General features: G+C 43.9%; 1 protein-coding gene and 1 pseudogene across 11 annotated transcripts; both read right to left on the bottom strand.

Annotated features, from left to right (window-relative positions):
- Positions 1–6,182: 6,182 nt before the first annotated feature.
- On the bottom strand, positions 6,183–38,792 carry ADNP2 (ADNP homeobox 2). 11 transcript variants are annotated; one of them, XM_055303028.1, is made up of 6 exons: positions 38,713–38,779; positions 37,499–37,732; positions 36,266–36,418; positions 29,869–29,989; positions 15,049–15,138; positions 6,183–10,862 (listed from the first exon to the last, which is right to left on the bottom strand). In XM_055303028.1, the coding sequence occupies exons 4-6, from the start codon at positions 29,974–29,976 to the stop codon at positions 7,656–7,658; spliced, it is 3,405 nt and encodes a 1,134-aa protein (XP_055159003.1). In that variant the 5' UTR covers positions 29,977–29,989; positions 36,266–36,418; positions 37,499–37,732; positions 38,713–38,779; the 3' UTR covers positions 6,183–7,655. The 11 variants fall into 11 exon arrangements, with proteins under 11 accessions (XP_055159003.1, XP_055159002.1, XP_055159007.1 ...); XM_055303027.1 differs by lacking the exon at positions 38,713–38,779 and adding an exon at positions 38,104–38,389; XM_055303032.1 differs by lacking the exons at positions 36,266–36,418; positions 37,499–37,732; positions 38,713–38,779 and adding exons at positions 36,468–36,591; positions 37,348–37,492.
- Positions 38,793–45,523: 6,731 nt separating this feature from the next.
- LOC129495474 (60S ribosomal protein L23a-like) lies at positions 45,524–45,927 on the bottom strand (annotated as a pseudogene).
- Positions 45,928–56,905: the final 10,978 nt, after the last annotated feature.

The following is a 56,905-nucleotide window of genomic DNA, read 5'->3' as shown; positions in this document are numbered from 1 at the left end:
TGATTTCAGCTCAGATCATGATCTCAGGGTCCTGAGATGGAGCCCCCAGTAGGGCTCTGATGGGCATGGAGCCTGCTTCAGATTCTTCCCCCCACCCCCTCTCTAAATAAATAAAGACTAGCTTCTGCCAGGAAATAATAGCTCCAGTTTAGATCTGGATTCTACCACCACTGTCCCATATGACCTAAGAAAGGCCTCCAACCCTCTGGGCCCATTTGCTTGTTTGTAAAAAGAAAAGCCTTATGTGTCACTTGCACAGGACAATAGACTCTGATGGGCAGGCTGTAGGCACTACATAAATGTAGAATATACTCTCAAGAAGCATTCTACCGAAACCCCCCAAAAAACCATACCTATTTCCCATTGGAATTCTCAAAAATGGCCTTTAAAGAAAGTTTCTCTACTCACAGTTTACATGGTTCAAGTAGTATGAACACTCTCCCTCCCACTGGAAAAGATAAGCTTAGGGGGACAGTTTTCTTATCCAGACAAGAAGGGCAGGTGTTCAACTGCTGCTCAGGTCAGGACGCACCATGAGGTGTCAACCTGAGCACCCACCTGCTCGCTCTACCATTGTTATTCATTATGGAGGGAACGGCGGCAGGGGAGACCTAGATGGCTGTGCCTGCCGCTCTATGACCTCACCAGCTGCTACGCACCGCATCTCACATGTGGTGTGCCAGCCCAGCATGTGATAACGATGTTCTCAGTTCAACAACTAACAGCAGTGAGGGAGGAATGAGGAAAAAGATGGGAACCCAGTTGAACCAGCGGTCACTTCTATTAAGTGAAATATTTATAAAATACCGTAATGTTGCTGATAATCTCAGAGGATGCCCAGAGTTTTAATGAGATAACACCCATTGGAAGAATATAACATCACCAAATGAACTTTTCAAATAAATACTAAATTTATTTGAGAGAGACTGTGGGGGGAGGGGCAAAGGGGGAGAGACAAGCAGACTCCACACTGAGCATGAGCCAGATGCAGGATTCGATCTCATGACTCTGAGATCATGACCTGAGCCAAAACCAAGAGTCAGGCACCCAACCGACTGAGCCACCCAGGTGTCTAGTCTTTCTGGGCAGCCACTGGCAACCCTGTGGGAAAGCAAGTTATAGACCGACTATTATCCTTATACAGCTCACTGCAAGTAAGCAGGCTGTTAATTGTTTAGGAATGACAAAGACGCATTCTCTACTCCCAGTGCATGGAAAATAAGATGCATGATGATACTGAGACCATTTCTTATGAAACACAGAAGGAACCAGCACCCCGTCACCCACCATTTTGTAAATGGAAAAACCAGCCTATGGGCCAACAACTTGGCATCCATTCTCACACGGAATAAGGTTAAATAATTCTTTTCAGAACTTCCTAAATGTTGAGAAATGAGGGGATATTGTTTAAATTACACTAAGTCCCTCAGACATTATAGTATTTTGACCATGAAAAGAACATATGTTTCATTTGGACAACAGTGTGCAGTTCATTTTAAGATTTTATTTATCTATTTGAGAGTGAGAGAGAGCACAAGCAGGGGTAGAGGCAGAGGTAAAGGGAGAAGCAGACTCCACACTGAGCAGGGAGCCTGACTCAGGGCTCGATCCCAGGACCCTGAGGTCATGACCTGAGCTGAAGGCAGACGCTCCACCCACAACCCCCCAGGCGCCCCAACAGTGGGCAGTTCTAAAGATGTATTTAAGGATTTATCTCTAAGTGGGTCTTAGAGACCTGGTAATGTCCCTAGACCATTAAACTTGTATTACTGAATAGGTCTCACATTGAATTTACCAACTTTTTCATTTAGTTTTTAAAATACTGAATCAATACATTTCACATTTCAGTAGCAATAAATCTATTGTTAGTATCTCATCAAATCCATTAACACAGGTTACACAGACATGCCAACAGCTAGAAAGCAGAGTGGTGGGTGTCCATGTGTGTCCTCTGCTTACTGCTCACATCTAAGTCAGAACCACTCTGGACCACCGTGCAAGAAAAACCAAGTCAGAGTGAAACACCTTATGACGAGCCCTGCAGGAGCTGCATCCCGTGAGACCACGTTCTTGACTTTGAGTCACTACAAGAGCGCCCTGGACCTAATGTAGCTGCAAGCCCTTGGGGATGACATGGGGGCCCTGTGACCAGAGTGGGGCAGCGAGTGGGAGGGGCTGGCCATGGGGCTCCAGGGTCTCAGGGTTCCTGGGTCTCAGAGCTCCTAGGTCCTCTAGGGCTCCTGGGTCATAGGGCTCCTGGGTCACGGGGGTCCTAGGTCCTCAGGGCTCCTGGGTCACAGGGCTCCTGGGTCCTCAGGGCTCCTGGCACATGTCAGAAACTCCCACATGGATCACTGTGTGTCTGCTTGTGTAAGTTATCTTCCTAATATACAGTCATTCTGTTTAGTCATTTGAAAGCACATATAGGGATGCCTGGGTGGCTCAGCAGTTGAGCATCTGCATCTGCCCTTGGCCCAGCACATGATCCTGGGGTCCTGGAATCCAGTCTCACATCGGGCTCCCCGCAGGGAGCCTGCACCTCCCTCCTCCTGTGTCTCTACCCCTCTGTGTCTCTCGTGAATAAATAAATAAGATCTTAAAAAAAAAAAAAAAAGCAAATATAAAATTTAGACGTTTCTTAAAATAACCAAAAATTACCTTCCCTGCAAAGTGCCTAATTCCCTGTAAATGATCTTTCTGAATTTCCCGTTGTTTCCAGAAGTCCTCTTCCATAAAACAGCCAACTGTACGGGAATCTGCCTGCGAACTCTCTCCCGCATCCACGGTGCTGGGAACGTGGGCTTTTCTGCTTATTTTCCGCTGCTTTTCTCTGCACGATTATTTCATAGTTGCATAGGGTTTTCTATGTCTTCAGTCTTCCAGTTTTGAAAGCTGCTTGGTGGGGGCTGGGGAAGCAAAATGAGACAACCTATCTGTAAACTCTGGCAAAACTGTTTTTTATGGATCTTACAGCTCAACTAACAATTTTTTAAGATTTTATTTATTTATTCATGAGAGACACACAGAGAGAGAAGCAGGCTCCATGCAGGGAGCCCGACGTGGGACTCGATCCCGGGTCTCCAGGATCACGCCCCAGGCCAAAGGCAGTGCCAAACCACTGAGCCACCGGGGCTGCCCCCAATATTATCTTTGAAGATAGATCCATAGATCTTTACAGAAACGTTGTCTTAAAAACTAAGCCATTAAAACCGCATTATTCGTTGCTATTAGTTATTCAATTTCTTGTAGCTCATTTGTAGGTAAATGGTAGATTATTTAACATTAAACTTTCCAGATCATGGACTGTAAGCTGTAAGAAATCAATTTCTGAAAAAATATATTCATGACAACTAATTCTGAATTTGTATTTGAATGTAAGATAACACAATCTTTGTACTAAGTATGCCTATACAATTGCTAAAGTTTATGATTTAAATTTTAATAAAATTTAACATTTTTATTGGAAAAGCTTCCCTTCTGAAAAGAATTTCATGTGTCTTTTTAAAAATAAACACAAAGCTCATGATTTTGAGTGGGACAAAGAACAGTAGTCAGGGGAGCACCTTCTGTAAGGGCTATCTATAGAAAGTTCCCCTGATCACCTACTCAGCACCTTCTAGATGCTTCCAGGGTCATGTGTTGGCAGATCGTGTGCCTGAATGACTGGTATTAGTGTTTGTTCTCGATATGACAACACAGTGGACACAGACAACAGATTTCTAGTCTGACTTTCCACTATAGCAGGACACCCTCTAGACCTCGATTCACAAAGAACCAGGTCTGTGTCTGGAGACAGCAGGTGCAGCATTAGGGACACCATGAAGGGGCAGTCACCCTGGGGAGTACACTGTCTGTGAGCAGAGTGACCACTTTGCCCCTCCTTGCCTGGATGTTCCCAGCTTGGGCACTGTCAAGTCCAGAGCAAACTGGGACAGCTGGTCACTCTCCCTGTGGCCCCGTTTCTCCGCCTGTGAAATACAGATAAAACAAGAGGAGCACACCTTACCCATCCAGAGTGTGAAGCTGTCCTCCCGAGTATTACCACGGCCCTTCCCCCTTGGGCACCGCATGCCCCGTGCCCATCCATCCCCATGCACTTGAGATGGGAACCTCCTCTTACTCTGCACAGGTGCTGTGAGGACTGCAAGGGCACAGACTGCTCTCTGGCAGAGGTGAACAGTGACACTGTCATTAGCACTATTATGACAGTAACCAGCCCATCTCCTAGCAACAGGAAGCAGCCGACAGATGCTGAGAAACACTGCTTAAAAACTAATGTAAAAATGAGGGTGGAGTTTGGGGCCAGGTTTTCCTTCTTAGAGTCACATGTTGCTGTGTTTAGGACACTATTACCAACTCTGGGCCTGCACAGTAACCAGCAGGTTAAAGGGGCTGCAGGATGAGGGTGTAAGAGCAGGTGCTCGTCTGTCCGCCTTCCCGGCCGCCCACCCCCCACCAGGAACTTGCTGCAGAAGAGCCTGTCTACTGGCGGCCTGGCCCCAGCTGTTGCCTGTGAAAGCAAGGGAAGGACGGTAAAGATCAGCTGGAGCACAGCATTTTCAGAGGTCTGACTTCAAAACTTTACAAAGAAGAACCACATGGACTTTTGCAGGGGAGATTAAACTCACCTGAGCTTGAGGAAAGGCTAACGCACACCCAACACCAAGAAGGCCAGGTGGCAAAGGTTTTTATGAGCAACAGCCCTTTCCTGATAACCACAAGGACCATTCTAGGACTCTGGAAACACATGCGCCCAGAGGTACGCATCCAATGTGGGGACACGGCACCCAGGCAGCGTGTTTCTGTAGTTATCTGGTGGGACGTAGACTAGGGTCTTCCAGCTCCCCGGTGGCTTTTTGGGACCAGCCTGACTCCTCCACTATGTCTGGTCTCAGTGATAGAGGTGAAGGACGAGTCCCGGACACCGTCTGCACTGTGCTGGAGCGATGCCACGGGTCCAGCTCATCTTCAATGATGGCACCAATGCTGCTACTGTACCCAGCACTGTGAGCCTTCATCATGGTGCTGCAAGCATCCAGATGTCTGCCCTGTTGCCCGTGTTACAGAAGCTAAAGGCATACCCTCCCCACAACTGAGATCGTCCCCCTGCTTTCTGCACCTGCAGCCTTTGGGGCCTGCTATCCATTAGAGCCGTGGTGGTCATCCTCCGGCCTTCTGCCAGGTTCCAGCTCATGACTCTGCCCTTTCTAGGTCATTCACCTGCAGCTTTTTTAAGATTTTATTTATTCACGAGACACAAAGAGAGAGGCAGAGACACAGAGGGAGAAGCGGGCTCCCTGTGGGGAGCCCAAAGTCCTGATCCCAGAACCCTGGTATCATGCACTGAGCCAAAGGCAGACACTCAACCACTGAGCCACCCAGGTGCCCTCACCTGCAGCTTTTAAAAGAAAACAAAAACATTCGTGAGCCTTAAAATGACACTAAGGCCCAAGACACAGCATCCAGACCCCTCAGCTGCTTGAGAAACTGCCATTCCACTACTAAGGCAAGCAGACCACCGGGCCTCCCAAGCAAGGTGTAACTGGATGGCAGAGTCCCAACCAGCAGGCAGTAGGCGATGTGGGGGAGGGGAGGAAGGGAGCCAAAGAAAGCGTTAACCGTGACCAGCACAAGGTAGACACTTGGCATCAAAGGCTGAGCAACAGCAACAGCATAACTGGAAATCAGAACTCCTCGCCAGAGCCAGTGCTGCCTCCCAGGGACACTGGACACCCCTGGTTACGCCTGGGGAAGCAGTGCCACTAACTGAAGCAGGTGGAGGCCAGGGGTGGGGCCCCAACACCACAGTGGGCAGGTGCCCCCCAAACACCAGCCTAAACCCTGACTTGCAGGACTAAAGACAGGTGGGCCAGCCGCCCCTCCAGCCCCACACACGGCAAACTGCCTACCAGCACCGCCAAACCTGGCCTCCAGTGCCCTGATCCCACCCAGCGCAGGCTCGACACAGGCCAAGTTCACAGCTACCCAACATCCACCTCGACCCTTAGGGGACCAGTGTTACAGACACATCAGGAACCTGCAGCCACACCTCTTATGGACAGTGGTATTAGCCTTCTGGGTTATGCTAACTTTCATAGTGACTATGGTTTTTTGGCAAATAAACGTGGTATCTATTTCCACATTTAGATTATTCTTGAGTCACAGTGACCTATCTGTTAAAAGAATTAAACAGTTCTGTTTGCAGTGGTATAACAAATTTTAATTCAAAATAGACACTCTGAAACAATAGGTTAAAAAAAAAATAAACTTCAACAAGCTCTTTTTGGATTTACAACAGAGTACACCAACAATCACAGACCAGTTTCACAACTGCCTCAAAAATGCACATTATAGCAATTACATGCAAGTATTCTATGTTTTAAAATCCATATGGTAACATTATCTTATTTCCAGAGACCGTCACATCCTCTTAGTATGCTGGACAAGTACCTCTGCCGTGTGTCGCCAGGAATATGATTTAAGGTCTAAACTGGCTGGTCTCCATTGCTGGTTCTGGTGCTCTGAGTTACTTGGGGGGTGGGAGGAACCGAGGGTTTAACTGCACAAAGCACAGGAACACAGTGGAGCTCTTTAGCTACCACGTCCCAGTAACGCACACAACTGGGCTGCAGGAGAGCCTAGAACAAATACGCTGTCCTCTAGGACACTGCAGAGAGTTAACATACCAACACAGAGACCACTCTCACCCTACTCACTTCGCTTTGTCCCCTGAAAACCCATGTCTACATTTCAGTTAGTATCCACACTCAGGGGTAAAAGTTTTATTCCTGAGTAACATGGTCCTTCCCTTTCACTGGTTTTTGAACAGTTAGGTTAGGAGGAGTTTGTGTGTGTTCAGCATTTATTCTAAAGGCACTAAAAATTTATTGTCTTACTTTTGAATGGAGAAATGACTTACCACCATATCAAAACGGGGAGAAGTCTACACTGAAAGTATTTCTGCACCTACTGAATTGCTTTATTTATAAAATAACTCTTATGAGCTAAATATAAATAGGCTTCAGGTTCAGTATGATTTTAACAAAGGAAAACATTTAGTTTTCTATGATTTGTAATAAAAAACAGCTGCTAGGATGAACTTGAAACAATCTAAGTCAAACTCATAGTCTAGTAAGCAAATACTTGCAGAGAAGGAACCAGCGTGAGTTAATGCAGTGCATCCTCAGGGCGCCCACCTCCCCAGGCTGTGTGCTCACTCTCTCAGCTCAGACACTCATCGCTGGCCGCTACCCATGAAGCTAACTGAGGACAGCAGCACAGATAATCAAGTATTCTGAAACAAGCTGAAATTTCCTTAAATGAAAACACAAACATACAGATTTCAGTTTCATCCTACGATACTGACACTACTGGGTAATAGGACGTGCATGAAGGTTCCAAGGATTTCATTTACATGACAGGGAAGAACTAAAAATACTTGTTACAAAATCAAACTGCAGGAAACAATAAATCTGAAAGAACTATTCACTTCTTTTATATAGAAGTCCTTCTGAGCACCTGAAATAAATCTATAAAGAGCAGCATAAGGACCACTGAAATTGATTAATTCAACATACAGTGAAGAAAATAACATTTTTAAATCTCAATTGAAAAAAAACACTAATTATCTAGTACTTTAGATTTCTTTTTTTTTTTTACAAGTTTTGTGGCTCATACTCAAAGTTCAACCTGTGTTTAACATTTTTAAGTTCAGACATATCAAAGCCTAAAAGTACAGAAGGCTTGTGATTTTTTATTGCTTTCATGCAAATATATCTTCTTTTCCCAAAAAATGAAGCCACATCGATTTTCCACACCCACAAGAGTGAAGAAAGAAGTTCTATTTCCTTTTTACTAGGATATGGTCTCTTGTGGAAATAATCTCTAAGAAATTGCTTTTTCTCTTCATAAGAACGGTCTTCATATTTTTTAGGGTTTAATGCTAAAATCTGAAGAGCGTCATCATTAACCAACGGCCCCCCCTCTGTCCTGATTTCATTCCTCTGTCTTTTAAAAGGCACCACACTTGCCACCTTTTCAGGAGCCAGGGCTGCATCACTGCTGATAACAAGAGGCCGCTCCTCTGCATCCCTCTGGTCTTCTGCCCCAAAGTGGCCATCAGGCAACTTTCTCTTTACAGAAAAACTAGTGTCATGGACCACCTCACCATTCAGTAAGAGCACTTCGCTGTTCTCAATAAAATTAGGCTGGATCTGGAGGTCTGAGCTGCTGTCCTTTGGAGCACTTCTGCAGCGCAGCAGGTGTATGGCAATGGCTGCCAGGGTCATGTTGCCAGTGTAGACTCCACAGCAGTGGATGCACTTGAACGCTGGGGATTTCAGAATGGTGTGGACCGTTGGCGTGATGTGGTGCCTATCCTTCAAATGAACCTCATAAGCCTCAGTCGTCACGAAGGTGCCAAAACAAAAGGGGCAAGTCAGTGCTTGTTTGCCAGGGCTCCCGGAGGCACCCTCTCCCTGGGGTCTCACTTTAATATACACGGGGACCAGGGACTTGGAGTGGATCCCAGCCAGTATTGCCAAATAGACCTCCCGCTCCCCAAGCTCTTCCTTTGGCAGAATGGTAATGAAATCAAGATGGGGAAACATCAGGTTGCCATTGGCATCGACATCCAACTGGAAACCTTTGTTACTATAGTCCACAGGTAACTTCTTCTTTCCCCGGTGCATAGTCCTGCTGTGCTCTGAAAGACCTTTAATGTCATGGAAAGTGCACGGACAGAACAGGCACCCCAGGCCGTGCATTAGCAAGTGATGGATGAGCTCTTCCTCGGACACTAAGCATTTACAAGAGAGACACCGAACTGTTTTCTCTCTCATCCACTTTAAAAATGGTGCACATGCTGCCAGCTTTTCAGGCTCCAGTTTTTCAGCAGATTTGGACTCGCTGTGCTTATGAGCCACTTCCATATGAACCTGGTAGACGTTGGAAGGGAAGAGCTCATTGCAAACTGGACAGGTTTTCCACTGCTTTGCTTGTTTGAGTGCCTGGTTCGCTTCTACCACAGACGGAGAGGCCTGAACAAACACACTCTGAGTGGCACTGACGAGCACCGGAGGGGAGGGCATGCTGGCCACAGAACTGGCCATCTGTGCAGCTGGGCCCGAAGGCAGGAGCTGGATGGGCATCTGGGAGGGAGGGACAGCTGCTACACCACCCGGAGGCACAGGCAAAGTGACAGACACAGGGGCAAGGGTATACGTGGGAATCCCGTTCACCTGCTTCCCTGTAGGGATGAGCTGTCTGAGAATAGAGCCCGACGTGAGGAAGGTGGTGTTCTGAGAAGCGCCAGGCCTAACTGGCTGACTTGCAGGCAGGATGTTGGTGCTCACAGACTGATTAAGTTGCAGGACCCCAGGCCTAACTGGCTGGCCTACGGGGAGCACTCCTGACATGACAGGCTGGCTAAGCTGAAGAACACCAGAATTAATACCCTGGTTCACAGGGAGGACACCTGACGATACTGACTGGTTGGGAGAAAGGAGCCCAGGAGCGACCACCTGGCCTGCAGGCAGCACCCTCAGTGGTACCGTCTGGCCAGGAGGGAGAACCCGGGACGGGACAGTCAGCCCAGTGGGGAGAACCCCTGATGGGGCCGTCTGGCCAATGGGGAGAACCCCTGACTGGACCACCTGGCCAGCAGGAAGAACCCCAGAAGTCGCTGTCTGTCCTGAAGGGATAACCCCAGCAGGGGTCATCTGGCCTGCAGGAAGGACCCCTGACGGGACAGTCCTACTCACAGAAATGACCCCTGGTGAGACGGCCTGAAGAACCCCAGGGGTGACCGATGGACTGACAGGAAGGACGCCAGGCCCAGCAGGTCTGCTGACTGAAAGAACGCCAGGCCCAACAGGCTGGCTAAGGGGTAAAGCTCCAGGGCGGATGGTCTGGTTTATAGGGAGGACACCAGTTCCAACAGACTTATTTATAGGTCCAACTGGCTGACTCAAGGGCAACACAGGAGGATTTGCTGACTGAGTAAGTGGGACTCCATGAGAAAGAAAGACAGGCTGAGGAGCAGAGGGAGGGAGAGGACTGGAGACTAGAGTCACGTGGGACTGCACCACAGCAGGCGGAGAGTGCGTGAGGCTTCCAGATGTGCCTGAGGCCACAGTCACTGGCTGGACCATGGTCTGGCTCTGACCATTCTGTGGCAAGGCAAGACGAAAGCAAGGGGATGTGGCTGTGATGCCTGGAGCGCTGCTGTTTGGTGGTGCAGCCAAAGGTGCTGCTGGTTTTGGAGCAATGTGCATTTGCTTCAAAAGTCCAGGTTTCTTAATATGTTCTGAAATCACGGACCTAAGTTTATTCTCCAAATCCCTGTGTATGTCTGATGTCAAAATATGATACATTAAAGCATCCTGGCTGCTGGCATTGGCATTGCACTTTTTACAATAATACTTGTCAGATGGTGGCATCTTCTCAGTAGAAAGGCTATCCTCAGTTTTGGGTTGCTCACCCATTTCCTCAGTTCGCAGGCCAAAGTAGGAGTTAATTAAGTAGTGAAAATGGGCTACCAGCACATGCTTCTTCATGCTGTAGTACAAAGTGTTTGAAAAGTTACATTTTAAACATGTAAAACTTATCACATCACTCCTAGATTTCGTTTCACCTAAAATATTTACTGTGTAGTTCTGGACTTTCCGAACAGGTGCATGAAACATTCTGAAGTGCCTTCCCACAGTTTTGGGTTGAGAAGAAAACACACAGTTTGGGCAAGGGATCACCAGCTCCTGATCAATTTCGTCTTCATGGTAACGATGTAAATGATTTTTGAATGAAGTAAGCACTTTTGTAGAGTATTTACAGAGGCTACAACAGTATGGCTTTGTTCGATATCTCTGTTAAAAGAAAACAAAGTCAAGCATGCTTTAATAAAAAAATCAGTTGCTACACCTTCTATAGTTCAAAACTATTCTTCTTCATTTAACGTGCTAGATAATTTAACACTATCACCCCTCACAGAACAGTGTTTTTTCTAAACCAGGGCAAGTTTTTTCTCAAAGGGCCAGAGAGTAAATAAATACTACCTCTATGCCAACTACTTGGTGCCACCATTGTAACACAAGAGCACCCACAGATAATATGCAAATCTACAAGCATGGCTTTGTGCCAATGAAATGACAGGCCCTAATTCAAATTTCATAGAAATTTCATGTTACAAAATAATATTCATTTCTTTCTTCTCAAACATCTGAAAATGTAGCAGCTACTCCTACCTGCAACCATGCACACAGAACCCAGCCCACAGCTCTGCCCCGCTGGCCCTTTGAACCCAGCTCCTAAACCACAACCCATTACTCCAATTGAAGAAATTCACTCAATTCTCTGAGAGAGAAAGCTAGTAAGTATTCCATTTCCCATAGCTCCAATGTTGTTTTTACTCCAAATTCTAAAACCTCTAGAATTTATCTGCAAATAACCTAACATGCAAACTGTTAAACACGTCATTACTTGCTTTTATTTCCCTCATTCCAGAGAGGAGCCAAATGACAGTGCTCACCACATCCAAGGGTCCCGTAAACTATGTGATAAAACCGTAAGAAAAGAGGGCTGTACCTAAAGCACGACGACAATCCTGAGGGAGCTCCAGGCCAGAACACAGACCAACGATGTAGTTTCTCTTTGGGGCAAACACAGGGGAATTCAACAAGCTTGGGGCATCTGTACAAGAGCTGGCCAAATGAGAAATGTGATGTTCTAACATCCAAAAATGTGCTGGTTGGTGAAGGTTTGAGGGTCACGAAGTCTCTGGTCTCATGAGTCTCCTCCAGATCCTAGAGCTGGTGAACCACCGACTGCCTGGCCCTCCTTTCACAGAGGAGGAAGGTAGACCTGGGCCAACTAATGCTTCACATGAGGGAAAGACCTGCTTGTCACACCACTTCTTGCTGGCCCTTCCTAACCGTGCGCTCTCATGTCCCCCCACAAACATTTTGTACTTTCCGTCACCCTCTCTCCTGTTCACACAGGTTTCCCTCCTACCAGAAGGCAGAGAAATCACTCAAGCATGTTCAACAACGTGGAACTGTATTCTCATCAATTAGCAATTTCCCAAGTTCTGGCATTTCTGATAGGATCTAGAATAAACCTAGGGCAACAGCCAACCCCATACCACAAACCAGAAAAAACAATAACCCATATTTCACTGATTCTAAAGACTTTTTCCCCCGATTTTACTATCTCAGAAATCTGGATACACTTTACAACTAATAGTTTAATGGTACAACTCAGTTTAAATGAAATATTGCTTTAGTTTTATTTAGAGGTTCATTAAAAAAATGGTGTGTCTCAGAACAGAGTCAATACTTTTGTAGTAACGGACGATAACAGATGGTGACTACACTTACCATGGCAAGCACTGAGAAATGTAGTTAACGAATGAATCACAGTTGTGCACCTGAAACTTGTAACACCGGATGTCAACGATACTTAAATAATACATCTTTTTTTTAGAATTTTTTATTTCTAAGTAATCTCTATCCCCAGCATGGGGCTAGAATTTACAACCCCTAATGAAGAGTTTAGTTTAGCTAGCCAGGTGCCCCAATAATACATTTTTTTTAACGGTACGTTTCATACTCAATGAAATACTGTAGTGAAAAACCAGTTAGTTAATGAAAATTACACTCAATGAAAGAGCCAACAGAAATCACTAAAGTTGCATGTTACTATTTTTGGGTCAGGGAAAGATTTCTTCAATATGAAAACATAAACATGATCCATAACTGGACCTCATTGAAGTAAGAAAGTTTCTGTTCTGTGAAAGACACTGTTTAAAAAGACAAGCCACTGGCTAGGAAATATTTGCAAATCTCATACCTAATAAAGGGCTTGTATCCCGAAAACACGTTGTAGGCATGTACAAGTCTCAATAATTTAAAAAAACAATTTTTAGCAAATGGGCAAAAGATTTGAACACTTTATCCAAGAGGGCATCCAGATGCCAAATAAACATATGGAAAGATGTTCAACATCATTAGGCAACAGGGAATTGCAAAGTAAAACCAGAGAAGGTGCCACTGCATACCTATTAAAATAGAAAATTAATGGATAAATCCATAAGCACCACAACCCAGACAGAATCAAGTCTAGTTTAAATGCAGAGTAACTTAGATGCAGATCACCCACACCACATCAGGGAAAAGCAAAATAGTATAGTCACTTTGAAAAACAGTTTGGCAGTCTGTTATATAGATAAATATAAAAAATAAATAAATAAAAAATAAAGATAAATATACACTTGTTTACCATATAGAGTCCAACAATTTCAATCCTAGGCCCTTACCCGGAAGAAATGAAAGCCTATGTTCCCATCAAAGTCCCCTGCGAAAGCCCTAGGAAGAGTGATCATTCAGAACAAGGTGAGTATGAGAGCTGGGCCCTCCTGGCAACAGAGGAAGAAAGATGACCGGGGCCAGATGCACAACAGTGCAGTGAGGAGGACTGGGTGCCAGCAGAAACCCTCACCCTGGACTGGGCACCATCCCCATCAGCCTGTGGCTGCTTCCTTATGTCCCATGCTAACTCAGCTCTGTCACCTGCTAGAACCTTAGCATGTCTCGGTCCCCAAAATCCAAACATCTAGCAAATCTCTGTTCTCAGAGCCCTTAAGAACCTCATTGCAGCCACATGCTCCAGCAGGAGCGCACATCTCTGCCGCCTCCTGAACGAAGAGGAGGTGCTGAACTAGCAGACAGCACAGTCCCTACCTCATTGGGCAGGGGTGGTGTTTCCAAATATGGAACCTAATCAACAAATTCAATCTCTACTATTTCATATGGTCATTTAACACTTTATGCTGAGGCCCTATTCACCCCCCAAAAAACAAGCCCCCTTAAGGGAAAAAAACTAACTTGAACCTATTTGTACCAGGCACTCAAAAAGTGTTTCTTGATGTAAGCTTAAATTAGGGCAGCCTGGGTGGCTCAGCGGTTTAGCGCAGCCTTCAGTCCAGCACGTGATCCTGGGGACCCAGGATCGAGTCCCATGTCAGGCTCCTCTGCCTGTGTTCTCTGCCTCCCTCCCTCTCTGTCTCTCATGAATGAATAAATAAAATCTTAAAAAAAAAAGAAAAAAAAAGAAAAGCTCAAATTATCTATTATACTGCATGTTACCTTTTGGGATTTTCTGAGAATTCAGAAGAGGAAAATCAATGACATGTAAGAAAAGATTCATGACGTCAAGGTCCTCAAAGCAAAAGGCATATCTGAACAGCCATGTGCTGTTCCAAGCAGAATAACCAAATCAAGGGGGCATCTTGTGTCTGGTGGTAAAGAGGGGTGTGGTGGGTCAAGGAGGGTAGGACACCAACAGGTGGGACACAAAACAGAGGCAGAAAAGTACAACTCATGAGGACAGTTGGCAACAGAAATGCTTTTAAAGAAATCTGTGACACAGCAATGATTGACTAGTAATAGGAAAATCTTTTTAAAGCCCAAAGTCCCAAGGCCAACATGGCTTGGACGAATGGAGGGAGAGAAGAAAGTGGACAGGTGGCAGAGTCAAATCTGGGACATGCGGAGTTTGGTACTGATGAAGGTGCTGATGTTATGGAGGGCTGGGTGGTAGGAACGGTTTTCCAGGAAAAAAACACTATTAAAGAATTTAGCTTGAATCTGCTTAGGTGTGATGTCTCAAATTATCATAAATTGTGTTTTTCATCTCAAAGATATTTTTAATTAAGCCTCCTGAAACCAGGATGAACCTTCATCATACGTAATGACACAGCAATTCTTTTTCCTCAGAAGAGTGATAAATCCAAGGCCCTTCTTGCATGAGTGGCCATCTTATGATCAACAAATCATAGTTTCACTGTATCTCATTATCAACCTTAGACACAGAAAACTCTCAAAGTAACAATGACTCTATACTATAAAGCATTTGTTGTTGGTTCTCCTTCCCTGAACTTTACATGCCTCCCCTTATACATCCATGATCCCAACACGTGGGATGTTCCTCAGAATTGAACCAACACTTACCCCCAACTTCTGAGGAAATATAAAAATCAAATACAAAAATACATACCACTTTCTTTCCAGAAGGTTCCCAGAGAGAAATATCTCCCCACGATGTGTTAAAAAAGTACTTCTCTCCTGGGTCAAAGCCTTTAAGGTCCTTTTAAAAGGGGAGAAAAAGAGATCGTTAAGCAATTTCAAGAGAAGGAAATATTTAATAACCTGAAGGGATTATTTTAGCTCCTAAGAAATCTGCATGGGAAAGTAAAATGAAAACACAGCCCATGAGCAAACTGTGGCAGAGCACTCATAAAGCATAAAAATGGAGGAAAAGGCTGAAATGATCTAAGTAAAAATTAAAGTTTTTAAATTATAGTTAAAAATTACAGTTTTATAAGTAGTAAACAGATGAGAAGAGCAAAGCTGCACGAGTGAACACCGTCTTCCGTCACTGGCAAGCACCTGGGAGGATTTGCCAGAGAATATGAAGTGGGAGGTCCCAGTGTGTGCCTGACCAAGGATACCCAGAATCAGCCCTGTTGTGTGGACAAGGAAGTGGACAACACAACAGAAAGTGGTGAGGAGATGGGTCAGACAGGACATGACACTGAGAACCAAAAAACCAGATGCAATGCAGTTCACACTGAACCTGAGTTAAACAAACCAAGTGTAAAACACATTTGGGGACATTGGAGACATGAATATGGACTGTCAGATAAAAAAGACATTTAATGACACAAGGATGGAAGGTAACTGAAAAGTACTACAAAAGCATCATCAATATGAGCTCACTGTGGCTCATGACACACACAAAGAAGACACTGAACAAGATGTTAACAGGTAGGAGTATGGCATTTTGAATTTTATTTTCTAAAGAAATGACCACCTGTATTTTCTAACTTTTACAGATTATATTGCAATTTTTATAATAATTAAAGACTTGTAACATAAAAAATTAGTTAAGCCAGATAATAATATAACAATTGCCTTCAAATATGCCTATCCTGGGGATCCCTGGGTGGCGCAGCGGGGTTTAGCGCCTGCCTTTGGCCCAGGGCGCGATCCTGGAGACCCGGGATTGAATCCCACATCAGGCTCCCGGTGCATGGAGCCTGCTTCTCCCTCTGCCTGTGTCTCTGCCCCCGCCCCCGTGACTATCATAAATAAATAAATTTTTAAAAAATTAAAATAAAAAATAAATTAAAAAAAAACAAATATGCCTATCCTAATACACTGCTTACCGAGTCCATTCAGAACTACAGAAAAGTACAAATTATTATAAGGATTTAAATTGGAAATAATGTATTCTGAGGTCTATAACATATATAGAAAATGTATGGTAACAGCAACACAAAGGCTAGAGTGGGAAACGGAAGCCTAGTATTGTAAGGTTCTTTTTTATTTTTATTTATTTTTTAAGTTATCTCTAACCCCTACATTGGGCCCAAACTCATAACCCCAAGATCAAGAGTCACACATTCCACTGACGAGAGCCAGCCAGGTGCCCCTTGTAGGGTTCTTAAATGTGAAGCAGTATATCAGAAAGGTAAACACACAGAGCTAATAAGCCAATAAAGGAGATACAATGGAATCATAAAAAATAGTCAAACCAAAAGAAAGCGGAGACAGAATAAAAAAACAGAAAAGACTAGTAAACAGCGAGACAGGACACTGAAACCCAAACCTATCAATAACCATGACTTAACACGAAATTAACAGGGGCAGGAAACTCCCCCTATGGTAAAGGGCAGTTAGTAAATACTGAGGGCTCTGCTCTCACAACCACTCAGTGCCACCACCATGCACAAGAGTAGCCATAAACACCAACAAGCATGGCTACATTCCAAGAAAGTCTATCTACAAAACAGACAGCAAGCCACCCTCCCTGGTCTCAATACTGAAATGTAGAGGCACATAAAACAAGACCCAATTATATGCTACCTACAGAAATCTCACTCTAAATATGAAGACACAGACAGGTTAAAGATAAAAAGATGGAAAGAGATGGGTCAGGTCACTCTCCCTAATCAAAAGACAGCTGGAGGAAATTACATTACATCACACAAACTAGGTTTCATGGAGGAAAAAAAGAATATCAAAATGGATAGGAAGTCACTTCATAATGGCAATAGGATCAATTTATTAGCAGAACAAAGCAATCCAAACAAGTATGCACTTCAGAGTAAGTACATGAGGCAAAAACTATTGAACTGAAAAGGTAAAGAATCAAATCCAAATTGATGGTTGGAGATGTCAATGCCCCTCTTTGCACAGTGAGTGTTAGAACACTTCCAGAAAAAACAGGAAAGATGGAGAGGACCAGACACCTGACCTAACACTAACAGACATCTCCACCCAACACCAGCAAACACACGTGAAACATTCCCAACACAGACCTTATCAGAGCCAGAAAGTCTCAATAAATTTAAAAGGACTAAAATAATCATTAAGTATGGCTAACTAACCCAAATTGAAACAGAAATCTGGAACTAAAGATGCCTAGAAAATCCCCAAATTCTAGATATTAAACAACATACTTCTAATCCATGGATAGAAGAAGAAATCACGAGCAAAAGTAGACAATATCTTAAAACTAAGTAAAAGTGGAAACACAGTAAATCAAATTTGTAGGATGCTTCTAAAGCAACACATAAAGGGAAACTTAGAGCATTAAGTGCTGAGGAAACAAAGCCCCATAACAAAGTCACTACAGTTCCTACAGATAAGTAAATGATGGGAACAACTCTATGCCAATAAATCTGACCACTTAAGCTGAAATGAATAAATTCCACAAAGAAGACAAACTACCAAAGCTCACTCAAAAAAAATTAGATAACATAATAGGCTGCTACTTGGTCAAGAAATTGAATTCATGGTTAAAAACCTTCCCACAGGGCAGCCCCGGTGGCTCAGCGGTTTAGCGCCGCCTTCAGTCCAGGGCATGATCCTGGAGACCCAGGATCGAATCCCACGTCGGGCTCCCTGCATGGAGTCTGCTTCTCCCTCTGCCTCTCTCTCTCTTTCTCTCTGTGTCTCTAATAAATAAAATCTTAAAAAAAAAAAAAAAAAAAACTTCCCACAAAGTGGGTGCCTAGGTGGCTCAGTCAATTAAGTGTCTGTCTCTTGATCTCAGCTCAGGTCGTGATCTCGGGACCCATGTGGGGCTCCACATTCATCAGGGAGTCTGCTGGAGACTCTCCCCCTGCCAATTCCCCCAGTCATTCTCTCTCTCTCTCTCTAAAAGATAAAACAAAAACAAAACTTTGCACAAAGAAAACTCCAACGCTAGATAGCTTTGTTACTAATTCCACTAAACATTTGCAGAAGAAACATTATCAATTGACAAACTTCTGGAAAATCTAAAGGGGAAGAAACAATTCCCAGTTCATTCTGAGGCCACAATTATCCTGACACCAAAACTAGACAAAGATATTACAAAAAAATAAAACTACACACCACAGCACTCATGCATATAGATACAAAAATAAAAAAAAAAATAGATACAAAAATCCTTAACAAAAATTTTGCAAATCAACATATAAAAAGAACTAAGAATTTCTCCCAGGAATACAGATTGCTTTAACAGTTTATTTGTTTGTTTTTAATATTATATTTATTCATGATAGACATAGAGAGAGACAGAGGCAGAGACACAGGCAGAGGGAGAAGCAGGCTCCATGCAGGGAGCCCGACGTGGGACTCAATCCTGGGACTCAAGGATCGTGCCCCAGGCCAAAGGCATGCGCTAAACTGCCGAGCCACCCAGGGATCCCCAGTTTGTTTGTTTTTTAAAGATTTTACCTAGGGACGCCTGGGTGGCTCAGTGGTTGAGCACATGAATAAATTAATAAAATCTTTATTTGTTTATATAAATAAATAAAATATTTTATTTATTTATGAGACACACACAGAGAGAGGCAGAGACAGAGGGAGAAGCAGGCTCCCTGTGGGGAGCCCAATGTAGGACTTGATCTGGGGACCCCAGGATCACGACCTGAGCCGAAAGCAGACACTCAACCACTGAGCCACCCAGGAACCCTAACAGTTTATTTTTAAAAAAGAAAATCAAACTATGCTATTCACTATATTAGGCTTTAAAAAGATAATTATCTCGACACAGAAAAATCTCTTTCACCAAGGTAGGAACTTCCTAACCCTGAAAGAGGGATCTATGAAGAACAGGCAGCTAACAATGACATCGTTGGCTAACATCATGAACATTCTTACTGCTACTGTAAACTCTATTTCAAAGATTTTTTAAAAACCAACACTACCAAATGGTAAGGGGTACAAGTGAAACCCTCACACTACTGGAGGGAGTGTGGAATCATACAATGGCCATTTCCTATAAAACTAAACAGATGTTCTCAAAAATACTTCTATAAGAATATTCATAAGGAGAAGCTTATTCATAATAACCAAAAGTGGGAACAGCCTAGGTGTCCACCACCAAGAGAAAGGACCAATAAACTAATCCGTTCATGTGATGGAGTACTGCAACCACACAGAATCTTTCACAGGAGTACATCGAAATCTCATTCCCATAAAACTGTAAAAGAGGCAAATCTATTCCATAGTACAAAATTTCAGAACACTGGTAGCCATGGAGTGGGGGCAGGGACTGACTAGAACAGAGCTTGAGGAAAACCTTCCAGACTGATGGAATTGTCTTCTATCCTGATGGGAGACTTGTATTACAGTAGGATTTGCACATCAAAAATCATCACCTGCAAAAACTTAAGTGCATTTCACAGCATATAAATTCCTTCCCCCTCCCAAAAAAACTAACACTAAACTCTACTGACACATACTGAAAGAGTACAAGGGTAGAATGTACTGCTGCTGCAACTTTCTTTGAAATTCATCAAAAAATAAGATAGAATGATGGGCTAAATACAAATACATAATTCTTAAACATACATAGTTTATGTATACATATATGTAACTTACAGATGATGATTTATATATATACACACACACATCTATGTAATGTTGATTTTACAGAAATTAGGTGGTAGATAGTTGGGTTTTCTTTTAGGCTTAAATTTTTCATAAGAAAATACTGGAAAAGAAGAAAGACAGCAATGTTTTGTCACAGAAGAGATAAGGGAAGATTTAAAGGAAGCAGTGCTTTCCAACACCAGTTGCAGGAAAAAAAAAAAAGAGCTAGTTAGAAAAAAATTATTAGGAAATAAATAGAAGATACTAAAAACATTTCAATATGCTTTTATAGATAAGATGTAGAAACAGGTTAAACTTTTGAACATCTGAGCAGCCCCGGTGGCCCAACGGTTTAGCGCCGCCTTCAGCCCACGGTGTGATCCTGGAGACCCAGGATCAAGTCCCACATCAGGCTCCCTGCATGGAGCCTGCTTCTCCCTCTGCCCCCCACCCCTCTCTTTCTCATGAATAAATAAATAAAATCTTAAAAAATAAATAAAAAATTTAAAAAAATAAACTTTTGAACATCTCTTTATACATACATAGGTCTCTAAAGCATGCCTGCCATCAAGGGTGGGTTCAGGACATGACAATTTGTAAGCACTGATTTAATGTCTCAATCTAATATCTGACTTGATGCACAGAACTTAAGTGTAGGGTCACCCTCAGAAATGGTCACTCTGAACAGGGCAGCAAAGAAAGAAATATGATACAGTGAGGAACCAAGAATAAATACCTAAATAAACAGAAAGACACTCTATATTCATGGGTGTGGATATTGTTAAGATATCAGTACTACCCAAAGTGACCTATAGCACAATCCCTAACGAAATTCCAAGTCTCTTTTGCAGAAATGGATTACTCAATCCTCAAATTCATATGGGACTGCAAGGGGTCCCAAATATCCAAAACAATACTCAAAGAAAAAAAATAATAAAGTTGGAAGATTCACACTTTTCAAAACGTACTACAAAGGTAAAATAATGATTAGTGTAGGGGCACCTGGCTGGCTCATTCTACAGAGCATGTGACTCTTGATCTTGAAGCTGTGGGTTTAAGCTCCAGGTTGGGTATAGAGATGACTTAAAAATATAATCTTCAAAAAAAAAAAAAAGTGTAGTACCAGCAAAAGGACAGACATACAGAGTGATGGAATAGAAGAGACAGCAGAAATAAACCCAAACATCCAAGGCCAAATGATTTTTGACAAGGATGCCAAGTCCATTCAATGAGCGGAAAATGGTCTCTTCAACAAATGGTACTGGAACACTGAATTTCCACAGGCAAAAGAACAAAGCTGGACTCCTACTTCACAACACATTCAAAAATTAATTCAAAATGGTTCAACAATTTTTTTTTGGTTCAACAATTTAAACGAAAAGAAATACAACCATAAACCTCTTAGAAGAAAACATACAAAAGAATCTTCATGACTGGATTTGGTAATGGATTCTCAGATATGCTATAAAAAGTACCAGCAACAATAACAAAAATAGGTAAACTGGACTTTATCAAAATTTAAAATTTTTGTGCATTGAAAGATACTATCAAGAAAGTCAAGAGGGACGCCTAGGTGGCTCAGCGGTTGAGCGTCTGTCTGCCTCTGGCTCAGGGCATGATCCCGGGGCCCTGGGATCAAGTCCCACCCTCAGGCTCCCTGCATGGAGCCTGCTTTTCCCTCTGCCTCTCTCTCTCTCATCAATAAATTTTTAAAAAATCTTAGAAAAAAAAAAAAAGAAACTCAAAAGAAACCAACAGAATAGGAGAAAATATCTGCAGATCACATCTAATAAGAGTTTAATATCCAAAATAACTGCAATTCAACAATGGAAAGACAAATAATCCAATTAAAAACTGGGCAAAGGATTTAAACAGAAATCTCTTAAGAAATACAAATGACCAAAAAGTACATGAAAGATGCTCAACATCCTTAGCCACCAGATGGCAAACAAGCAGGGAGAGAAACAGGAAGATGAAAAAAGGGAGAAAATAGCAAGTGTTGGCAGGAACGTGGACAAAGTTGAGTCCTCACTCTCTGCTGACAGGAGTGGAGAAGGCTGAAGCCAGCATGGAAACAGGTTGGTAGTTCCTCAAAAAGCTAAATATGAAATTATCACATGACCTAGCAATTGTACTCCTAAGTATATACTAAAAAAAACTGAAAACAGGCTCAAATAGATACTTGTATGCCAAAGTTCACTGTAGCATCCTTCACAAAAGCCAAAACATGGGATCAACCCAAATGTCTATCAAGAGATGAGCTGTTCAACAAAATGTGGTGTATCCATACAACGGATGCGATTTAGCCATAAAAAGGAATTACATTTTGAGACATGCTACAACATGGATGAAGCTTGAGAACATTAACATAAGTGAAATAAGCCAGACACAAAAGAACTACGCTTACATGAAACATCCCTAACAGGCCAACCGTGGAGCTAGGGTAGATTACGGGTTAGCAGGGGCTGGGGGGTTGGGGGGGGGCGGGTTGGACGGGTGGACAGGGACTATCTCATGCTTAGTTTGAGGTGATAACTTTGGGAACACAGCAGACTCTTAAACAACAGAGGTTTGAACTGCATGAGTCCACTTCTACACAGATTTTTTTCTCAATGAATATACATAAGTTTCATAAACATATTTTCTCTTATGATTTCTTTTTTTTTTAATTTTTATTTATTTATGATAGTCACAGAGAGAGAGAGAGAGAGAGAGAGAGAGAGGCAGAGACATAGGCAGAGGGAGAAGGAGGCTCCATGCACCGGGAGCCCGACGTGGGATTCGATCCCGGGTCTCCAGGATCGCACCCTGGGCCAAAGGCAGGCGCCAAACCACTGCGCCACCCAGGGATCCCAGCTCTTATGATTTCTTAACATTATTTCTCTAGGGATGCCTCAGTGGCTCAGCAGTTGAGCACCTGCCTTTGGCTCAGGATATGATCCCAGATTACTGGGTTCGAGTCCCACATTGGGCTCCCTGCATAGAGCTTGCTTCTCCCCCTGCCTGTGTCTCTGCTTCTCTCTGTGTCTCTCATGAATAAATAAATAACATCTTTAAAAAAAATTTTTTTTTCTCTAGCTTACTTTATCGTAAGAAGACAGTATATCACACATATAACATATGTGTGCTGACTGCCAATGCTGTCAGTAAGGATTCTGGGCAACAGTGGACTAGTAGTAGTTAAGTTTGGGGGAGTCTAAAGTTATATCCAGGTTTGAGTGTGCAGAGAAAAGATGGCTGGTGCCCCTAGCCCTCCTGGATGTGCAGGCGTCAACTACAGATAGTGCAGATAGTCACAAAACAGTGTGAATATGATTAACGCTAATGTACTGTGTACTTAAAAATGGGAAAGATGGCAAATTCTTTATTATATATATTTTATTCTAATAAAAACATCTTTAAATATGGTTGGAAGATATTAGAGAAAAAAGCAACATATTTCATTACTTACTTTATATTGATTTCATACTGAAATATTTTTAATATATGGTTAAGTAAACTAAATTATTAAATATTAAAAAAAAATCTGGGGCACTTGGGTATCTCGATTGGTGAAGTGTCTGCCTTCAGCTCAGGTCATGATCCCAGAGTTGTGGGTCTGACACCAGCGAGGGCTGACTCCAGGGACACAGGCCTAGTGCAGCCAGGGTTTAACACTCTGTTTTCACCATCTTGAAATTGTTAATAATTTTACATTTAAGTTAAACTCTAATAGGATAATAGAGCACCACTGGGGCACCTGGGTGGCTCAGTGGTTGAGCATCTGCCTTCAGCTCAGGTCATGATCCCAAGGTCCTAGGATCGAGTCCCACATCAGGCTCCCTGTGGGAAGCCTGCTTCTCCCTCTGCTTCTCTTGGTCTCTTTCATGAATAAATAAATTTAAAAAAAAAGACCATGAGCACATTTTAGGAGCTTGGAGCTCCAGCTCATGCATGGTCCTACCCTCCAGTATTCCTGGGAAAGATTCTGTCCCTGCTCTGTCTCCCACTCACCCAACACCCTCCTCTCAGCCCCCATCCTACAACCACTCCCTCTGTCCTCCACAACGTGGGGCAATTAGCACACTGTCAGGAAGTCCACATCCCACGGTCACCTCCCATGGCAGCCTAGCACAGGCTGGGGCAGGGAAGGAGGCAAGGTGGGGACCTGGAACCCTGCCAGGCTCCAGGTACCATAAGCATCCCAGCACAGAGGCTCCTCTCCCTTGGGAGCCGCCCACATGCTGTGGGTTGGGACAACAGGCCTGTGGGCCAGCGCAGGTCCACATTTTCACTGTGCCCAACACCCTGTAAACTAAAGAGCCAGCCCATATTTAACTGACCAAGTGTTAACTTTCAAAAAAATCAAGAGACTCTAATGAGTAGCAGGGTTTAGAACTACTTTTAAAAAAGAAGATAAGGTTCTTGGAAGAGTCTCTCTTCCCTCAAGTTCATTTTTCTCAGAGAGGCTTTCAACAAGAGTTGTATAGCCTAAAATCTGAGGTCCTAACTCTTGGGACAATTAGAGAAGGCAGAGTGACATCTCACTGAAATCTGAAATGCTGGCTGGGTAAGAAGTAGAAAGCAGCATGGACAGGTGTTCCCTCAGCTCCTTCCATTCCTGGAAGCCCCAGTCTGCCAGTAAATTCCCTGTTGCTCAACTTGGTCTAGTGTTGGTTTCTGCTGCTTGAAACCAAGAAATTCTAAATACTCTGGGGGATTAGGAACAAATGCATCTGACATGGAAAATAATTCTTTTTTTTTTTTAGAGAATTTTTTTAAGCTTTTTTTTTTTTTATTTATTTATGATAGTCACAAAGGTAGAGAGACAGAGACAGAGACATAGGCAGAGGGAGAAGCAGGCTCCATGTACCGGGAGCCCGACGTGGGATTCGATCCCGGGTCTCCAGGATCGTGCCCTGGGCCAAAGGCAGGTGCTAAACCACTGCACCACCCAGGGATCCCGAAAATAATTCTTAATATGAAATTCAGTGAAAAGACAAAACAAAGCTAGTATCTTAGTTTGATCTCTCCCACTTATAAAAAAAAAATCTAGATAGACATACAAAAATATTAACAATGGGGGAGATTTTGGGTAACGGCTTACAAATGAGTCTTCTTGTATCCATGTTTCTGCATATATTTTCTTATTTTTCTAAACTGAACTTCACATAGCTTAAATTTTAAACAATTTTATAAAACACAGAACTATAGTTTTAAAAAAAAAAACTTTCCCCCAAAAGAATTTGCAACACTTAACCTAAGAGTTTAACTAACCTAATAGTTGTACACCGTTCAAATCTCTCAATTTTCTTTTTTTTTTTTTAAGATTTTATTTATTTATTCATGAGAAACACAGAGAGAGAGGCAGAGACACAGACAGAGGGAGAAGCAGGCTCCTCACAGGGAGCCCGACGTGGGACTTGATCCCGAGACCGGGATCACGCCCAGAGCCAAAGGCAGATGCTCAACCACTGAGCCACCCAGGCGTCCCTAAATCTCTCAATTTTCCCTTGAGAAGTATGTACGCTTCTATGTCAGCACAGTCAAGAAAGTAAACAAGCCTTGAACAAATTCAGATGAGTAAACACATTCTTAGGCTGACTAATAAGGAAGCAAAAGTCAGTGAGGAATATTTTCTATACAAAGTCAAAAACAAGGACACTAGGATGAAAAACTTTAGTTATTACTGATGTTTTATCTAAGAATAAAACAAAACCAATTTTGGAACAGAATTCCATTCAAAAAGTGAATTCATATTCAAGGAGATGCAAGAAAGACATGACAACTAAAGGCCATGCCTGCTCCTAGACTGGGCCCATCATGGACCTGGAGGAGCTATAAATGATCAGACAAGATAAAAATACCAGTTTACTTGAGCTGACAATCACCCTGTGTTAACGTAAGAGACTGTCCTTATTCTTAGAAATCACACATGTGAAGTATTACACACACACACACACACACACACACACACACACACACACACAAGTGAGCCAACGTTAAACCAAACAGAATAAAATGAGAATGGTTAATCTGGTTAAAGGGTAATGTGTTTCTGAGTTCACTCGGCCTGGTTTGATGTGGATTGATCAATTTGGTTGTGGTTTTAAATTCCAGATTCCTGGAATACCCTTTCTAATTCTTTCCACTAGGTAATCCTACTCGTTCTTTAAAAACAAAAACAGTTCCAATCTCACCTCCCTAAAGGCCACACAAGCCCCCCAAGCCAGAAGTGACAGTTCTGCCAGTGTGTCTCTGAGCTCCTGCTCAACTGCCTCCCTCTCCTGGGTAACGACCCTAGTGCCCTCATCTCTACAGTCCTTCACTGGAGTAAGGACACAGGCCCAAAGGCCTAAAGAGGAACTGATTTGCCCAAGGGCACATAATTAGCTAAGAGACAAGATTAAAATAAAAGGCAAGATTAAAAACAAGGCATCCCAGTGACCTAAGGGTACTCTCAGTCTGATATCTTCAGGGTTCGCTTTCTGAGCATCACCATGTACACCACATGCCAGGCACCACTATAGGAGGTTCCCATATATTATCATTTGAAATACCCTGTATCTATATACATACACTTGTGTTCTTAGCTTATTTATATATTCTCTACAAATACTACTTCAATACATGTACTTGCTGCAATAAAATGATTTATAAGAAAGTTATAAAAAATTACTTATAAGGTCATTCAGATGATTAAATATTTCTCAGATAAATGTGGTCTTCATTCAGAGTTCCTGAAAATGCTTCAAAACCATAAAGGTGACTTGTAGACCCTGCCCAAGGGGGTCATTCTGTTGTATGTACCCAAGGGTACATACAGTTGGTTCCCCAGAGGACCGATCACATTATTTGAGGATTGGAGCCTTCTGGGGAAGGGAGGGGGGCTGGAGGTTGAATCAGCCAATGACTTAATCAATTCTACTAATGAAGCCTCAGTAAGAATTTTATTCCCTGCTTTGGTGAGCTTCCACACTTGGGAAACCAGAACCCCTGGTGTTGTATCAGAACTGGGTCCAGGAACTTTATAAGACTTATCTGTTACTAATGGACTATGTCTCTCTCTCTCTCTCTCTCTTTTTTTTTTTTAAAGATTTATTTATTCATGAGAGACACAGAGAGAGAGGCAGAGGGAGAAGCAGGCTCCTTGCAGGGAGCCCAATGTGGTACTCAATCCCAGATCCTGGGATCACGCCCTGAGCTGAAGGCAGACGCTCAACTGCTGAGCCATCCAGGCATCCCTGGACTATGTCTCCTATTTATCTGCTTAATTTTGTCTCCAAATAATGGCCTTGCTTTCTTAAACCTCATGCATAAAATGACTTATAAACAGAGATGCAGCTGGGGATTTACCCAAAGATACAGATGCAGTGAAATGTCGGGACACCTGCACCCCGATGTTTCTAGCAGCAATGTCCACAATAGCCAAACTGTGGAAGGAGCCTCAGTGTCCACCAAAAGATGAATGGATAAAGAAGATGTGGCTTATGTATACAATGGAATATTACTCAGCCATTAGAAATGACAAATACCCACCATTTGCTTCGATGTGGATGGAACTGGAGGATATTATGCCGAGTGAAATAAGTCAATCGGAGAAGGACAAACATTATATGGTCTCATTCATTTGGGGAATATAAAAAATAGTGAAAGGGAATAAAGGGGAAAGGAGAAAAAAATGAGTGGGAAATATCAGAAAGGGAGACAGAACATGAGAGACTCCTAACTCTGGGAAACGAACTAGGGGTGGTAGAAAGGGAGGTAGGCGGGGGGGGTGGGGGAGGTGACTGGGTGACGGGCACTGACGGGGGCACTTGATGGGATGAGCACTGGGTATTATTCTATGTTGGCGAATTGAACACCAATAAAAAATAAATTTATTAAAATAAATAAAATAAAATAAACAGAGATGCAAAGAACTCCAAGGTTCTCTCACTGTAAGACTGTTCCTAAGCAGTATGATCTACCCAAGGTTTCCACTTATATCTCCCCCATCCTTTTATTTGCAAATGGACTTTCAGTCATAGTCTGTTATTAAAAGTACTGTTTCTATTTTTGTTCATTCAAAAAATATTTATTAAAAATATAGATGTATCTGTTACACACCTATGCGCCAGACCATAATTCTGATCACAGGTAATACCATCGATGAACAAAACAAGAGGTCCTTGTCTTCTTTCATTCAAGTGGGGGAGAAAGATAATAAAATAATATCAGGTACCATGAGAGCTCTGAAGTACAACAGAGTTGGTAAGCCAGGAGAGCACAGTGAAGGCAGCATTTCAGAGGGAAGAGCTCTCTGAGGTGGCAATGTCTCAACAGAAAATTACCTGCAACCTTTTAGAAATTAGTATTTGTCTACATGAGGGCAAAAATAAATTCTGGCCATTAATGAGGATCCTGGTAATTATTAGTCTTTCAGTATTAGGCCACCTTTTTATAAATAAAATCAATCTGGCTAAAAGTCTGAGATTTGAAAATTAAGAAACCAAACCCTTCCGAGGCCAATACTGTGAACTGAATTGTTCACAAGTCTAAAAACAAAAGTCAAAGTAGACACGGTCCTTATTTCGATAGTTATGAATAAAACAAACATGCACAGAACTACCAATGGCTTTAAGAATACACATCAAGCCTCACTCCACAATTTCTATTTCTTAACTTGAAAATATATAGCTGGCAATAGAGCCTCAAGTTAATAAGAAAGGAGAAAATTAAAAGAACATAACTTATCAGAGTATGTGACCTTAATTTTTAAACTTTTGTTAAAATTACATATATTAAATTCACAAAGCAGAAAAGCCCCATCACATGAATCCCCATTTGGTAATTACTCCAACCATCTAGGGAGTTAAGTCAGGGTCTGCTTCGGCTAAAATAACAAATAATTCAACACATTCCCTTCGAAGATCAAAAACAAACATATTTGATAACTAGTAACTATAAAAAACACCACCTAAAAGTAACTTTTAAAAACTTGAATAGGGATCCCTGGGTGGCGCAGCGGTTTAGCCCAGGACGTGATCCTGGAGACCCGGGATCGAATCCCACGTCGGGCTCCTGGTGCACAGAGCCTGCTTCTCCCTCTGCCTATGTCTCTGCCTCTCTCTCTCTCTCTCTCTCTGTGTGTGTGTGACTATCATAAATAAATAAAAATTAAAAAAAAAAAAGACTTTAAAAACTTGAATAGCTTAAAATAGCTCACTTTAAGAAAGACATAAAAGAATACTTCTTGGGCAGCCTGGGTGGCTCAGCTGTCTATTAGCACCGCCTTCAGCCCAGGGCGTAATCCTGGGGATGCAAGGTCGAGTCCCATGTCAGGCTCCCTGCATGAGACCTGCTTCTCCCTCTGCTCTGTGTCCCTGCCTCTCTCTCTCTCTGTCTCTCATGAATAAATAAATAAAATCTTAAAAAAAAAAAAAAAAAAAAAAAGGCAGCCCAGGTGGCTCAGCGGTTTAGCGCTGCCTTCAGCCCAGGGACTGATCCCAGCACGGGATCGAGTCCCACATCAGGATTCCTGCATGGAGCCTGCTCCTCCCTCTGTGTCTCTGCCTCTCTCTCTCTCTCTCTCTCTCTCTCTCTCTCTCTCTCTCTGTGTCTCTCATGAATAAATAAATAAAATCTTAAAAAAAAAAAAAGATTATTTCTTGCAGGGCTGGTTTAGTGTCACAAACTCTTGTTAGTTTTCATCTAGGAAGCTCTTCATCTCTCCTTCTATTCTAAATGACAGCCTTGCTAGACAGTATTCTTGGCTGCAGATTTTTCCCATTTAGCACCTTGAAATAAGAACTAATGATGGTCAAAAAAAAAAGAACTAATGATGCTCTCAAGCAGTCATCTGAAATACAAGCAATTTCCACCTTGAGGAACCTTACTCATTCCTCAAACACTCTCAAATCACCTCCATAAAGCCAACCCTACATCACTGATATACTGTCTTCTCTTAATCTCACTTATGGACTCTTACCTTCAGCAATTCCTTGCAGCTGTCGAGCCCAATATCCACAAGAATGCCTTTCACCTTTTTTCGTACCTTCCTGATGTTGTCAAGATTTTCCACAGGAATTTGAAACATTTTTTAATTTTTCCTTGAAAAAAGAAAAAAGAAAAGAAAACTGAGTACCTATATCTACATCTACATATTTAACAGAGCTGGCAAACTAGTAAGTAATTTTCAGGGTGCCTGGGTGGCACAGTCCAGTTGGTTGTCCGACTCTTGGTTTCAGCTCAGGCTGTGACCTTGGGGTCTTGAGATGGAGCCCCACATGACGCTCCATGCTCGGCATGGAGTCTGCCTGAGGCTCTCCCCCTCTGCCCATCCCTACCTCACACACATGCATGCTCAAATCCTCTCTCAAATAAATAAATCTTAAAAAAAAAAAAGAGTAATTTTCAACAAATTATGCTAGGACAACTACATATCCACATGCCAAAGAATGAAGTTGGGACTTTCCTTTCATCACACAAAAAAATTAACTCAAAATGTATCATACGTCTCCATGTAAGAGCTTAAACTTTGAATCTCTTAAAAGAAAATGGGCATAAATTTTCATGGCCTTGGGTTTGGCAATGGACCCTTAGATAAGCACCAAAAACCAACTAATAAGTAAAGAAAAAGAGATAAGTTGGATTTCATCGAATATAACACTTTTACACCTCAAAGGAAACCATCAAAAAAGCAAAAAGAAAAAAAAAAAAGCAAAAAAGAAACCGCAAAACAAGAAGAAACATTTGCAAATCATATTTCTGATCAGGAACTTACATCCAGAATATATAAAGAAAACAACTCTTATAACTCAATAATTAAAAGACAACCCAACTTAAAAATGGGCAAAAGAGGGGCACCTGGGTGGCACTGCCAGTCAAGTATCCACCTCTTGGTTTCAGCTCAGGTCGTGATCTCAGGGTCGTGAGATGGAGCCCCACATCAGGCTCTGTGCTCAGTGTGCTTGAGATTCTCTCTCCCCACCTTTGCCCTTCCTGCTCATACTCTCTAAAAAAAAATAATAAATCTTAAAAAAAGAAGAAGATGGGCAAAAATTTGAATATTTCTCCAAAAATAATATACAAATGGCTGTTAAGCACATAAAAAGATGCTAAACAACATTAGCTGTGGGAAAATGAAACTCAAAACCACAGTGAAATATGTAACTTTATACCTACTAAGAGGACTATAATATAAAAAAAAAAAACAAGAAGAAAAAAGGAAAAACACAAGTGTTGGAAAGGATGTGGAGCAACTGAATCTCTCATATGCTGTGGTAGTTAAAGTAAAACAGTGCAGCCACTTTGGAAAACAGTCTGGCAGTTCCTCAAAAGATGAAATATATAGGTGTTATATGAACCATCAATTTCACCCAAGAGAAATTAAAAACATGCATTCAGGTGATCCCTGGGTGGCGCAGCGGTTTGGCGCCTGCCTTTGGCCCAGGGCGCGATCCTGGAGACCCAGGATCGAATCCCACGTCGGGCTCCCAGTGCATGGAGCCTGCTTCTCCCTCTGCCTGTGTCTCTGCCTCTCCCTCTCTCTCTGTGACTATCATAAAAAAAAAAAAAAAAAAAAAAACATGCATTCAAACAAAAACTTGTTCATAGCAGTATTATTCACAAGAGCCAAAAAGTAGAAACAATCCACATGTCCATCAACTGATGAATGAATAAATAAAATGTGGTATATCCACACAATGAAATATTTGGCCAAAAAAGAAATGAAGTACTGACACGTTTGCTATGATGTGGATTTCCCCTGAGGAAGATTATGCTAAGTGAAAGACATGTAGAACCACATGTTGTATTTCATATAAAGTGTTCAGGGCAAATTTATGGAGACAGAAAGAATACTAGTTGTCCCAGTTACCTAGGGCTGAGGAGGACTGGAAGGTGATGAGTAAGGGGAACAGGACTTCAGAACAATGACAATGTTCTAAAAACTCAACTGTGGTGATGTATGCACAACTCTCTGAATATACTAAACACCAGTGAACTATAATTATATATACACACACACATATACACTTTAAACAGGTAAACTGGGGCAGCCTGGAGGGCTCAGCAGTTTAGCGCCACCTTCAAGCCCAGGGCCTGATCCTGGAGACCCAGGATCGAGTCCCGTGTCGGGCTTCCAGCATGGAACCTGCTTCTCCCTCTTCCTGTGTCTCTGCCTCTCTCTCTCTCTGTCTCTCATGAATAAATAAATAATATTTTTTTAAATAAATAAGCAGGTGAACTGTATGGTTATAAATTATATTTCCATAAAGCTGTTTTTAAAGTATCTGAAAAGGCATAAAATTAAACTAAATCCTGTGGTACTTGATCAGAATGCAGGTGTGACTGTATTGTTTTTAATACATACATAAAAGATACAGTTGTAAACCTGTACATATATATTCCATAGTTCTGTCTACTAAGAGAGTCTAGAGGCAGTTACACACTCCAATAACAGTGAGCACTCCTATAGCCCAAATCTTACTCTTTTCTTTTCTTTTTTTAAAGATTTATTTATTTACTTGAAAGACAGAATGAGAGCAAGTGGGTTCAGGGAGGGGCAGAGGGAGAATATCAAGCAGATGAGACACCAAGCACAGAGCCCCACACGGGCTTGATATCATGACCCTGAGATCAGGACCTGAGCCAAAACCAAGAGCTGGATGTTTAACTGACTGTGCCACCCAGGCACCCCCCACCCCAGATCTTACTTTCTAAATACTACTTTCCACAAAGAACCAGGACTCCTTAGAAAAATGGTTGATTCTAGGGCTGAAGCATGGAAAAGATAAGACAAGCCAAGACTGTCCTACACCAGAAAATAAGCAAGTTGTTCAACAAATGGTGAGACACGTCAAAAGGACTCAAAAGAAACCAGCTTAAAGAAGTTCCCACTGGGGATCCCTGGGTGGCTCAGCGGTTTAGTGTCTGTCTTCGGCCCAGGGCGTGGTCCTAGAGTCCCAGGATCAAGTCCCGCATCAGGCTCCCTACATGGAGCCTGCTTCTCCCTCTGTCTGTATCTTTGCCTGCCTCTCCCCCCACCCCCGCCCCTTCTCTGGTCTTAAAAAAAAAAAGAAAAAAAGAAAGAAAAGAAAAAAAAGAAAGAAAAGAAAAGAAAAGAAAAGAAAAGAAAAGAAAAGAAAGAAAGAAAGAAAGAAAGAAAGAAAGAAAGAAAGAAAGAAAGAAAGAGTTCCCACCACCCAAATAGGAGACAATTTGGACAAAAAATAAATGACAGTAATAGATTACAACCTGTGGCACTGAATTTTTCAAAACACAATGCAACAGTACTTCCCACCCCACATGCTCTTTTGCAATATGACCTTGGGCACCTGGGTGGCTCTGTCAGTCAAGCCTCTGACTCTTGATTTTGGCTCAGTCGTGAGCTTGGAGTTATGAGATCGAGCCCCACACTGGGCACTGCACTGGGCACTGCTTCACATTCTCTCTCACCCTCTCCCTCTCTCTCCGCACATGCTCTAATAAATAAGTAAATCTTTTGTAAAAAATATATATATGATCTTGACAATTCTCCCCCAAAGTGGGGCACTTATGCCTCACCCCTTAAACTTGGGCAGAACTCTGTGGCTGACTCAACCCATAAAGTATGACAGAGGTCATGCCATGTGACTTCCAAGACTAGAGCAAGCTTCTGCTCACTCTCTGAGCACCATCACCCTGGAATCCAGACACCATGTCATGAGGGAGCTCAATTAGCCCAAATGGAGAGACCATACAGAGATGTTCCAACCTCAACCACCAGACAAGTAAGTGAAGACACTTCTAGACACCTGGCTCTCAAGTCACCTCAGCCTTTGAGTCTTCCTAGATGAGGAACAGAAATAAGCCATTTCCCCTGCTCCAATCTGAACTCTAGATTCAAAGAATTACTGAATTTTAAGCAAATGCTTTATTCTACAAGATTGCGGCGTGATTTGGTAATCATCAACATGGTGATAAAAATTAAATATATTGAAAATCTGATGAGGAGTGAGATACGTACATGATTTCCAAGCACCTCCCTAAAATTACTTAATAATTAAGTAAGGGGTGCCGTAAGTGCCTCAGTTGGTTAAGCATCCAATTCCTGATTTCAGCCCAGGTCATAATCTCAGAGTTGTGAGGTCATGCCCTGAGTCAGGCTCCACACTGGGCATGGAGTTTGCTTGAGACTCTCTCTTTCCCCCTCTCTCTGTCCCTCCTCATCCTCTAAATAAATAAGTAAATAAATACCAAAGGAAGAAGAGTAATTCACAGAAGTCTGGTAGACTTCTCAGCCCAAATTAATAGACACTGCACAAAATAACTAGCCTATACTATTCGAAAGTGTCCAGACCATACAAGGTAGCACTATTCGTAACAGCCAAAACATGGAAATTGAAATGTCCTTCATATGGTAAATGGATAAACACAATGTGGTATACCCATACAACAGAATGCTTCTTGGCATTAAAAACGAGGTACTGGGGATCCCTGGATGGCTCAGTGGTTTACCACTTGCCTTCAGCCCAGGGCATGATCCCGGAGTCCCAGGATCGAGTTCCACATCGGGCTCCCTGCATGGAGCTTCCTTTTCCCTCTGCCTGTGTCTCTGCCTCTCTGTGTGTCTCTCATGAATAAATAAATAAAATCTTAAAAACAAAAACAAAAAAAAAAAAAACTAGGTACTGACACACACACACCACAAAACAAATGAATTCAAAAGCATCATGCTAAGTGAAAGAAGCCAGATGCAAAAGTCCTCACATCATCTGACTCCACTTATGTGAAATATTCAGAAGAGACAACACTACAGCGATAGAAGGTAGGTTAGCAGTTGGCTGGGAATGAAAACAGGTTTTTTGGAGGGTACCAGAAATGCTCTTTCATTAGACTATATAATTCGACATGAATTACACACTTTAAAAATATATATACATGGAAGGAAAACTACAGAACTGTTTCCCGCTGAAAGAGACTAAAAATGAGTAAATACGATGTGCAATTCTAAGTTAATTCTTTTACTAGAAATATTATTGGAACACTGGAAAAATTTCAATGGAATCTGAGGATTTGATGATAATTATTCATTTCCTGATTCTGATGGTTTTATTCTGGATATGTAGGAGACTGCTCTTATTGTAGGAAACAGACAATATTTGGGGTAATGTGGCATCTTGCTTAGCTAATTTCTTTTAAATGTTTCAGGAGAAAAAGTTCTTTGTATTATATTTGCAACTTTCTATAAGTCTGCAACTATTTCTAAGTTTTTTTAATGTGTAAGCTATCACACTAAAAAAATCAAGTTCAAGTTAAAAAACATCAGGTTAAAATAACGAATGCCAATCTTACTAACAGAACGGTAACTTTTAAAGATTGATAATATCCACTAGCAGTGAAACTAAGTGGAAAAATCATAATTTCTACATGTTCAGAAGCAGTTTGGCCATATTTCCCAAGATTTTAAATAACAACATCTGTGAGTCAGCAATTCCACTTTTACACTCCTCTTGTCACCCCTCTTCCCGCAGTGCATGCCTGGTGCCCCTCAGAGTTTATGCTTCTTGCATGGCACCCTGTTGCAATGATCCATTTATATATCTATTTCTTCTATTAGGTTAAACTCCTCCAGGGTAGGAATCATGTTTTCTTTGCATGGGGCCGATCACAGAGTATAACATACAGCAAGCATTCACAATAAATGAACAAAAGAGATAAAAATAAAACAGGAATCATAAGACGTGTGGGAAGCGCCATAAAGGTTGAAAACAGCTGTGGGAGGGTTTACAGTTGGAGCCCCAGACAGTCTAGGTGAACAGATCAAAACCAAAAAAGGACCAAGGTAGGGATCCCTGGGTGGCGCAGTGGTTTGGCGCCTGCCTTTGGCCCAGGGCGCGATCCTGGAGACCAGGGATCGAATCCCACGTCGGGCTCCCGGTGCATGGAGCCTGCTTCTCCCTCTGCCTGTGTCTCTGCCTCTCTCTCTGTGACTATCATAAATAAACTAAAAAAAAAAAATTAAAAAAAAAAAAAAAAAAAAAAAAAAAAAGGACCAAGGTAAAGGAAAAAAAAGTCTCCGTATATTTGACCAAAGGTAAATAAAACCAAAGAGGCAGACTGGAATCAAATGGGTGGGGCAGAGGGAGGAAGGGTTAACCTGTAAGAGGGAGGAATTCCCAGGAGGTACAAACAAAAAGTTTCTGAAAAGCTAATTTGGAGTGAGTTTTCCAAATCTCATCATCTATGTCAAAAGTATATCTTAGGTTCAGTAGAAGGAGAGACTGAAGGATCATTTAGCACTTTATAATTGAAGAACATTAAATCCTAAGAAATAAAGTTAAAAATTATAAAATTATTAAAAATGAAATGCACATATGGGTTCTAGCCTTCAAAAGCCTCACCTGGGGGATCCCTGGGTGGCACAGCGGTTTGGCGCCTGCCTTTGGCCCGGGGCGGGATCCTGGAGACCCGGGATCGAGTCCCACGTCGGGCTCCCGGTGCATGGAGCCTGCTTCTCCCTCTGCCTATGTCTCCGCCCCTCTCTCTCTCTGTGACTATCATAAATAAATAAAAATTAAAAAAAAAAAAAAAAAAAAGCCTCACCTGGGAGCGCCTGGTGCCTCAGCAGGTTGGGCGTCTGACTCTTAATCTCAGGGTCATGAGTTCAAGCCCCACAGCCTGACTAACTGAGGAGCTGTCAAGCACCTCGTGAGGGTGTTCCTAAAAACTAAACACAAGGTCACTTTCAAGCCCACACTGGCTTCTTCAGCCAGAGCAAGCCTCAATGAAAATCACTGTTAGATGCTTTCCACTCAACTCTACTTGCTTTCATTTCATCCTTAAAGTTCCATCTGTTCTCCATCCTTTGGGGTTCTCCTTTTCCCCAGAGCTGACTGTTAAACAGACCTGTCCAAGGTTAAGACCATCACCCACTTGTATCTGAAACAAGGAAGCAAGCTACATTTACTGCAGGCAAAGAAGGATGGCTTCACATGGTAAGCACTAATCTTGAAACTGGATCTTACCACCGGGTTCTGAGAAGCACAGCATCCGAGCACTAGTGGACTTTGAGAAGCACTAGTTTGGGGATGGGCGCATCATCAGAGGCTGGTTCCCAGAGGCTGTTGCAGCCTGGCTAACTCTCAGGAGGACAGGAAATGAGGCTGTCAGCAACTAGGCCCTGTAGTTACCTGCTGAAGCCTTGGGAGTAGGGCCAAGGAACTGTCTGTCCTTTCCTGAATCTGGAGAACACGAACTTTGATTCTCAAATGAAAGCACCCCATTCCCTCACCATGGTTACTGTGGCTCCCAAGCAGGTTAAATGCATACCTTCCTCATTAGGACACAGCAGCAGAAGGTGGCCGCACGACCCTGTCCACCTAAGCGGTCAATTTTACATTTCCTATCAGTGGGTGATACACGTGGGCCTCCCCCAAATTCACTCACTGCACAAGAAAATACGATTTCCCAAGGGAGCACTTACAGTTTCTTTTGTTTTTTAGGATCAAGATCACTTAAGATCATTTCATTCTGGAAAAAGTCCACTCCAAAAATGAGTGGTTCAGGTCATCTCACAGGAACTTGGGAGATCATGTGAAACTGAAGTTAGAGAGGGATGTGCCAAAAACACCCACACTGCACAGCAGTCTCAGCAGCAGAGTCCGTTAGGGCACGTCCTGGATTCCAATTGGGTCCACAACCACGAGCTGTATGTAGTTAAGTGGTCTGTCCCCGGGGCGAGGACCAGAGGCACCGTGACCACCAGCATCCAATGAAGCGTCCGGACCAGGACCACGGCAGCACACCACTGCACTCTCACAATCCTGCGGCACCGAGCTGCGGCCTCCCAGCGGCCGTGTAGACAGGCCCTAACACCGCGAGACAGCCGGGGTGTGGAACATGGGTCAGGGTCCGGGGCCGCAGCACCCGCCAATGCTGCAAGTGCGCCGGGCAAAGCGGGGTGCGGCCCTAACAGGTGTCCCGGGGTGCCCGCCTTCGTCCGCAGACCCCAGCGGCCCCCCGCCCCCTCTGCCCTCCTCCGCGCGGACGGACCACCTGCAAGCGGCCCCGATGCCAGCCCACCCGACGGCACTCGACTGTCACCCCGCCGCAGCCCGGTAACCGCGGCCTCCGCGGGATACCCCTGCACCCCGTGCCCTGCCGCCCCGGGGGTCGCGTCCGAGCCCGGCGCCCTCCCCCCCACAGCCGGCCCCTCGGGGCCTCAGGAGACGGTGAGCACCTTCCGTCCCATCAGGACGCGTGTGGGCAGCACTCCGACGGGTCTCCCGCTCGTACTCAGACACCGTGTCTAACACCCCTGACTCGGATTATGCAAGTGCGCACGGTCCGCACGGAGTCCGTCTGCACCATCCAGGTCGGCGGGCTCGGCGGAGGCAGCGGGACCCTGGGCGCCGGGGGCGCGGGGGGAGCCCGCGAGGGGAGCCCGCCCCGGACCCAGCTCCGCGCCCCCGGACCCGCACGGCCGACCTGGGCACTCCCGCCGGGCTGCCCCGGGGACAGGCTGCGCGGAGCTAGCGGGCCGCCCTCCCGCCCTCCCTCCCTCCCTCCCTCCGTCGGTCCCTCGGTCGTCCCCGCCCCGCCGCGTCCTGCCCCCGCCCCCCCCGCGACCACCCCCGACGCCCACGTGATGCGGAGGGATGACGGCCGCCGTCCCGGGCCGCGAACCCCACGCCGGGACGACATCGCAGGATTCAGGAGGCGGGAGGCGGCCGCCGGCCGCGGGCTGTGGGCGGGGCTGGGCGGGGCGCGGCCGCCGTCGGGACTCCGCGGGCCTGGGCCAGGCAGGGCCGGGGGCGTCGCCGCGGGGCTGGGCCTGGGTCGTACCTACCGCTGGGCGCTCGGAGCGCCGCTGCGTCCCCCGTCGCCTCTCGCCGCGCCGCCGTGGCCCGTCGGGGCCCCGCGCTCCCGCCCGCCTCCGCCCCGCGCGGCGGGACCCCCGCCTCGGCGCGCGCCCACCCCCGCGCGACCCCGTCCCCTCCTCCCAGCACGGCCAGAAAGAGAAAATGGCGCTCGATTTGCCTCCGGAAGTGACGCGCGCCCTCATTTGCATGCCAGTACAGCCAGCCAATGAGAGGAGAGTATGCATGGGACCCCCCCTGGGCACTGTCCACAGGACCCTTGGGGCCCCTCCCTGAAGCTGGACTGGAAGCTCTGGAGTGGGGGTGGGGGGAGGGTCCCTGTTGGAGCCCCCGCCCCTCACCCCTTTCCTGCCACAGTGGGCTGGCCTGCCAGCCTCTCACTAGCATCTCTGCAAACTCTCTCGAGAGTTTGAGTGGGTGATGACGTCATTGAAGGGGCGGGGCGAGGGCGCCGTCCACCACGTGACCAATCACGTGGGCTCACCAGAGCTTTGACTTCATTTACATGGAATGGGGGTGGAGCTAGTGGCAGGGGCAGGAATGTGAGGCCCCGCCCACATCTCAGAGCCAATGGGAAGCCAGCTGCGAGGAGAATCCTGCGCTGCCATTGGAGGACACAAGTTGGGCTCTCAGAACTTTAACAAGGGTGCCCTTGGATTGATGGGGGCTCCTGACCTCACCATTATTTCCTGAGAAAGTTGTCACACTTTTTCTTGAGAAGTCTGATTTTTTTTAGTTAGAGCTACTATACGTTGCGTAGAGAAGAGGTTAATTGCATACACTTGTAAAAACTCTTTTAACTGGCCTAAAAGTTCACTTTTGCCCAAATTTTAATTGTGAAGCCATAATACAATATTCCACATGGAGTGGGAGCTTTCAGAAGGGTCTTCATCCCTTGAGTCAGACTTGCGGGGGAAGACAAGGACCACACCACCCTCAGGGATCTTGCACTTTAGTGAGAGGCTGGGTGCGCATGCAAACACCTCCTTTTACCTCTTGGGGCCCTGTCCTATTCTGGCTCCCTAATGACCATTCCAGACCATCCCCACCTCATCGACCTTCTCTGAGCACCTGCCCTGCTCAACTTCACTTCCAGCAGAAGACCATATCTCCTTCCACAACCCTAAGACCCTCAGACGGGAGCTTTCTTGACCTCCTGGTGGCACCATGCGCACCTGTTTCCTCAACGACCACCCTCACCGTGGACCTAGTTTGAGAGGATGTGCTGGCCATGCCCCTCCCCCAGTCTGCCCTGCCGTGGACCTCCCCAGTGACCAAAAACGTTAACAGGCACGAAATAATGGAATTAATTTAAAAATGTGTTAAATTCTGAACTGCATGACATGACCACGGTTTGCTCCTTTTCCCTACAGAAATACAAGTCATAATTGAAGGAGAGTTTAATCTTTATATTTATTTATGAATTATGATTTAATGTGCTAATGAGTCAGTGCTAAATGGGTATGATATCCTCATGTATCTTCCTTGAAATCATGGGTGTGATGAAAAGTAAAGTTAAAGCCTTCCAGTCCCCTTTGATCCAGATCAAGGTGTTGTAAGGAGAGCATTTGGTCACATTTCTCCCAATGTGGCCTGGGCACCTTGAACTCTACATCCTCCTGCTCTGAACCCTCAGCACTCTGCAGAAACTCCTAGGTAACCGACGACCTCATCATCCTTAGACCCAAGAACAGATGCGAGTCCTCACCCTTCGTTTGTCACCCATCTCCCTCTCCTGAAGCTCTTCTCTCCCTGACCACTTCCAGATATGCCCTTCCATCTTCTCCAAGATCTCAGTTCCTTATGTCTTCATCAGCTTCCCTTCCTCAGCCCATCCTTCAATGTGGATCTCCAGGGTTGTGCTCACTTTCATTCATTTTTCAACACATATTCATCACCCACATCCTATATGCCAGGTGCTGTACTAGGTACCAGAAATCCCATCCCTCTCACTTTATTACTCTGCATACTCTCCCTTCTTAATCTCAATTGCAGATTCAAATTTCATTATTTCAATTCCAAATGAATATATCTACCTCTTTCCTAAGCTTTACTTTTATTTTTCTGGCTGCCAATTGGGCAGCCCCACTTAGGTCTCCTGCACTCAGATTTAAAATGTTCCAAACAAACAGCCTATCATCCTTCCTTGTAATTACAGTAAGCGGCGTGATTGTCTTTCATTTTACCATCTCCAGTTTTCCAATTTTACATTCTAAGCAATCCTCAAATCTGTCATCTCACTTGCAGCCTTGGAAATTCAGCTCACCTCCTGAGGAACACCAACACAAGCACCTAACTTGTCTCCAGCGTTGGCTCCACAGGTACTCTCTAGTCAGCCATCCTGCTAAGACAAATTGGACCCTGCCATTCCACATCCTCCCAGGAACAAGCCCAGTGGTCAGCACAGCACACAAGCTCTCCAAGCTTGACCAGTCCCAGCCCATCTCCTGTTCCTGAAACACCATGCAGTGCCCATAGGATTCCTATCCTCTCCACTGCCAGAACTAATTTTCATCCCATTCCCATTCAAGGCTGCATACTGCTGCCCTCTCTTTCAGGAAAATCTCCCTGACCGCTACCACTCCACACAGAAACATTACAAACAGTGGTGGGCACATCTCCTTGGTATTCCAGAACATTCTGTGCGTCTGTCACTGCACTCACTGGGTTGTTTCATCACCATATGCTAATGTGTTTCTCTGTCAGAAGAGCTGTACCAACAGGAACCATGTCTTCTTCACCACTATATCTCTGATGCCTAGGTTACTTTAAGAAATATAATATAAATAAATATTTTAATAAACATAAGACAGGGCAGCCCGGGTGGCTCAGCGGTTTAGCACCGCCTTCAGCCCAGGGTGTGATCCTGGAGATACGGGATCGAATCCCACGTCAGGCTCCCTGTATGGAGCCTGCTTCTCCCTCTGCCTGTGTCTGTGCCTCTTTCTCTCTCTGTGTCTATCATGAAAAAATAAATAAAATCTTTAAAAAAAATAAAATAAACAGACAATTTTAGGGGCACCCGAGTGACTCAGTCAGTTGAGGATTCAGTCTGCCTTTGGGTCAGGCCATGATCCCAGGGTCTTGGGTCAGACCAAGATCCCTGGAGGGAGCCTGCTTCTCCCTCTTCCTCTGCCCCTCCCCCTGCTTGTGCTCGAGCTCTGTCTCTGTCAAATAAATAAAATCTTTTAAAAATTTTTATATAAGACAATTTTAATAAAATTTGGTTAAAAGTTTTCCCCATCTCATTATGAAATATTTTGAACATACTGAAAAGTTGAAATAAGTATACAGTGAACACCATCACCGAACTTTTACAATTAACATTTTGCTGTTTGCTTTATCGCCCAGCTGTCTATCTATGTTTGCATCTCTTGATCCATGCTCTTTTTTTTGATGCACTCAAAGAGTGCATCAGCCCACTACATCCCTAAATACTTCAGCATTGATATATGAGTGATGTTTCGAACTATACTCAACAGCTTTGGTGTTGAAAGGACTGTCCCTCCCCACCATAGAAGGAATGAGCAATATGGCCCATTGAGACTCGTCAAGATTCTTTTCAAAGACTCAGGAAAACACATGGCCAAGATGTAAGCAAATCATGTCACAGCACACACAAGTGTGTTCTGCTTTTCCTTAACCGACTTGGTGTCAATATAAGTATAGATGCTTTGATTTTAGTTGTTCAGTTGGGCTTAAAGGAGGGTAGGCTGAATCTTTCCTAGTTCACCTCATAATCAGCATCGGCATTTGTAGTATAATTGTCCAGCATAGAGAGAGCAATCCAAGTGACCACAGAACAGAGAAAAATCTTAAACTAGTCCCAGACTCTGACATGTCCGTCCACAGCTACCTTTGTACCCAGTTACAGGGGAGAAGCCCTGTGGGCTCTTGCTGCCCTGAGGACCCTAGCTGGGAGATACAAGTGCCTTTATGTGTAAAGAAAGGGGGGAAGCATCATATCCTCTGAGACAGATCTGAGTGAACAGAGTGGGCTTGATTTCAGTTTCAACTGCCCCCACCTTAGCTTGTTTCCCTGTGGGGTCTGCACAGCATACAGCTATATTTGGCACCCCTGACTGAGCTATAAACAGACAAGCTGTACACATGCTCGTCTACAATAAAATAAATTGCTAAGGTTAATCTAAAACCACTGAAAGTTCCACAGAAAAGAGGGACAGTTATTCTTTATGAACAAGTTACATCTAATCACTCCTTTCTTGCCTGTGTTCTATATATACTTTTTGTGTGTCTACTGGGTGCCAAGGAGACAGTGATGAGCAGAAAACAAAAGCTTAATCCGCCGGAGGAGAACATCATTAGTGAAACTGCTACACAATGAGAATTCAATTATAAACTGAGGTAAACACTCCTGAAGAAGATATGCTCTCCAAGCATCTATGATGCAGAAACCTGATCTAGAGTAGCAGTCTTAAGGAAGCAACAACCTGAAGTCAGAGGAACAAGAAAACATTAGTGGATCAAACAGCTAGATGTGGTAAGGGGAGGTGACTACAGGCAGCAGGAACAGCCCCTGCAGAGACCCTGTGCCTGGAAGGAGCATGTCCTAGGCAGACTGAGGAATGAAACCAGAATAACTGAAGCACACATCACAGGAAGAAAAATACTATGAGAGTAGGTGAGGGACCAGATCATGAAGCCACTTGGGTCTTCCTAAGACCAATGAAAAGCCAATTGAGTGTTTTCACTGGGTGGGTTGATAGAATTAGATTTGCATCTGGAAAATATAGCTGGCTATATCAGGAAGGAAAGAGTAGAGATGAGAGAAGGGTAGATGTAAAGCAAGAGTTAGGAGCTTGTTAGAGTGACCCAACAAGGAACATGTTGGAAGATGATGGTAATCTGGAGCTGAGATTATAGTAGGAGCTCTGAAGATGGAGAGAAGTGGACAGCTATGAGAGATAATTAGGAGGTGACGTGAACAAGGCATGATGATAGTTCGGACACTGCTGTGAGTGAAGTGTCAGGAAGGATGGCATTGAACAACTCAACACCAAGTAATCTGAAGATGGGCAGAGGACCTAAACAGACATTTCTCAAAAAAAGACACCCCAATGGCCAACAGACACATGAAAAGATGCTCAGCTTCACTCATCATCAGGGAAATGCAAATCAAAACACAATGAGATTGCATCACACCTGTCAGAATGGCTTGAATCAAAAATACAAGGTATAACTAGTGTTTGGTGAGGACATGGAGAAACGGGGGACCTCATGCACTGTTGGTGGGAATGCAAACTGGAGCAGCCACTCTGGAAAACAGTATGGGGGGGGTCCTCAAAAAATAAAAAATAGAAATGTGATCCAGTAATTCTACTACTGGGTATTTAACCAAAGAAAACAAAAACACAAATTTAAAAAGATACATGCACTTCAATGTTTATTGCAACATTATTTACAACAGCCAAGATATGGAAGAAGCCCAAGTGTTCTTTGACTGATGATGAATGGATAAAGAAGAATGTGGTGTATATATACAATGCAATATTAGTCAGCCATAAAAAAGAATAAGATCTTGCCATCTGCGGAAAGGATGGACTTAAAGGATGTGCTAAGGAAAATAAGACAGAGAAAGACAAATACTATATGATTTAACTTATACATGAATCTAAAAAGCAAAACAAATGAACAAACACACCTGTAAATACAGAGAACAAACTGATGGCTGCCAGAGGGGAAGAGGGAATGAGCAAAGTTGGCAAAGGAGTTCAGTAATGGAATGAATAAATCACAGGAATAAAAGGCACAGCACAGGGAATATAGTCAGGTATTGTAATAGTGTCTTAAGGTGATGGGTGGCAGCTACGTTTATGGTGAGCACAGTACCACATATAGAGATGTTGAATCATTATTGTATCCCTGAAATTAACATAACACTGTGTGTCATCAAATAGAATAAATAACCTCAAAAAAGAGGGAGACAGACAGTGGAAACCCTGGAGAGAGAATTATGGATCACAGATTTGATCTTAACCATGTTGGATATAACTGTTAAGACTTCTAGGTGTCAGGACACCTGGGTGGCTCAGCGGTTTAGCGCCTGCCTTTGGCCCAGGGTGTGATCCTGGAGTCCCAGGATCAAGTCCCATGTTGAGCTCCCTTCATGGGAGGTTAAAAAAAAAAAAAGACTTCTGGGTGTCTGAATCTGAAAACTCGGGGTAGAAATATAAATTTAAAGTTACCATAATGTAGGTGATAATAAAGTTATGAACACTGATGAGAGAGTAAAGAACCAAACACAAAGATTCTAGTACAAAAAAAAGGCACTACAGGAAGGTTGCTTCTTGGAGTCATATCTACCCTGTGATTCTATATTTTAATAGAATAATAAATCTATTTTTTAAGATTTTATTTATTTATTCATGAGAGACACACACACACACAGAGAGAGAGAGAGAGAGAGAGAGAGAGAGAGAGAGAGGCAGAGACAGGCAGAGGGAGAAGCAGGCTCCATGCAGGGAGACCGACATGGGACTCGATCCCGAGTCTCCAGGATCATGCCCTGGGCTGAAGTTGGCACTAAACCACTGAGCTGCCTGGGCTGCACTACAATAATAAATTTAAAATACAAATCATTTTGTAGGCAACCACCTTCCTCGGTTTATTAGGACAATAAGATAACAATAAGATAAATTTGTGAATTCTATAGTTGGTGTTGGTGGGGGTTTTTATAAAAAAAAATTATATTTATATTTAGCCAACTGGACTCAGTTTAAATGATCCTAATTTTTTTGGCATCCAAAGCATCATAGTCAGTCAAATACAGGCCTTCTCTCTATCAGGCCTGATCAAGCTGTTGACCTTGGCCAATCAATATCGTAGAGTTTCTTCACAGTCTGTTTGATCTGGTGCTTATTGGCCTTGACATCCGCAATGAGCACAAGTGTGATATCTTCTATCTTCTTCATGGCTGACTCAGTAGTCTGGAGGCTCTTGATGGCATAGTGGTCAAGCTTGATTCTCCTAAGGATGCTCTTTCCAGGGTATTCGGGCTGGCTTCGGAGACACAGGGTCTTAGATCGTTGGAATGTAGGTGATGTGCAGATCTTCTTAGTGTGACTTTGGATGCCTTTCAGCACCTCTTTCTTGGTTTTCAAAGCCTTTGCTTTGGCTTCAGCTCTGGGAGAGGCAGGAGCTTCCTTCTTCGACTTTCGCGCCATCTTCATGAAAGGGTGGTGCTGGTGTTATTATGTAATTGGCAAAACATTAGATACCCTGCCAATAGAAAGTAATTTTATCATAATCAATTCTAGAAATCATTTCTTCAGAAGAAAATTTTCACATATGTTAATTCAGATTATCTACATGAACTATTGTAACACTACAGGGAGGGTTGACAGAGTCAAGCTTGGTGTGGTGTATGACCAGTGTAATTTAGCTTACAATGGTATGGTAATCGATGGGATAGCAACTTGTGGAATAATGGTGTAGTCCAGGAACAACAGGAGGAGCATCTTACCCAGGCAAACATTGGAACGAGCTGGCCGGGGAAGTGATGTCTATACTGAAAATGTACCCAGGTGAAGAGAGAGATAGAAAAGTGTTCCAGGTAGAAGAAATGGCCTGTCCCAAAGCCTGAAAGGAAAAGAGAGCAAGATGTTTACAGAAAATAAAAGAAGGCCAATTTGGTTACCAGTGCAAGGGAGAGAAGGCTGGAAAACCAATCAGGGATTATTATGTCCAGTTACAAAGAGTAGATTTATTCCAAGGGCAATGGGCAAAGGGTTTTAAAGCAAGGGGATGATCTAAACAAGTGTATGTTTTGGAAAGGTTACTCCAGTTTCAGTTTTTATCACCTGTTTGTTCCACACAGTTTTATAATCTACATAAATCCAGTTTGTCATGTGGAAACAAATGAAGATCACCCAAGGGAGAACACAACAGCTGCCATTTATTCAGATCCTGCACCAACAAGTGAGTCAGCCACCACCACTTGTGTTTGGTGGAAACTCAGGAGTAAGCAGAGGAGGACACTCTGACTGGAGGCGGTTGGCTCAGGGCAGTTGGAGGTGGCTAAGCGGAGTTGTGACAGCTCATGCTTGGGGGTACACAGTGTGGGGAGTCACTTTTTTCTGCTGGCTCTAATTTGGAAGAGGAGAAAATAGGAGAAGCCAGCAGTCATTGACCAAGTCCTGCTCATTCTGGGCAGATGGCTACAGAGACTGTTGTAAATGTCCACTTAGTCTCCCAATGCCCCCTCCTCGCTGGTCTTTCTGACCCCTGTGAGAGGCTGACCACTTCATGGGCAGCTGGTGACCTTCACAACTCAGGGACTCTCCTTGGCTCCAGTCAGTCATATCATGACATCTGTTCTTTCTGTTGCTGTGTCATCATGGCAGCCGGCTGACCTGAGAAAGTAGCTGCCCACAAGAATTCAAGACCAGACAGGATGTGACAGAGCAATGTCATGTCATGACCACTGGGACAATGACAAGAACCATTCATAGTCTTGGGGGTGGGGCAGAAGAGAGTGACAGAGAGAATCTGAAGTAGGCTTCACACCCAGGACAGAGTCTGACACAGGGCTCAGTCCCACGACTCTGAGATCATGACCTGAGCTGAAATCAAGAGTCAGATGCCTAACTGACTGAACCCCCAGGTGCCCCCAGTTCATAGTCTTATAGGGTGCTTTGGAATTATAAACTTCATTTGCCCAACCCAAACAAGAGAAAAAAACCCATAGACCATGAGGATTCGTGTTCAAGAGACAGATGGCTTTTCCTTACAGCATTGTGTGGTCTGATCCGCTTTGCCTGTTTCATTGATCCACGCACAGCAAGAAGCATCAGCAGTGGCACAGACCCTGCCCTGACCAGCCAGAAAGGACTCTAGAGCAAGCTCCATCACCCATCACCATGTATGCCAGTCTACTGTAGACTGTTTAGTCACAGTTTCTCTAGGGGAAAGAGTAGCTCTCCTTCTCTTTGTAGAGTTTCCACCTTTGGGAGCATTGCTGTGGTTGTTGGCATCACAGTGAATCAGAAAGCCATCCAGGAAAAGTGCCTGAATGATTAAGGTAGCCTCATTTTGGAGCTCATGTCTAAGTTAGGGTTAACAGACTTGTGGTGTCTACCTTATCTATACAGACCAGCTTCAGAGTACTTCTCCTAGTGAATGAGGTATTAGTCTGAGGCAAGTAGCACCAACTGTCCTGCCCCCAGAAAGGTAGTATCCATATCCAGCCAGGGCACATGGAGATCCAGGAACAAGGGGCTTGCCTGTGACAAAGATGGAGACCAGGGCAGCCCCTGTGGCGCAGGGGTTTAGTGCCGCCTGCAGCCTGAGGTGTGATCCTGGAGACCCGGGATGGAGTCCCGCGTTGGGCTCCCTGCATGGAGCCTGCTTCTCCCTCTGCCTGTGTCTCTGTGTGTGTCTCTCTCTGTGTGTGTCTTTATGAATAAATAAATAAAATATTTAAAAAAAAAAAGATGTAGACCAAAGCCTTACCTTAGATCTCTGTTGCTCTCTTGCCGGTGGCAGGTATTTTGCCCATTGCTCTATGAAAGTTGTTGAATTAAAATTCAGAATTATCTAGAGTCTGATCAATAGATGTTTTTATCAATAGATTTAAATAACTGATTCTTTATCTTGGAGAAAGGGACATGGCAAAGTCATAGGTTAGGAAGACTTATGATGAGGAACTGACCCTCGCAATTAAGGAGGCTGAGAAGTCCCATGATCTGTTGTGTGAGCTGAAGACCCAGAAAGCCAGTGGTGCAATGCCAGTCCACAGCCTGTTGGTAACGCAAGCAGGCAGGAATAAAAGGAGCTAATTCCTCCTTCCTTTTGTTCTGTTCATTCCCTCAGTAGCTTGGATGATGCCCACCCATATGGGGAGGGCAATCTGCTTTACAGAGTACACCAATTCAAATGCTAATCTTATCTGGAAATACACTCACAGACACACAGAAATAATGCTTAAACTGGGTACCCCATCATCTTCACACATAAAATTAACCAACACAATGGAACATGGCCTGGAACCAAAGCTTCAAGGGCCTTTTAAATAACCTCAATGGATTTTATCTGGCTTCCACTCTCCATGGGATTTGAATACGTTTTAGTTATTGTATGCACATTTTCAGGATGGGTTGAAGTATTTCCTTGCCAAAAAGCTATAGCCCTTTACAGTTGCTAAAAACTCTGATTTTGTTTTCAGCCAGGTGCATCCCAACTTTTATATCAAGTGATCTAGGTACACAGTATAGGAACCATTATGAAAGAATTCTGTGAAGAGTTATTACTTGCTTAAAAACTATACCACCTTTGCAATCCACAATATTCTGGAAAGGCTGAAAGAGCCAAAGACATCCTTAAATTAAAACTAGCAAAATTTCCAGAAACCTTGAGTTCCTTTGGCTAAAAGTACCCCACTACCCTTACAGCCACATGGTTTACTCCCTCAAGGACACATCACTTACCCATGACCTGGCAATGGGGAAAGCCTATGCATTTAGGGACTTCAATTCTGCTGTTAAATCCTGCCCTGCTGTACACAGACATGGGGAAATACCACAAGGGACTCATGTGCTGCCCTCTCCATCACCAGCAGGTGAAGGATGCCTTCCCACAACATCATTCTAACAGCCTCTTCATGACCTTCAAGACAGAGGTTTTGTCTGTTGGAAGACACATATGAGAAAACTGCTCTTGAACTTTGTTGGAAGACCCCTCACTATCTATCACTAACAAAAAATCCAGCAATAAAACTCAAGAGAGTCAGATTTCACAACTTGGATGATTCACAGCTAAAGAAACAATTCAGAATTCCATCCAGCTGGAAGACTATTCCAATAAGAGACCATGAACTTCAAGATTCCCTAGAAGCAGCCTATTTTCAGAAGCAGGCAGTGGACCAGAAACCATTAAAGCCAGTTCATGACCCCATAGAGTAGAGCACTTCTACCCAAGTCTGTAGTAAGTGATGGGCTTTGCTGGAAGTTGAGTTAAAACTCCAATGACTTGTCTAGATTGTTCCTCTACAAATGATGATGGGGGGGTTTCATAGCTAGGGATGCCCGGGAAGGAGGCTAGTGAAGATCCCTCCTCAGGTTCCAGATTGCCTGATCATTTTTAAGCTCTAAGAGGAAAGGTCCCTCAGTCCCTCCCTGAGAATTTAGTCAATCCATATAGGAGGTATCACAATCTCCAATTTAAAAAAATGGTCCTATAAAATAAAATAAAATAAAATAAAATAAAATAAAATAAAATAAAATAAAATAAAATAAAATAAAATAAAAAATGGTCCTCATTGTGTGTAAAATCCAGTTAAACCTGGAAATCCTCCCAAATGTCATTTTGTGAGGGGCCTGGGTTAAGTTTGGCTAGTCTTTAGTCTATCAGAAGAGTGTTTTCTCCTCCTAAGATAGTTCATGCCCTAAACAATGGACTATATTTTTGCAAAATTGTGATTTATCTTTTGAGACTTTATGTCTCTTTTCTGCCAAGGCTGAAAGAGAATGGAATCCTTTCCACAGGCTTTGTTCTCTGAGCAAAGTGGAAGATCATCTACATAGAGTGTCAGAATTAAATCACAAGAGCAATTTAGATGCTTTAAGTCTTAATTGAGGAAGCTGGGCACAATAAGAGGGTCAGTGAGTCCCTAGGGCACAACTACTCGGGTAAACTGTGGTGCCTCCCAGGTATAGGTGAAAAGCACTGTGTGTCTTCATGAAAGGACACACGAAAAGGGCAAAGATCCAACACACTGAGCAAGTGGCTTCAGGAGGCACTGACGACAGGATGGTATTTGGGTTAGTAGGAAGGGGAAAGGACAACTTTGTTGATGATATCCTCACCAGTTTGTTCCTTTACTGAAAGAACAGGAGTGTACATGGGTGAGGATGGGGCATCAGAAGCCCATGGACAAGACGCCTTCAGCTAGAGGCTGGATCTCTCCTTTGTTTCTGGCTTCAGGGAATATGGGGGAGGTGCAGATAATGGTTTATAGGATATAGTTAAACTTTTATAGGTTCTGATCCAATTATTTTTCCTATTTCTATAGAATTTTTACAAATTTCAGGTACAGCATCAAAATCTTTATTTAGGGTCTGCACCAAATATCATGGAGAAGGCAGACACACTTGGTGATGAAGACAGGAGTTGTCTGTGATTCGAGGGATGTCTCTGTGGTATGCATTTACGGTCCAGTCAATTTTTACAAGAAATGTTATGGCTTTTAGGAGATGTAAAACTACTTCTCTGGCTTTCCGTGAAGTGTCAGGTTTATCATGTAAAGGGGGATTCTGTAAGTCCCTTTCCAGGTCAGTTCCATTGGCTTTTGCCATCAGGATTTAGAATGTGAAATTCTGTTGATATAGCTCAGATAACCCTGGTCATATGGAGCCATAAGAATTCTAAATCCTATGAATAGTTACTATTCTTATCTGGGTTCAGAGAAATAATTATAAGGTTTTTTTAAAAGATTTTATTTATGTATTCAGGAGAGCCAGAGAGCGGGGGGAGGCCAAGTCACAGACAGAAGGAGAAGCAGGCTCCCCCCGGGGATCCTGATGCAGGACTCAATCCCTAGACCTGGGATCATGCTCTGAGCCAAAAGCAGACACTCAACCACTGAGCCACCCAGGAGCCCCCTTAATTATAGTTTTTAATTCGTCTTGGGTCCAAGGATTAATCCCACAGTTTCCTACATATCTAGCTTATGGAAGGAAAAATCTCCAGAGGTGACTGGTAATTTGAGGTTTTAAGAGAATTGTTGGGAAAGTCAGGGGTTCTTTCTGGATGATGAGAAGAAGAGGGTGAAACCAATAGAGGTACAGATGGAGAGCAACCAGGGACAAGGGATGAGAAGGGACCTGGGCATAGGAGGTGCTCCTGAGGGGATTGCTCTAGCTGTTTGTTGCTAAAGTGTGTCAAATTGTTCATTAGCTTAGGTTAAATAACCTTCAAGTGAAATAATTTTCTATTCAGAATATAGTTTGGAGGGCTCTACCTACTAATCAAGCAATGCTGCCCATTTGGGCCTGAGAAATCTCATTTCCTTTCTTTTGTAAATCTCAAATGAACAACTTTTTTCAAGCCATATGTTCCTCAGACTGGACCAAATCATCCTCGGTAAAGTTATGCCATTGAGAAAGACAGGCACAAGTCTTCAGGTTATAAACAACAGTATGTATCAGAAGCAGGAGTCTTCCTGGAGGAGAGGCTCTAGACCCAGAATATGAGAGCTGATGAAGCCTGGTAGGAATGCACCTTGTGTCTCAGGCTCCCACCTGATAGTAGTCCCAGCAAGTGGAAAACCAGAGAAAATGCTCTCTCTGAATCAAAGCCAGGCTCTCAGGACACAAGATTGGGACAGGAAGACAACCTCATCTGGTTTCATTGGTGACCACAGCAACTGTCTATCCAAGAAGACACCAGTCCATGGGAGCTACAAACCAGTTGTCTGTGAGGCTGGCTCAAACCACAGGCTCATGGGCTGATGCTGGAGGTCTGCTCTCCAATCTTTATCATTACAATCAAAACACTTCAGACAGCACAACACAAAGCCAGAATACAGGGGCATCTGGTTGGCTCAGTTGGTAGACCACGTGACTCTTGATGTCAGGGTTGTGAGTTCGAGCCCCACATTGGGTGCTGAGCTGACTGAAAAATAAAATCTTTTAAAAATAATAAAAAATAAGAATGCAAAGACAGCAAAAGGAAAGGAAAGAAATGGTCTGATCCCACTAACGATGCCACACAAAAAGGAACCAATAACAAGATCTGGGAAGAAACATAAGAATAGCTTAGAAATTCCAATCAAAGATTCAGAGTCCAGACCCTCTGCCAGCTTACCTACAAGGGCCTCTGTGGGGACCACACCTGGTCATTGGTGGGGCTGCAGTCACAGACAGGGCAGACTGGGCCTTGGCAGAGCCTGAATAACTGTGGAAGTTAATAGATGCCATGTGAATGGGAACAAGCAGAGGTTATGTATTCAAAGCTTGCTATGGCCAACGGGGCAGCCACCATCCCTTGGTTTGTCAGAGACTCAACTGGAACAAAGGACACTTCAGGAATGTCCTGATGGAGGCTGTGGGCCTGGGTATGCTGTAAAGTGGCTCCTGGAAGTGAGGCAACCAATGTCATGGGCTTGGGGAAGAAATAAGGCTTTCTTTGAGTCAGAAACAGGAGTGGACAACAGAGCAGCTATAGTCACTGACCAGGTCCTATTGTTGTAGGCTCTGCCACATCGTTTGTATGGCTATTCTGCCAGTCAGGATCTACAGCCTTTGTTAAAGGGATAAAATAAACAATTTCTCAGAAGCACATAGGTTTTCAGCAGCATGTGTGGGGAAGATCTAGAATAATGTGAAACAAATGAGGCTACTGGAGCACATGCCCGTCCAGTCCTCTCTCAAAGGCCCTCAAGCCCCTTTCACCCACCACCATCACTCATCTCACTCCAGATCCTTGGTCCTACCTAATCTGAGCTCAGGTAGCAGTGGGGGAGTGAGAGTTATCCAGGTGTTAATCAATACCTCCTTGAGGTGTTTGTACTCTAGCCCAGGAAAGTCTCTAACACAAAAAGAATGGAGTGATAATGGTGGGTTCATGGCTTGGGATCTGCTCATCTGAGGTAAGGGATGTTCCCCTAAGGTCGCCATCTAAAGCTGTTCCAGGGGCAGCCCGGGTGGCTCAGCGGCTTAGCGCCACCTTCAGCGCAGGGCCTGATCCTGGAGACCAGGGATCAAGTCCCACATCAGTCTCCCTGCCTGGAGCCTGCTTCTCCCTCTGCCTGTGTCTCTGCCTTTCTCTCTCTCTCTCTCTCTCTCTCTCTCTCTCTCTCTCTCTCGCTCTGTGTGTGTGTCTCATGAATAAATAAATAAAATCTTAAAAAAAAAAAATAAAATAAAGCTGTTCCAGTCTTCTTGACTGTCTGCTCACAAACACCCAGGAACCCGGGCGGCACTGTGCATCTTCTGTCACAGACCTTCTGCTGTGCAGTAACAGCTAGCAGGCCTGATGGCCACATGCCAACCCTGCATATTAGGGAGGGAGCAGATAGATGACAGCTTGGCACACCCCTTGAGAGACCCTGACCTTCCAAAGAACCGAGGTAGAACCTCTTCTCAAAGTGATGGGCCCACAGGTTTAGAGTAAGCTTTTGATGTCAGGGATTTTCCCATAATCAAAGAGAACTCAATTGTAAAACAAAAACTATACTGACAAGTATGTTAACTCGTATATTCTCAACTATATTCATTTGCCTTTTGGTCTGAAGTCTAATAATTGATTATGACCATAACTATGTAAAGAGAAAATGCTGTTTCATAAATATTGTCTAAATATATGGGAAAGCACCAGCTTCACACATATCCTAAAACAATGGCATTAACATATATGGCCTTACTTAACAGATAAATTATCCTTGGTGACACAGTGACTGGTAGAGCTCTAAGGAACTTGCTAGAATGACATAGTACATAAAAGAGGGAACACAGACTTTAGGGTCAGGCAAAACTTGTCTTAATATAGGCTTTTATGTATGAGCTGCATATCCTCAGGCCACTATGGAACTCCTCTGTAGACCACCACATTTATGAATTAAGGATAATATTATCTCAAGATTTTGTATGAAAATGAAATGAGGGGGCAGGGGAAAATGGCAGAAGAGTAGGGTCCCCAAGTCACCTCTCCCCACCAACTTACCTAGACAACTTTAAAATCATCCTGAAAACCTACAAATTTGGCCTGAGATTCAAAGAGAGAACAGTTGGAATGCTACAGAGAGAAGAGTTTGTGCTTCTAACAAGGTAGGAAGACAGAAAATAAATAAATAAAAAACAATCCAGTGGCAGAGGGGCCCTGCCAGGAGCCAGGCTAAGGCCAGGTGAGAGACTCCAGGACAAAAGCATAGTCCCAGAGAAGCAGGAACTTTACCAATCTTCCCTGATGGAAAGGCGCTTGCAGGGAACTCAGGCAGGATCCCAGGAGGGGCAGTGGAGCCCCCAGGCTCCCAGGGTCACTAACAGAGGAAGTGAACCCCGGGAGAGAGTGCGCCACACACCATTGCTGAGGTCCCTAAAGGGCTGGAGCGCGTGCCTGGTGGGGCCCCGGGAGCAGCCCAGGTGGCGGCTCTGGCAGCAGCTCCGGACATGGGGGCTGAGCAACCCTGGAGCGCGATTCCAGGGCACAGGCCCCGGGGCCCAAGGCTCGGGAGGACACAGCACAGGATCCGGCACTCCCCTGGGGACAGGCGGAGGCCAGGAGGACACAGGACAGTGAGGATGCTCCTGCCCCTGGGTGTCCCTGAGCTGTGCAGGTCGGCGCCCCCCGCCACCAGCGCATCCAGGCCCCTGAGGACTGGGAGCTTCAGGAGTTACTGCGGGACCTGACTCTAGAGCTGGAGAGCTGGCCACCGCCACTGTTGTTGTTCTTCCTGGTGTCATCCTGTGCCTGGGACTGAGCACGGATGCCAGGGAGCAGGGGCTTCACAGGATAAACAGCTCCCACTGAGCCGTGCACCTGGCAGGGGGTAAAGGCAGCTCCCCCAGGTGCACACACCTGAGAATCAGCACAGCAGGCCCCTCCCCCAAAAGACCAGCTGGAAGGACAGGGGAAGAGCAAATTCTTGACCAAGCAGTGCTGGAAAGTTCCAGGGGAAGTCGAGGGAATTACAGTGTATAGCTTCAGAGGATACCCCTTCTTGTTTATTGTTTTTTGTTTGTTTTCCCCTTTTTTTCTCTTTTTCCTTCCTTTTTCCAGTACAACTTGTTTTCAGCCACTCTGCACTGAGCAAAATGACTAGAAGGAAGAACTCACCACAAAAGAAAGAATCAGAAACATACTCTCTCCTACAGAGTTACAGACTTTGGATTACAATTCATTGTCCGATGGCCAATTCAGAAGCACAATTATAAAGCTACTGGTGGCTCTGGAAAAAAGCATAAAGGATTCAAGAGACTTCATGACTGCAGAATTTAGATCTAATCAGGCCAAAATTAAAAATCAATTAAATGAGATGCAATCGAAACTGGAGGTCCTAATGATGAGGGTTAATGAGGTAGAAGAACAAGTGAGTGACATAGAAGACAAGTTGATGGCAAGGAAGGAAGCTGAGGAAAAAAGAGAAAAACAATTAAAAGATCATGAGGAAAGGTTAAGGGAAATAAATGACAGCCTCAGAAGGAAAAATCTACGTTTAATTGGGGTCCCAGAGGGTGCCAAAAGGGACAGAGGACCAGAAAGTGTAGTTGAACAAATCATAGCTGAGGACCTCCCTAACTTGGGAAGGAAACAGGCATTCAGATCCAGGAAATAGAAGGATTCCCCCCCCCCCTAAAATCAATAAAAACCGTTCAACACTCCGGCATTTAATAGTGAAACTTGCAAATTCCAAATATAAACAGAAGATCCTTAAAGCAGCAAGAGACAAGAAATCCCTAACCTTTATGGAGAGAAGAATTAGGTTAACAGCAGACCTCTCCACAGAGACCTGGCAGACCAGAAAGGGCTGGCAGGGTATATTCAGGGTCCTAAATGAGAAGAACCTGCAGCCAAGAATACTTTATCCAGCAAGGCTCTCATTCCGAATAGAAGGAAAGATAAAGAGCTTCCAAGATAGGCAGAAACGGAAAGGATATGCACCACCAAACCAGCTCTGCAAGAAATAACCTTATTCCTCTCTGTAAAAGAGAGAGGAAGTCCAAAGAAACAATCCACAAAAACAGGGACTGGATAGGTATTATGATGACACTAAATTCATATGTTTCAATAGTAACTCTGAACGTGAATGGGCTTAATGATCCCATCAAAAGGCACAGGGTTTCAGACTGGATAAAGAAGCAAGACCCTAATTTATAAAAAAAAAAAAAAAAAAAAAAAAAAAAAAAGAAGCAAGACCCATCCATTTGCTATCTACAAGAGACTCATTTTAGACCTAAGGACACCTCAGCCTGAAAATAAAAGGGTAGCAAACCATATACCATGCAAATGGTCCTCAAAAGAAAGCAGGGGTAGCCATCCTCATATCAGATAAATTAAACTTTATTCCAAAGACTGTAGTAAGAGATGAAGAGGGAAACTATATCATACTTAAAGGGTATATCCAACAAGAGTACCTAATAATCATGAATATTTATGCCCCTAATGTGGAAGCTGCCAAGCATATCAATCAATAAATAACCAAAATTG

Source organism: Nyctereutes procyonoides, unplaced genomic scaffold, assembly GCF_905146905.1.
Source record: "Nyctereutes procyonoides isolate TBG_1078 unplaced genomic scaffold, NYPRO_anot_genome, whole genome shotgun sequence".
Taxonomy (NCBI): domain Eukaryota; kingdom Metazoa; phylum Chordata; class Mammalia; order Carnivora; family Canidae; genus Nyctereutes; species Nyctereutes procyonoides.
Note: the sequence above shows the minus strand (reverse complement) of the source record. Positions and strands in the feature narration are given on the sequence as shown.

Bases quoted from the DNA above. Each gene is read 5' to 3' on its own strand.
- ADNP2 (XM_055303026.1), bottom strand. From the start codon at position 29,976: ATGTTTCAAATTCCTGTGGAAAATCTTGACAACATCAGGAAGGTACGA. The intron at 15,139-29,868 runs GTAAGAGTCCAT...CCCTTTTAAAAG, and splicing joins GCTGCAAGGAATTGCTGAAG to GACCTTAAAGGCTTTGACCC. The intron at 10,863-15,048 runs GTATGTATTTTT...TTCTTTTAACAG, and splicing joins AACCTTCTGGAAAGAAAGTG to AGATATCGAACAAAGCCATA.